Source organism: Brettanomyces bruxellensis, chromosome 3 (genome assembly GCF_011074885.1).
Source record: "Brettanomyces bruxellensis chromosome 3, complete sequence".
In the NCBI taxonomy this organism is placed as follows: Eukaryota; Fungi; Ascomycota; class Pichiomycetes; order Pichiales; family Pichiaceae; genus Brettanomyces; species Brettanomyces bruxellensis.
In genome coordinates, this window is record NC_054684.1 from 522,980 (window position 1) to 585,000 (window position 62,021).

The 62,021-nt window shown below is 36.1% G+C and overlaps 15 protein-coding genes across 15 annotated transcripts, besides 1 other annotated feature; 7 read left to right on the top strand and 8 right to left on the bottom strand.

The window, feature by feature from the left end:
- Window positions 1-1,441: 1,441 nt before the first annotated feature.
- Window positions 1,442-2,383, bottom strand: BRETT_000206 (uncharacterized protein; the record flags this gene model as incomplete). Its single annotated transcript, XM_041278777.1, has 1 exon — window positions 1,442-2,383. One exon carries the CDS (start codon window positions 2,381-2,383, stop codon window positions 1,442-1,444), a length of 942 nt encoding a protein of 313 aa, XP_041134972.1.
- A 2,094-nt stretch (window positions 2,384-4,477) lies between these two features.
- BRETT_000207 (uncharacterized protein) lies at window positions 4,478-6,850 on the top strand (the record flags this gene model as incomplete). Its single annotated transcript, XM_041278778.1, has 1 exon — window positions 4,478-6,850. The coding sequence occupies one exon, from the start codon at window positions 4,478-4,480 to the stop codon at window positions 6,848-6,850; it is 2,373 nt and encodes a 790-aa protein (XP_041134973.1).
- A 3,903-nt stretch (window positions 6,851-10,753) lies between these two features.
- On the top strand, window positions 10,754-11,839 carry BRETT_000208 (uncharacterized protein; the record flags this gene model as incomplete). Its single annotated transcript, XM_041278779.1, has 1 exon — window positions 10,754-11,839. The coding sequence occupies one exon, from the start codon at window positions 10,754-10,756 to the stop codon at window positions 11,837-11,839; it is 1,086 nt and encodes a 361-aa protein (XP_041134974.1).
- A 432-nt stretch (window positions 11,840-12,271) lies between these two features.
- Window positions 12,272-14,778, bottom strand: BRETT_000209 (uncharacterized protein; the record flags this gene model as incomplete). The annotated part of the gene is made up of 2 exons (XM_041278780.1): window positions 12,272-12,354; window positions 12,396-14,778. The coding sequence occupies 2 exons, from the start codon at window positions 14,776-14,778 to the stop codon at window positions 12,272-12,274; spliced, it is 2,466 nt and encodes an 821-aa protein (XP_041134975.1).
- Window positions 14,779-17,248: 2,470 nt separating this feature from the next.
- Window positions 17,249-18,598, bottom strand: BRETT_000210 (uncharacterized protein; the record flags this gene model as incomplete). Its single annotated transcript, XM_041278781.1, has 1 exon — window positions 17,249-18,598. One exon carries the CDS (start codon window positions 18,596-18,598, stop codon window positions 17,249-17,251), a length of 1,350 nt encoding a protein of 449 aa, XP_041134976.1.
- Window positions 18,599-21,256: 2,658 nt separating this feature from the next.
- BRETT_000211 (uncharacterized protein) lies at window positions 21,257-22,123 on the bottom strand (the record flags this gene model as incomplete). Its single annotated transcript, XM_041278782.1, has 1 exon — window positions 21,257-22,123. The coding sequence occupies one exon, from the start codon at window positions 22,121-22,123 to the stop codon at window positions 21,257-21,259; it is 867 nt and encodes a 288-aa protein (XP_041134977.1).
- Window positions 22,124-22,656: 533 nt separating this feature from the next.
- On the top strand, window positions 22,657-24,345 carry THI7 (thiamine transporter thi7; the record flags this gene model as incomplete). Its single annotated transcript, XM_041278783.1, has 1 exon — window positions 22,657-24,345. One exon carries the CDS (start codon window positions 22,657-22,659, stop codon window positions 24,343-24,345), a length of 1,689 nt encoding a protein of 562 aa, XP_041134978.1.
- A 1,595-nt stretch (window positions 24,346-25,940) lies between these two features.
- On the top strand, window positions 25,941-26,609 carry BRETT_000213 (uncharacterized protein; the record flags this gene model as incomplete). The annotated part of the gene is made up of 1 exon (XM_041278784.1): window positions 25,941-26,609. One exon carries the CDS (start codon window positions 25,941-25,943, stop codon window positions 26,607-26,609), a length of 669 nt encoding a protein of 222 aa, XP_041134979.1.
- A 2,284-nt stretch (window positions 26,610-28,893) lies between these two features.
- On the bottom strand, window positions 28,894-30,987 carry BRETT_000214 (uncharacterized protein; the record flags this gene model as incomplete). The annotated part of the gene is made up of 1 exon (XM_041278785.1): window positions 28,894-30,987. One exon carries the CDS (start codon window positions 30,985-30,987, stop codon window positions 28,894-28,896), a length of 2,094 nt encoding a protein of 697 aa, XP_041134980.1.
- Window positions 30,988-31,335: 348 nt separating this feature from the next.
- On the bottom strand, window positions 31,336-33,081 carry BRETT_000215 (uncharacterized protein; the record flags this gene model as incomplete). The annotated part of the gene is made up of 1 exon (XM_041278786.1): window positions 31,336-33,081. One exon carries the CDS (start codon window positions 33,079-33,081, stop codon window positions 31,336-31,338), a length of 1,746 nt encoding a protein of 581 aa, XP_041134981.1.
- A 716-nt stretch (window positions 33,082-33,797) lies between these two features.
- On the top strand, window positions 33,798-34,079 carry BRETT_000216 (uncharacterized protein; the record flags this gene model as incomplete). Its single annotated transcript, XM_041278787.1, has 1 exon — window positions 33,798-34,079. One exon carries the CDS (start codon window positions 33,798-33,800, stop codon window positions 34,077-34,079), a length of 282 nt encoding a protein of 93 aa, XP_041134982.1.
- A 5,348-nt stretch (window positions 34,080-39,427) lies between these two features.
- Window positions 39,428-39,850, top strand: BRETT_000217 (uncharacterized protein; the record flags this gene model as incomplete). The annotated part of the gene is made up of 1 exon (XM_041278788.1): window positions 39,428-39,850. One exon carries the CDS (start codon window positions 39,428-39,430, stop codon window positions 39,848-39,850), a length of 423 nt encoding a protein of 140 aa, XP_041134983.1.
- A 1,213-nt stretch (window positions 39,851-41,063) lies between these two features.
- On the bottom strand, window positions 41,064-42,563 carry BRETT_000218 (uncharacterized protein; the record flags this gene model as incomplete). The annotated part of the gene is made up of 1 exon (XM_041278789.1): window positions 41,064-42,563. The coding sequence occupies one exon, from the start codon at window positions 42,561-42,563 to the stop codon at window positions 41,064-41,066; it is 1,500 nt and encodes a 499-aa protein (XP_041134984.1).
- Window positions 42,564-43,672: 1,109 nt separating this feature from the next.
- On the top strand, window positions 43,673-45,313 carry BRETT_000219 (uncharacterized protein; the record flags this gene model as incomplete). Its single annotated transcript, XM_041278790.1, has 1 exon — window positions 43,673-45,313. The coding sequence occupies one exon, from the start codon at window positions 43,673-43,675 to the stop codon at window positions 45,311-45,313; it is 1,641 nt and encodes a 546-aa protein (XP_041134985.1).
- Window positions 45,314-48,893: 3,580 nt separating this feature from the next.
- On the bottom strand, window positions 48,894-51,446 carry BRETT_000220 (uncharacterized protein; the record flags this gene model as incomplete). Its single annotated transcript, XM_041278791.1, has 1 exon — window positions 48,894-51,446. One exon carries the CDS (start codon window positions 51,444-51,446, stop codon window positions 48,894-48,896), a length of 2,553 nt encoding a protein of 850 aa, XP_041134986.1.
- A 9,509-nt stretch (window positions 51,447-60,955) lies between these two features.
- Window positions 60,956-61,187: a sequence feature (Protein overlapping with rRNA (BRETT_000221, QOU18493.1) was converted to a misc_feature.).
- Window positions 61,188-62,021: the final 834 nt, after the last annotated feature.

Here is a 62,021-nt window from a genome sequence, read left to right on the forward strand (position 1 = left end):
GTAAAAAAAAAAGTCAATCAACCCACACTATCAAATTTCAATTGATGGAATTTCATGATTTCAATTCAAGATGTACAATCGAATTAATATCTAGTTTCGGATACAGGGTTGGGGGTTTGCATATAAACTGAAAAACACAATGGAATTGCCGATGCAATGAGATGTAAGGGGACATCGAAACTAAGAAACAGAGATGCAGAGTGGTAACGTGTTAAAACAAAAGAAACCGAGAACAAGAACAAAAAAATTTTCAATTCGAGACTTTAAAACACGGAGGAAAATAAAGTAAATAACGGAGGAAAGCGGATGTAAGAAGAGTCACATACTTGCTATGAATATTCATCATGCTAATTACACTGGAATGACTTGTGTAAACACAAGGTAGAAAGCTACACCCACAATAACAACATCAATGAAGTACAAAGTAGTAATCCCTTCTGCAACGCTTTTTCTGCGATACAAATAAAAACTAGTTGCGTCTAAATTTCTAGGACCTTTGTGCATGATGACAGTGAACTGAAGGTGGAGTGGCGTTATGTTTGTATTCATAGTGTATGGACTACCTAAATGTAGTTGCAAGGATGTTGGATGTGGTACATATAATGTAATCGATCGTGTTGAGATTGTATGAATAATAGGCGACGTTATTTTTTTTGGGATACTCACATAACTCTGAGCCGAGAACAGCACTACTTCTTTCGTACTTCGCATGACGAGAAATGTATTAATAGATTAGTATTGAAACATCAAAATGTGCCGTTTGCATCATTGAAAACTTCGGAGTCGAATACTGTGCATTATTCCTTACACATCTCCCTATTTCCTGTGTGGTATTTCATAAAGGCAAAGGTATCAATTTTATTTCATTACTACCTTCGTACTGCATCTGGTGTCTTACCTCCAATGTCTAATGCGGGTGAGTAATGAATATAACAAGCAATTTTTATTTTCTGCGAACACGAACAATTTATCCTATTGCAGAATAAAGCATATGCACATACACCTAACGTTGCTTTATACCAATTTATTTCATCTTCGGTTTAACGGAATACTATGTTCCTACATTTAGATTCAAGGTTCAGTCGACAGTTTGCGGCCAAAAATTGTCGCTATATTGAAAATAATTTAACGCTGATGAGAATGAATACAAGAATAAAAGAAAACTAACCTAAAAACATAACCATTGTCAACGTACATGACTTTCTCTTATCATCTGAAATACCCAATTCTTTCAGCAACTGGAAATAGCCATTAAAGCTGGTGGCACATTTGCTGAAATTGAAGAAATTATATGTGATTTAATTGTTCCGAGCTCAATCAGTGTTACCTTGTATCAAAATATGACGAGTCAGATTTTATCACACAATATCGACTCAATACACAAAAATAAAATATAAAGAAAAAGGGTAACAGAAGAAAGGGGAAAAGGGATGGAGAACATTCAAACTCTCCAAAATCGAGGATAACGAGGTGTACATTTAGGTGTGGACACTAGCCTGAATGCTGGAGTTGGTGATGGGGGCAATGCTCCGGGAAGGTAATTATAACCCATGTTATACCTGAGATTTGTATTAGGTGGACATCCCACAGAATTTGGGGGTGTTATTATTTGTGTTGCAGGTGCAACATTAGTAGGAGAAACCGGAGGTGGATATCCAACAACGGGTCCTATTGGATTGAACCTGGTTGGAGCACAGCAGTAATTATCGGACGCCGGAGTTGGTATACCGGTTGGAATCCACCTATAGTTTGAACTGACTGAGGGTGGCATAAGACCAGGATGATAAGAACATATGGGAGCTTGTGGCAAGGCTATCTGAAGTTGTGGTCTTGGATCAAATGGTGGCAATCTATTATACAGTTGATTCGCAATGTATGTATTTCCATCAATTGGAGATTGCATTCGTTCTTGCTCTTGATTTATTCGTCTTATTTCTAGTCTTCTTCTTAGTTCTTTAAACTCCGAAGGAAGTCTTTTCCTTCCATGCTTTTTTCTTAATATATGGCAGTTAAGGTGGCCCAAAGTACCATAGGCCTTGTTGCAATTTGGATAATTGCACATATAGAAACGTTCTACCTCATAATACTTCTTTCTTCTTCTTTTCTTTTTCCCTAAGGATGAGAATTTGATGTGCTCTGATGACACCGATGTAATTTTTGATGATTTGGGTTTCATATGGTAAGAATTAATTTGGTCACTCTCGATGGATCCACTGTTGCTAGATCTCAAGCTGATATCGCTACGTTCATCTGAATTTTGCTTTTCTAATGCTCTTTCATAACTCTGATTGCTTCGTGGTATTGAAACATCCTTCAATTTAGAAGGATGTTGCTTGGTCAAAGAAGGATAGCTCACTACGGAGCTTATTAAAGAATTAGACATATGCTCCTCTTCTATGTTTTATCAACGAGCTTGTGAATATTTATAATAATTGAAAGTCGAGTAATTAGGATGGAAACTTATACTAGAAAGGTGGAAACAACATCTAGACAGGAAGAAAATGAAAGTGAATAATTACAGAGGTTTTGAACCGAAGTTTTAGAAAATGACCAAAAAGAAGGAAAATGGAGGTAATCGTCAAACATAACTTTTTTTTTTAAAGTTCCATCATGCATAAGGAACACGGGCTGTGAGTGATATTGAGTCAAGAAATTTAGACAATACGGAGATTGTAAATGCGGCATATTTGAGAAAACACAGTTTCTATTCAAGACAAGAAAAAAACAAATAGGCTGGAAAGGTCTTTCTTTTTTTAAGTCGACCTGCACCATTGTCTAATTCTAATGAAAAGAACAATTGGGAAATAAAAAATAGTAAAACGTATTTTAAGGGCCTGTACAAAATCAATCGATTTAAATAAATATGTTAAGCAAGGACTCTATTCGTTGAGAAAGCAAATATTTAAGGAATGTTGAGACTTGTAAAAAAAAAAAAGAGAGAGAGAGATACATTAAAAGAGGTATATACTCATATATGCATTTCACCTTTGAGGATCGACAACACAAGTTTTGAGCCTGCATATGATAATCTTTACGGCAAAATTGCTTCTTTTCACATTTGTCTTGAACTTTTTTTTTTGACAATAACCACACTACAAGGGGAAACAAAGTAGGTCAAGAATAATCATACTCCTGAAGCCTTCAAAGAATATTTATGGTTACCAGGAGTTCCAATGAAATATATTGCTGCACGATAGATATTTGAACACTGAACAATGCCACCTAAATAAAATTATTTTTCGAAGAAGTAAGAATTTCTGGACAGAAATATATGTGTGTATGGAAAAATTCTGATATTTCTAAATCTTAGTTTGGAAATGCTAAGATAATAGAGAAACACGATTATACAAAATAAGATTTGCGAACCCAATTTGGGCAGTGATCCGATTTGAGCGGCAGTGCAGCATGCTTATGCACCTCTGCGTCACACACACAAAAAATGAATATTCCACGACTTGCACAATATTTACATTAAGCAATTTTTTTATTTTTCCTTCACCTGGAACTTGCTAACGTGTAACACAATACATAATTTCGAAACAAAGGACTTTCGATTGCTCTCAGAAGGGGCTTTACCAAATATGGCACTTGACATATGGCAGACACAATCGTTGATGACTGATTCTCTAAGGCTCACAAAATTCCCAATAAAAGTGAGGTACAGCAATTTCTTTTTCAGTACCGCGTTCCCCATCTCCTCCCTCTACGTCCATGTGTTCGTATTGTTTTGATGCATAGGGATACATCGCCTTCCAAATTTGAAAAATACAGTAAACACAGCGTAAATATCAATTAAATAAGGTTGTGCGCAATGAATAACAACTTACCAATGATTCCGACAGGCTTATTAGAGTTCCTTAAAATTCCTATTGTACGGATTTTCGGTTCGAAGAAGGCGCTGCCGAATAGTTGCTCACTATTCAATTAAATGAAGAACCTATTTCAGAGCATGAAAATGCCTCTTTTTGAAAGGTTTAGAGTACAAAGGGGGCTTTTATTGTTGATATCATATTCTTTGAAAGCTGTGAACTTTGCAGTTTAGGAAATATCGATTGCTTCATTCGTTCATATAAGTGTATTCAACAGCTTTTCATCTTACAAAAAGGATAAACTTCATTGAAGTGCTTTGAGTATATACAAAAGTAAAGATCTGCAAATCTGAAGAGTAACAAAGATCAGCAGTTATTGATTTACGACCGTGCTTTTGCAAAAACAATGCTACATAAGATTGAATAGTGCAACCATTACCTCCATAAAAAGTTTCTTTTCTTCATGAGTAATCGTTACTGGAAAGGCTCCTTTGACAATAACAATAAATATTTCGATAAAGAAACAAATAAACATGTTTACACTTGTATACCTACCAATATATAAAGCTGTAATTACCCTGAAGTAGATGCAAGAAGAAACAGTTTCTTGACTTTTGGTTTTGATTTTCTTTTTTATTCAGACAAAATTAAACACCTTCATTACCAAGATGATTTTTTCAAACGTTGTTAGAGTTTTGGCCATAACTTCCCTTTGCACAAAGGGTATGGCTGCTCCATATCCAGTAGCAAAAGGTGTAAAAGTTTACGAACGTGAGGCTGCACCAATTGCAGATCCAGAGCCGGTTGCTTTTACCTACAATGAAGAATTGCTAAAGAGAGACGGTCTTGCTAGTGCAATCAGTGCTCTTCTTACTGATGCTGTGAGCACAGTAGCCAATGGATTGCTTGGTACTCTTAACACATTGGTTCAAGGGCTAGTTAGTGATTTGACAAGCTGTGATGGTGTTCTTAATGATTTAGGTGCTGTTCTTGATGGTATCCTTACCGATGCTGGTGAAGGTGCTGACTCATCTGTTCAGGATGTTGTTACCCTTATTCAAAATCTTGTTGATGCCATCATTTCAGGTGCTTCCAGTGCAAATATTCTTACCGATTTATCTAATCTTCTAAGTGGAATTGTCTCAGCAGTTGGAACTGGTGGTGATGACGTTCTAACCACAGTGGGAAATCTTCTTGCAGAATTGGTTGAAAGTTTAACAACTGCCAAAGGTCAATGTTCTTCTACCGCCGCTGTTACCCTTACTGATGTTTGCGGAAATGCCATATCTTCTAGCTCTAGTACTTCTACTAATTTCGATGCAGAGGGCATTCTTGGAGATGTTGCCGAGATCATTAACGATGCAATCTCTTCTTTGACTTCAAGCACAGGCTCTGGAATACTTGGAGACGTTCTTGATTTGATTACAGAACTTATTGACGACTTGACTGACTGTGATGGTGTTTTGAATGATCTTGCTACTGATATCCAAAGCATTCTTTCAGAAGCAGGCTCCTCAGGAGATGATGTTCTTAGCGAAATTGCTAGTTTGCTTGGAGACCTCGTGACAGATATTCTTACCTCTGCCACTTCCCTTAATATATTAACTGACTTGAGTAACTTGGTCGGAAAAATCTTGAGTTCAGTTGGATCGTCAAGTAGTGACGTTCTTAGTGACATCGGTGATTTGCTTGAAAGTATTTTGAATACGCTTGCCAATGGTAGTGCATCTTGCTCATCAGAATCTTCTGCAAAGTCATCATCTTTATGTACCAGCTCAACAAACTCTCTTTCCAGCGCAAGCTCTAGCTCTGTGACTTCCTCCAGCTCTTCTGCCTCTACATCTTCTTCAAACTCCTCTGCTGAAACCACATCTGTCTCAAGCTTGACTGAATCTTCATCTGGTTCGAGCTCGACTGAGTCTACATCTGGTTTGAGCTCCGTTAGCGGTTCAACCGAAACATCATCTGCTACTGGTTCTAGCTCAGTTACTGAGTCAAGTGGATCAGCAAGTTCTACCGGCTCTAGCACTATAAGCGGATCGAGCACCGCATCGGGATCTGTCAGTGGATCGAGTATTACATCAGGTTCAGTTAGTGGATCAAGCACTGCCTCAAGTTCAGTTAGTGGATCAAGCACTGCCTCAAGTTCAGTTAGTGGATCAAGTATTACATCAGGTTCAGTTAGTGGATCAAGTACTGCATCAGGTTCAGTCAGTGGCTCTAACTCATTGACAGCTGCCACTGGTTCTTTAACCAAAACAAATGAAAGTGGTAACGAAACAAAGACATCATCAGGTGCAAATGCTAGTGCCTCAGGTAATGGATCTGGTTCTAGTGGATCAGGATCTAATTCAGGAAACGGTTCTAAGAATGGCTCGGGAATCGAATCAGGAAATGGATCGGGTTCAGGTTCAGGCTCAGGTGCTAACGGTAAGAATGTTGAAACAACTGTCATTACTGTTACATCATGCTCCGATCATGTCTGCACTAAGACTCCTGTTACTACTGGCGTTTACTCTTACACTACAACCGAAAATGGTGTTGAAACCGTTTACACAACCTACTGCCCATTGACCTCTGAAGAGACTAAAGCAACTGTTTCTGCTTATCCAGAAGAGACTACTGTCATTACTGTCACCTCATGCTCTGATAATGTCTGCACTAAAATCCCTGTTACTACAGGTGTCTACTCTTACACAACAACCGAAAATGGTGCAGAGACCGTTTACACAACTTACTGCCCATTGACTGCCGAGGAGAATGAAGCAAGTGTTTCTGCTTCCCCAGAAACTTTAGCCTCAGTTTCATCATCCGCAGCTACTCAAATTGCCGCAGGCTCTGTTAGTGAGTACACAGGTGCATCTTCTTCGGCTCAATTGATTAAATCCTCAGCTTCATCTGTTGCTGCAGTCTCGACTTTGGCCTCATCAGCCGCTACAATTCAGCCTTCTGGCTCTGTTAGTGAGTACGAAGGAGCTGGCTCATCTATTCAATACGGAAGTCAGCTACTCTTAACATTGCTTGCTGTTTTCTTGTTATGAGTATATTGATTCAGTTCTGGCTTGTTTGACTTCGGATAGCTAGACATTATTAGTATTACTGGTTTCGGTAGTAAATTTGTTTTTAGACTTTATTGATATCTAAGAGGTACAGTGCTTTGATTCTAGTGCCTCAACTTCAAGAAATTAAATTCCGAATTTCAGAAAGTGAATAAGATGTAGAGAATAATGTATTTGTACTCTGGATCGGTAATTCTAAAAATAATACTTTTAGACAGAAGATAAGGTTCAATTTATGTGTGCCTGAAAATCCGTAATTCTTTTTGTTCGACCGTTTAGTAACGTTCACAATTATCGTCACAGAGAACAAAAATACGATATATATGAAGGACGGAGCTGCATAAATTTGTAATCGAGAACAATCATCTAGATGTGAAATAATAGTCGGGCCTAAAGCAAAAAACATTACGTATTGGTTATACATTGAAATAGTGAGCACATGCTGCATATTTTTTTTTTTGGGAAAAATATTACGCGTATTGATTGATCTAACCACAAAATTAAATGATTAGGATCATACACTGCTAGTGACTCCTTCCGAGATGATGTAACAGGTAATTTTGAGTTGGCCAAAGTTACAAGTCATTATACATGGAGTAAATTTTTCCATACTAAAATGAAATGTTGATGAAGTAAATATAAGTCCATTCGACTGAAGAACTCCCAACTTCCATGCGTCCTAATTCTTAGTGCAAAAATACTCAGCAGCAACGCAGTTATTACTCTAGAATATTTTTTATACCGTATGCAAGTTTCACTGCTTCTTGGAGAAAAACGTTCACATCCGTTTGCTCAAATAAATGAGTAGTACTTAATAACCTATTGTATTCGCATTTATTATGTTCGTAGTGTGCGTATTCTGTTTTCCGCCCTTCGGTAATCACAATTTTTTACACGTTTTTTTTTTTTCATATTTCTTCTATATGCTACTTTACTTTATCTTTTATTGCCATTGTGTTCAGAGATCGATTTTCCGCATTCTTTTTAAGCATTCCTCTTAACTTTAAAACTTTAAAAGTTGTGAGATTCCTTGTCTAAGGCACTACCCCCAGAATCAATTAACAAATTCCTCATCCAATCTGTTATTTCCGGCTCTTTTCTCACCTTTCGTACCTTAGTGCTTGCACTATCTTGCTATGGAAACAATGTCCGATTATTAAACGATGCGACCTGAATTATTATTCAATTTATTCATTTCTGTAAAATTTTGTGTGTAAGGAATAGGTAGTATACCGAAAATAAGGTTCCCAACTGGATGGTACATTCGTGCGGCTGATCAGAAAATAATGCAATATGGAAATGAAAAACGAAGTGTTCGCGCAAGGGAAATGGGATGAATACTCTTTATATCTCGCAATATGTAAATATTGGCAAGAATAATAACCGATAACCATGGAAACATAAATCTGTTCTATGCCATGACTTCTCCGTAGCTCTATGACATTAACCTAGATTTTGTGACGCGAATACAGTTTCTAACAAAGGATATACAACAGTTAAACTAAATCACATTCAATGATTAAGAAAAAAAACTTTAGGAATACTAATGTATTTCTTTAGCTAGGACAAAACAGGCCATATTTGTCAGCTGAACAGAAAAAAATATTAGATCGGTCGATAATACTAAGCACGGAATCCGCCTTTTCTTGAGCTGCAAATTACTCTTTTTGCAATACCAACACAAATGATTTTCCTATTTGGAAAATAATACTTTGGGCTAGGATCTAAAGCCCTAAAGCCGATTCTAAAACTTAGTATCATTACCAGGGTAAGATACTATAGCAAAAATCAGGCCCCAACTTTAAGCAATTTGTTTCAAAACTTCATAGTCATGAAACATATTCTTATTGAAAAAAAAAAAAACACATTTAACTAATTATTGTTTTATCGGTTGTACTAATTGATACCGAAAGTTCGATTTGGCTCGCGGAGAGAAATAGTAATTCACAAAGCTTCTTTATATTCCTGATTTAATCATCCTTTCTCGTATTTAAAGAGGTGGCGAAATGCAATATTTTATAAGGATAACGCCTGCAGGATTCCTTTAAATATTTTAATAAAGTAAAAGCGAAGGGACGAGATTGAAGATACAAGATGAACACTTTCAGGAAAAATAAACAAGAACAATCTAGCCAAAATTCTTCAAAAGAATGATGGCTATTTGTTTAAAAACAGAATAAACTGCATGTACTTTTTAACGTAAGTAAAGAAGGCTAAAACAACAATCTTGAGTAAAACTGCTTTATTTCTAGAAAATTTAAAGAAATTTCTGGTTTCAAAAAAACTACGCAATGGGAAATGAACGTGAAAGGTCAAGAATCAAAGTAAGGAAAACTGAAAATTCAACATACATATATTTTTTTAGGTGTGGCGCCAACTACGTTATAAGATTCAAGAAGAGGGTGCAAAAAAGGAGGAGTGAAATGTTATGAGACGGAGAAATACACATGCTTGGATACCTGTAATCCTATTTATAGAGCTTTCTTAGGTATAAAGGAAGGCAGAGTAAGCAGTTTTTGGGTACGGCTTGACGAGTATATTACAAATTTTTCTTGTACTCGTTCTTACAACTAATCATAGGTAAGACGAAAGAGTGCGCGAGGATAAATTTATAGCTTTGCGAAACTCCACCCACATACGGATTTTCAAGATATTTTGTAACAGGATACTTTTCTTGGCCTATTAGCATCTTCTGATGTAAAAAAAGCTAGTTGTAAAATATGAATGATGAATTCTCAAAAATTGATTAAATCATCTGACAAGGTTTGATACTATTTACCGCGTAATATTTATGGTTTATTGGAACAGGTTATTACACTATTGTTAAAGTATACAGTTGAATGAATATTCAAGCACTCAAAAAACAGATGACGCTGGATCGAAAAACATCGTGTTTGGTCCGGCTATAATAGGGACACCTTTCTGTTTTTCAGAAATAAAAAAGGCTTGTATTCGAAAAGGCGAATATCGACTAAATTTTACATCCTATTAAACGTTTTGGAATGGTCGGGGTTTTCCGACAGATTCCATTGGAATATAGTACAGAAAGAAATTACACAGTCGGATTATTATTAAGATTGAAACATAGGGTTCCGTTCACCCTCAATTTTTCCGCAGTCGGTGTCAAAAATAACAATAGAGCATTAAAGATAAACGAGCCTGGCATGTAAAGGTAGAATTGGTGGAATTGCTGATCGAACATCGTATGGAGGGGAAAAAGTGAGTCTGGTTAATTGTTGAACGGAAAATACGGAAAAGTCGAACGGGACAGTCGGGGAAAGCTAAGCGCGCGGAAAGACGGAGATACAGAAATTGACCAACCAACATCATTTTTCACTCTTTTTCATGTACCCCGCACCACAAAAAATTCCCTTCAAAATAAGTTTACCGAATAGTGGGATACTCAATACACAATATATCTTCTCTATTTTTTCATATGAATGAATGTATGGATCATGTGTCCAATCGATAAAAAATTGCCGTGTTTGCTTCGAAAGTTAACCAATGAAATGAGAAGGAGGAATATCGGTGCTCATTTCCGCTTGTCATTTGTTGGAACAGAAAAGATATGCTTTTATTACGTTTGGAGATCTTTTCCCAATTAACTGCTTTTTTTTTTACTTGAAGCTCGGATATTAACAAATCAAAACCAATGGAAGAACCGGGAGCAATATTCAATTAGTAACAGAAGGTAAGCGGGTCCATCATTGTGTATTATGCTCAACACATAACCTTGAGAAAGTGTATCTGGTTGTGTATAAAATGGGACCGTGCGCCATAACAGTTTGACAAAAAAACAAATGTTACAGGGAGTGCAATTAATAACATTTATCAAATTTGTTAACCATTCCTCAGAATACAATATACCAATTAAAAGAAAACAAAATGAAGTTCGTCATTGTCCTCTACGATGCAAATGAACATGCCAAAGATGAGCCAAAATTGTACGGTTGCACTGAAAATGCTTTGGGCATCAAGGACGAACTAGAAAAACAAGGACATGAAGTGATTGTTACTTCTGATAAGGAAGGCGAGAATTCAGAATTCGAAAAGAACTTGCCTGATGCAGATATAGTGATTACTACTCCATTCCACCCTGCATATCTTACCTCAAAGCGTATTGACAAAGCCAAGAAGCTCAAGCTTATCATTGTTGCTGGTGTTGGATCGGATCACATTGACTTAGACTACATCAATAAGAACAAGCTCAAAATTTCTGTTCTGGAAGTTACCGGATCTAATGTCGTCTCAGTGGCGGAGCATGTGATTATGACAATGCTTGTTTTGGTGAGAAACTTTGTTCCTGCCCATGAACAAGCAATCAATGGTGAATGGGATGTTGCCGCAATCGCCAAGGATGCTTATGATATTGAGGGAAAGACAATTGCCACAATTGGTGCTGGTAGAATTGGCTACAGAGTCTTGCAGAGACTTGTGGCCTTCAACCCTAAGGAGTTGTTGTATTATGACTACAATCCTTTACCAGCAGAGGCAGAGAAAGCTGTTGGTGCAAAGAGAGTTCTTGATCTGAAAGATTTAGTTTCTCAGGCTGATATTGTGACCGTGAACTGTCCTTTGCACGCAGGAACTCAAGGAATGATCAACAAAGAACTTTTGAAACACTTCAAGAAGGGAGCATGGTTGGTTAACACGGCTCGTGGCCGCATCTGTGTTGCCGAGGATGTTGCTGAAGCTGTGAAAAATGGTCAGCTTAGAGGTTATGGTGGTGATGTGTGGTACCCACAGCCAGCACCTAAGGATCATCCATGGAGATCATTTAGAAACAAGTATGGTGCTGGAAATGCCATGGTTCCGCACTATTCTGGTACAGTTCTTGACGCCCAGATAAGATATGCTGAGGGTACAAGAAACATAATTCATTCCTTCCTTTCTGGAAAGCTTGATTATAGACCACAAGATGTCATCTTACTTGATGGTGAGTACCAGACAAAGTCTTATGGAAAGCATTAAGTTTATAGTTGAAGAAAAGTAACGCTGAATATATGTGCTTGTGTCATATAATAGTACGAATGCTTTATGTAACTTTGAGAAAGTGTTTTTGTATCGCTAAAGAATTCAAACGGTCGAAAAAATGCCCAAGTTTACCACATTTGAGAAGTTTACTTTTTTCGGATATCGCCTACTACGCGTGTAGTTCAAATAGTTTATTCACTTTGCTTAATCCTAACACCAAAGCTACAATTTTTTTGGTTAAACAAAAATAAAATTAATTGGGGGGGGGGGGGAAAAAAAAAAAATTCGATAAAATTAAATTTAGAAAAGAAAAGAATCATAACTAGAACCGATGCGAAAGCGTAAAACGCAATAGGAATAAAAAAAGAAATGAAATATAAAAAGCACCAACGAAACGACCAAATAAAAACAGATCCAAACCCAACGTACTTAAACAAGCACTGCCTGCTTTTCAGCAGTAACATCAATTTCCTCGATCTTCTTCCTCTTGACATCAAACTGCTCCTCAGTATCTTCCATATGGGATGGTAATCCTCAGAAAGGATCGTATTACCCTTACGGAACTTCTGAAGCTTCAAGTTGCCACCAGAAAGCTTCTTGCACTGGACAAGATCTTCAAGATCAACCAATCCAGGGACAACGGTGGTTCTAAATTGATATGGAACACCCGAGTTCTTAATCATCTCGATACTGCGCTTAAGGACTTCAGGTTTGACATATTTTCCTGCTATTTCCTTGTATCTATCAAGAGAGCCTTTGATATCCATTGCAATGTAGTCAATCAAATGCTCATTGAAGATTTTCTCAAGCACTTGTGGGTTTGTTCCATTTGTGTCCAACTTGACGCTGATACCACTCTTCTTTAGTAATCTCAAGAAAGGAATTAGACCACGCTGAATAGTTGGTTCACCACCAGATATAACAAGATTTTTGTGCTTTGAATTCTCAACATAATCAAAGACATTTTCAATTGGGATTAATGGAGATTCTCCCCTAACGACTGGTCCGTTCTGACACCATGGACATGCCAAATTACAAGTTGAGGTAAACATAATGGATGCCATTTTACCAGGGTAATCAATTAAAGTCTGCTTCATGAAACCTCCAATAGCGAGTTTTTTCTGGTCGTATGTTTTCCTTTTCTTGAACTCATTCTTTTTTCCAATGTTCCAGTCTTTTGTTGGCCTATAGTATCCAACAATTCGAGAGTAGACAAGTGTATGCTCGTCACACTTTGGACAAATAGGAACTTCTCCCACAATGTAACCGTGATTGCTGCAAATGCTGAAAGTTGGCGTCAAAGTGATATATGGGATTCTGAAATTCGTGGTGATCATTTTAACTAATTTCTTTGCTTCATCACCAGACGTTAACTTTTCACCCAAAAATGTGTGGAAAACAGTACCACCGGTATAAGTACACTGTAGACTTTCCTGGTGATCGGCAGCCATCAAAACATCATCAGTGTAATTAACTGGAAGCATAGTGGAGTTTGTGTAGAAAACGGGAATATCATCGGTCTTGAAAATTTTCCTGTCATTACGTGCAAGACTATAGCATGCACCTTCTGCTGGTGTAGCTTCCAAATTGAATAAATGTCCAGTTTCCTGTTGGAAAGCTTCCAAACGCACCTTAATGAATTCAAGCACTTCAATAGCAAATGGCTTATCGTTGGCAATACCATGACCCAAAAGAGTTAGCATAGCTTCATTCATTCCAATGACACCTATTGTGTTGAAATGGTTTGCCCAGTAAGAACCTGTTTTCTCGTAGACGGAGCGAAGATAATGGGTAGCATAAGGAAATAGACTCATGTTAGAATCAACAACTTTTCTCTTAGTCTCAAGACAATCCTTGGCAACCTGCAATGTATCATCCAACATTTCATGAAATTTCTTGATATTACCATCACTACGATGGGCAAGATTTGGGAGGTTAATAGTGACGACACCCAAAGAACCTGTCAATGGCATAGAACTAAACAATCCACCACGACTCCGAAGCTTACTGATATCGAGACGAAGCCTGCAGCACATGGATCTGAAATCGGATGGATCTAAGTCACTGTTGATAAAATTGGCAAAATATGGAACACCGTACTTTGCTGTCATTTGCCAAACGGGCTTCATTCTTGGCGCATCCCAATCAAATCCCTCATAAAGATTGTACGTAGGAATAGGAAACGAGAATATATTTCCATTTCCATCTCCTCCATACATGACCTGACAGAAAGCTTTATTGAACATGTCCATCTCCTCCTGAAAATCATCATAGACCCAACTTTCATGATACTTTCCTCCAATGATAACAGGATGACCTTTCAATGTTGGGGGACAAACCAAATCCATTGAGACATTTGTAAATGGTGCTTGGAAACCGGATCTTGTAGGAATATTAAGCGAATAGATAAAGTTTTCAACCGCTTTGTAGACTTGCTCGTAATCCAAATGATCATATCTGATAAATGGTGCAAAATAAGTGTCAACATTTGAGAGAGCTTGTGCACCAGCAAGCTCACCTTGAAGGGTGAAAAGAAAGTTGACAGCTTGATTCAAGGCAGCTGAAAAGTGCTTTGGTGGCTTTGCCTGAATTTTGTTTTCAACACCTCCAAAACCTTGGGTGAGTAAATCTTCAAGACTCCAACCCGCACAGTAGGCGCTTAGATATCCAAGATCATGAATATGGAATCTGTTTTCCTTGAAGTACTGCTGCACCTTATCGCTGTAAACGCTCAACCAATAGTCTTTAATGACATTGTTTGAAATATACTGCATAAGACCCTGAAGAGAATAAGTGGAGTTAGCATTTTCCTGTGCTTTCCACGTCTTCTTTTCCAAGTACTTACGCACAAGGTCTGCATCTGATTCAGGTTTACTTTTTAGTTCACCTTGCTTGCTTGTAATCGAGGCAAGAATAGTTGCAAGTGTTGCTGACATATTTGTTTTTATATACGTAGAGTGTTAAAGATAACCTATATTGACGTGTAATTGAAAGAATGGAATATAAATTTGTCTCAAGTCTTATATAAATTTTTAAGAAATGAGGGAAACCGTCTCCTTTTATGCTTAGAACTTTGCGCTCTTCAGTTTCACGGGACGGGGATAGTTTCTAGACTGCACATTTTCCCGATTAATGGGCAAGCTTACGCGTCTGTATTCCGGAGCACTGATTCACGCGTAAGTTTTGGCGTCTTTTAACTAAGCACGCGTTTCGTGGTCCTTCTTCTTTTGGATAATTTATTCTTGAAATTTGTTTACATTTAATCCATTCGTAACTCCTATAAATGTGCCCGACAAAACACAATGGCAGGATTTATGAGTTCGGTACTTTCGCCGAAGTTTTCCAAAATTCAAACAATACAATTTGGAAAAAATTGATGACAAAAAAATTTGAGGGCAAGATTTGTTTACTTTTTACTTTCGGCCTTTGATATACGAGTATTTAACAATACGTGGAAGGGCTGGTATAATATTATTTTCTACATAAACCAGCCACAAAACCGTCCCAGAATAAACGTATGAACGGGTATGAAGCTCAGGACAGAGGAGATTTGATGTCAGTTGTGTGAATATCAGAAGAAAGCGGTTGTTTATTGTGGTTGCTTAAGGAAGTACAATCATGCTTCATTCTTTATTGTTGTTTCATTTGAATTCTATTATGGAAATGTTCTCATTTTAATCCAAAGATCATGAAGATAATTCAAATGCATAGCAAGGGACACAAAAATAGAATAAGAACTAAACTGTACTATGCCCTGTTGTGAGCTTGTTAACTGACGGCAATTATATTCTCCGTCTGTTCGATCTTGCAAAGAAATGTACAAATTTTTTCTGCCATCAGATTCGGAGATTTTTAGAATTTGTGGATACTTCAGTCTCAACTTATGAATAAATTCATATTGCTATTTAGATAAAATCCCATCCTCTCCGTTAGCGAAGATAAAAGCTCGAGCATTTAAATTCGGCGATACACTTCGGTAATTGAAACAATTTTTTTTAATGTGTAATCCACTATTTGAAACACCTCTGTGTCTAATGTTAAGGTTTACATGAAGGTCAACATTTACTTGGTTTTCAGTGTGATGCGGTTTAATAAGAAACAATATCAAAATTAATTTTTTCCCGATCCTTGTGAATGTTCTTTGAAGCTTATTAAGTGAGACCATCTGTAATTTGAGAAGCTTTCACCTTTGGGTTGTTTATAAGGAACGTGTGCTTTAAAAAATTAGCAGTTAATTGATCCCTAGATCGCGATATATTTCTCGGGAATAATACATTCGAAGCTCCCATCCACCGGCACTCGTCCTTTATATCATATAATAAATTCATTTCTCGTCACATCAGGATTGTCAGGTATTTACGAGAATGTGAAGGTTTAGCATGTCCTCCGAAATTGGACCAAGGAATTCTACAATAAAACTTCGTAAACCTTAAATAAGCAATTAAATCATCTCGTCTTTACTTTTTGGGCTTTTATTGATTGAAGAGTAATTACCAATACACATTCGGGCAGACTAAATATTGCTTCACTTTCGCCTGAATTTTGCTCACAGCAAGCGACTCTTTAAAATTGCCATAAGGACTCCAAAAGTTTCACAATTCTGGCAGCAGAGATTGTTTTAAGAAAAATAAAAGAAAATCCTATAAGTTTAAAATGTTTTTTTGAGTAAGACTATCTGGCATTTTAGCACAACGTGTATTACGGTAGCGTTAACTACATAAATACAACTCAAGAGGGAAAAAGTATGCGCATAATCGTGACATTTCATATCCTTTTTCACAATTAATTTTCATCCTCTTTACCTGTGCCAGATTTCGATCAAGAATACCATATTGCTTCAAAATTCACTCTTTCATCACTTGATACACTATCTATAAGACAAACATGGATGATAGATATATTGAGTGAGCTTATTGTTGGTGGTACTGAATTCACAATGGTAATAACTCAGTCGATAGTCGCGTTCATATAAAACTTCCTCACCTTGTTTTATGACCAAGAAATCATCACTCTTAAGGATTAAAGGTATTTATTTAGGCAGGCATGTGCATTTTCCTTTTTTTTTTTTAACTGATCTCTTTTATACTTTCTTCTTTACCCCTTTTACTTTTCATTTGAAAAAATTTGATATCTTGTCCTACAAAAAGTCGTATTTATATACATACCACTCTGGGATGCTGTGGTCGCAGCACGAACATTGAGCTAATAGTAAGTAGTTCAATGAAATTGCATTTGTCATTACAAGCAACAAATATCACATACACTATTTACAATTTTAACAAACCGTAACAAAAGCGTGTTCATTTCTATATGTATTCTAGGAAAATGTTCAAATGAAAACAAAAGACTTCATTTCATATCAAAAACTTGACTGACCGCATAAAAAACTTATCATCATTAATTCAGTCACAAAAGCAAAAGAGCAGCAGCAGCGGCCATGAGATTGGAACTGTAACCAAATTTAACAGCAGCACCCTCGTAGGTAGAAACCTCTGCAGCCTCAGAAGCAGTCGATTCTGAAGAAACCGAAGTCGAGACAGCCGGAACGGCAGCAGTGGTTTCAGTTGCTGGTGTGCTCGAATAAGTAGCCTGAATAGCGGAAGTTTTACTGACTGAAGAGAGAGGACAGTAGGTCGTCAAAATGGTCTTTGTACCATTCTCAGTAGTAGTGAAGGATTTCACACCTGTAGTAACTGCTGTCTTGGTGCAAACATGGTCGGAACAGGAGGTGATGGTAACAATAGTAGTGACAACATCGGCGGATCCTGAAGCAGCAGCAGTACTAGCATCAGAAGTGGCCGAGATCGAAGTACTGTTCGAGAAGAGAACGGAATTAGAATAGCTCGAAGTTGCATTCACAGGAACGGTAGCAGCAAGATCAGTGCTAGAAGAAGCAACACTTGTAACAGCAGCTGCCGAAGAGTTTGCAGCGGAAGTAAAGTACAAGGTCGAAGATAGCGACGAATCAGCTGAGGTCACTGCATCGGAGCTAGTAGCAGAACTCGAAACTGCAGATGTTTCCAAAGCCGAAGATGATTCAGAGGAACTTGTAGATAATGATGTTGTTGCTTCAGTAGTGGTTTCGGATGAGCTACTAGACGATGACGTAGTTGTCTCCGTAGTAGATTCAGAGGAGCTAGTAGATGAAGCAGCGGATGAAGTAGTAGAAGACGTAGTCGATGGCGTAGTTGTGGATGAGGTAGATGAAGTTGTAGATGGAGTAGTAGTGGATGAGGTAGATGAGGTAGATGAAGTAGTAGATGGGGCACTAGTAGAGGAAGTAGAAGATGGGGTAGTAGTCGTTGATGTTGTCGTTGTCGAGGTGGACGAGGTGGTGGCTGAGGTGGATGTTGTCGACTTCACAGTAGTTGGGACTGTCGTAGATGAGGAAGAAGTAACAGGGGTAGAGGTCGAAGATTTTGACGAGGTCACTTCAATAGTGATCTTTGGCAAGATTCTAGTTGAATACCATGGAAGTGCGGTTTCCAACGACTGAATCTCGTCGTACTCTGACTCGGACATGGTGATGAAAAGAGTGGTGAAAGAGTCATCAGTGTAAGTTGCGATTTGAGTAAACAATCCAACCAAACCATCAGGGAAACTGACTCCCGGGTTTAACATAAGATACTGGATATAACCATTGATGTTATCTTCAATATCAAGGAAAAGAACCTCCAAACTTTCAACCTGTCTGGCATCAAGGTCGGCTAATGCAACACCTGCAAGGGCTGCGAGTGATAATGCTCCAAATCTCATTTCCAAGTTATAAATTCGTGTAACCTTATGAACTGTCGTCCTAAAATGAAAATAACATAGTAAAACCTCTACTTAGACCCTGAATTTGAATCCGAAACATCATGAAGATGTAAGTGTATTATATATATTCAATTTACGCCTTTACATTTCCGACATGAACGCGATGCATACGAAGTAAGAGATGCATGCATTTTCGGAACGATACGTGCTAAAATGGTCTCTCACCTGTATAACCATTGGTGCATTTTTCTCACCTATCGTTTAGTAAATTGACAAAATTTCTCATTTCTTTGTATAAACGAGTCCCCTCATAATAAATTCTTTCCAAGAAGCACTAATTCATCTTTTTTTTTTCCCCCCCCCCTTCTTGGATCTTGACGGAAAGCCGCTCGCTTTTTAGGGCTTCACAATATCCTTTATAGGCAAGATTTCTCGCCGTTGCCGACCTACTTCATTATCTTAAATTAGAAAAAAGTATACATCTCCTTGTTTTGTTTCCATTGCCATCGTACAAATTGACAAAAGACACCATTACGTATATTTTAGAATACTTGGGGAACCATAAACTCCCGGAATGATTATATTTTTCTTCGGTGTTAGACCTGATAATACATCAAATTGATTTCATTGCAATAGTTAGCAAGGCATTTCGTACTAAAATAAGATATAAAGTAATATCTTGGGAACTTTTATTTATTCCTTCTGCTCGTATATTAGTTTCAGTAATATCCTTGAAACCCCGAATTATATAGATCATAAATTTTAGAAGTGCTCTCCACAGCGAGCAGTGCTTTTTTAACTTTTTCGCACCCTTTCCACTCACATCCTATTACAATTACTTGTGCAAATTTTATTTTGTTAATGCTTTTCGTTTATCTTCGTTTATCGAGAGGTATAAATCAGCCAGATCTTCTTGGGCGTTCAATATTTTCCCTTTTTGGTGAATTCTGTCGTACGACGGTGATGGTTTTGGCAAACTTCAATGAAGTGAAATTTTATACGAGCTAAGGCTGAGAGAATGATGAAGAGCATGAATAGCTTGCACAGTCATTCGATACATTTGGAAGGTTAGCATTAGCAGTAAATCAATTAAGAACCAATAAGGTTAATTTAGGCAGCGTTATTCCTATTTCTTTGTGTTCATATGGGCATTATTTGGTACCAAATTTATAAATCACTCCTTATATTTTAAGTAATATCCAATGTAGACCGGGCTTATATTTTTCTTCAACACTCTCCTTCACGTCACTAGTTCTCTAAGACCGAAGGTTCTATCTTGGATTAATACGAAACGAAAGCACCTATATACAATAGGTACTGTTGTGAAAATACCATTTTGCGCATTCTCCGGATTCCAAGCCATCAAAAAATGAGCATTCAAAGCCCTAGAACGGGAAGGATGCATCATTAAGAAGTATAACACATCGCAAATAGGAAATTTTAACATATTTTTTAGTAGCTTCTCATAGCTGTAATTTAATGCATCGGTTAAGATAATGTAATGGTGCTTCATCTTGAAGTTAATGACAATATCTTACCGCACTCTGGGTTTGTGATGTCATAAAATGTAACCGATTACCGCAAATACAATCAACATTTCTTTAGAAGTCCCCAATTACTGGAACGAGTACCCGTTATTTTATGAGCTTCTAAAAATATGAAGCTCGTATTATGAATTCGAGGAACTGAAATGTACATAGAATACGAACAGGACAAAACTGCAATTGTCATTTATATAAAATTTTGTAAGCATGTCTTATTTTTGGTTTGAAACCCCAAACTTGTTTCATGGTTAGTTGTTATGGAATCCACCGGCCTCAAAAAAGAACCAGTTAAAGCTTTCAAACTACTAAAAAGAGAAGCTCTTGGAAGATTTCTAGATATTCTTACGTAGTCCGATCGGTACTTGTTGAACAATATTTTTGTTTAAAATCTGAAAAATATACCTTTACGTAATATGCGAGTCGACAGTCGCGTCTACATAAGGCTGCTTAGTCCTGTTTATGCACAAGGAAACCGCGCTGATAAGGATTAAAGGTATTTAAGCATGTGCATTTCCCCCTTTTTATCCTGTTCATTCTACCTTCTTACTTAGTTCTTTCACTTTTATACTTTTCCTTTCTTTAGTCTTAAAACACTCGATACTAGTTATAACAAAAACTTCATAAAGTAATCGGCGTCACACTTAAACCAATTAAATGAATTATTACAAATGTACTGATTTCTTTTCTGTACTGAAGGACGTGCTGCTGGGAACGTCCAGTGCCATTCTAGTTTTTATATATTGGCGGACAACATGCGATCACTTTGTCAGTAGTTTTTCTATCTAAATGTATGTTCAGTATATTTTTTTTCAGCACAAACACTTCCCCTTCATTTTATTCTTGTTCTCTTTTCTTACCTTCTATTTATCTCTTCTATTTCTAGTATTGGAAACAATATCTATTCTAAAAATTACTATTACAATGATTAACAGGTAAAAATTTAACATAAGGAAACCAATTAGCATTATTTCAATTGCTTTATGCGTTGAGTATTTGAATCGTGTAGGGTCACCACTTAGTGAAAATGAAATACTAAAATTATTATGAGTGATTGTCATTGAGTACGAGGATGCAAATTACACTTCGAAAGAAATTATATTACATTTGCTCTTAATTAATTGGAAATCTTGTTATCTATGGGATATATTGTTGGATCCCAGCAGAAACATATATTTTCCTCTCCATGATCCATGCTAACGAGTTCCTTTTGAGTTAGACTAAAATCAAACACATCATAATTTAGTCGCATTCTGGATACGTGTGTCGTTTTTGGAATCGGAATAAACCCTTGCTCCAAAGACCAGCGAAGTAGTATTTGAGCAGTGCATTTATGATATTTTTTGGCAAGAAGCTTTAGGTTAACATCATTCAATTTATTTCCTTGCGTCAACGGTGAGTATGCCTCAACAGTTAAATTAAATTTCCGGCAAAATTGAACAAGCTCTTTCCTTGTAAGCCAAGGATGAATCTCCAACTGGTTTACAGATGGAATAATTCGTAAATCAGGGTAGGACAAAAGCTCTTTCAAATGATCTATACCATAATTCGAAACACCAATGCTCTTAACAGAACCTTCTTCCACTGCCTCTTGCAAAGCAATCCATGTTCCGTGCCTTCTTTTGTAATCAGACTGTGGTGAATGTATTAAAATAAGATCAATATATCCAATGCATTCTACATTTCTAAGAGATTTTTTGATCACAGCTTTTGACTTTAAATATCCATGATCTTTGTCATCTATCTTTGTAGTGAAAAATACATCGCTTCTTTTGTGATATATTTTATCCTCTTCCAACCATTTATGAATACCCTTCGCTATTCCTTTCTCGTTACCATAGTATTCAGCAGAATCAATTAGACGATAACCCGCTTTTAATGCATTGTACACAAGATCTGGAGCAGATTCTTCAGCGATCGGCCAGGTGCCAAATCCAATTACCGGAATAGTGTTCCCTGAATTGAGCTTTATTCGCTTTTCCATCTAATCCTGGTAAATGCTATTTTACTTTCAATCTTACTTTTAAATGAGAATCTGAGCGATATTCTACGTTTAAGATCATAGTTTATTTAAATTTATTTTATCGTTCAGAGGAAACCTCTCTTCCTTTTGCCAGATTTAGCCTAATAATCGCATATTATTCCGTTCGATGGCCAGCTTCTGAAGATCGAGGGAAAAACTTTCCCAACAATGCTAATTTAAATTTTTCTTTTATAATTATGCGGCTGAGTTGCAACGAAGAACTTTTTCGTGGGATACATTTTAAACTTCATTGTTTTTTTTTTTTTTTTATCACAAACTGCGTAGGCCAATTTCGATTTGTTCCCCGCCGCGCAATCGCACAAAATTTATCGAACTGTATTTAAGGCGCTACAACTGCTTATCACCGAATGCTGATAATCTGGACCGTTTTTTTTCTTGTTATTTCCTTATTAAGTATTCATCGGTGAAACAAATTAACTGACGTAGTAGTACCCCCATATACTACTACTTATAGCCCTATTAAGAACTTAAATATGAGCCAGGAAAACGAAGAGACTTGTGATAACAGAGGAACTTTTAAAAAATGGTTTTCATTTCTAGAAGTTCCACATAAAGGTGAAGAGAAGCCATCCTTTCTAAGAAATGATGATTTATTACCCATCAGAAAAGAAGACCAAACTTGGGGGTTCTGGTCCAATTTTGCGTATTGGGGAATTCTTTCATTCAACGTAGGAACATGGATGGCGGCAAGTAGTGCTCTTACCTACGGTCTTAGCTATGCAGATATTATTGGAGCATTCATTTTGGGGGATGTTGTGACAATAATCTTTACGCTAGCAAATTCGTATCCTGGATGTGATTGGAAAGTTGGCTATACTGTTACTCAAAGACTTGTGTTTGGCATCTATGGTTCGGCTATTGGTGTTTGTGTCAGGGTTCTTGTTTCTATTGTGAATTACGGTTCTACGGCATGGGTTGGCGGTTTATGTGTTAATATTGTTCTTGATTCTTGGTCAGATAAGTATCTCAATATGAAGAACACGCTCCCTTCAAATGTGAACATGACTTCAAAGGAACTTATTGGTTTTGCAATATTTCATCTAATTACGATTTTCTTTTACTTTATGAAGCCAAGGAAGATGAACTATGTTTTGATATGGTCATGTGCTGCTTGTGGTATCAGTATGCTTGGTATGGTGATTTATCTCTGTACTAAAGCAGGAGGAGCTGGTTCATCCTTTTCCGCACCTGCAACAATTCATGGCTCACAATGGAGTTGGATGTTTTGTTATATGATATCCTATTGGTTTGGCTCCGTCTCTCCTGGATCGACAAACCAAAGTGACTACTCTAGGTTTTCTAGTAACAAGACAGGCCTTTGGTTGGGAACTATAATTGCTTTGTTAATTCCTACAACAATCGTTCCAATATTTGGTGTTTTGGGCGCTTCTGCTTCTAAGCAACTTTATGACCAGAATTGCTGGATGCCCACTGATATTTTAGAGCATTGGATGAATGATGGTTACTCTTCAGGTGCAAGGGCGGCTTCATTTTTTTGCGGATTATCATTCATGTTTACTCAGATAGGTTATGCAATTAATGCATGTGGGTTTGCGGCAGGTATGGATTTGTCCGGTTTGCTTCCAAAGTATATAAACATTATTCGGGGAGCAATATTTACTGCCTTACTTTCCTGGGCTGTACAACCGTGGAACTTTTATAATTCCAACTCTACATTTCTAACGGTTGTATCCTCGTTTGGTGTTATTATGACTCCAATTATTTCAGTCATGATAGCAGATAATTTCTTGGTTCACAAGAGGAGGTACGCTATCAGTGAGGTTTTTAAATTGAAGGGAGAATATTATTACAGTTATGGCTTCAATTGGAGAGCCATCATAGCTTCAATTTGTGGAATTGCACCAGGAATTCCAGGAATTATCTGGCAAGTTGATCAAGATGCTTTTAACGATAATGGAATTGTCAATTTTTACTATGCTGATTCCTTTACGTCATTTGCAATTTCCTTTTTTTTGTATTGGGTACTATGTATTTTGTTTCCTTTCAAAATTGGTAAAGAGCAAGACGAAGAAGATTACTATGGCTCTTTTACCAAAGAGGTTGCCATAAAAAAAGGAATGATACCTTATGATGATTCTAAGGATATCAGTTTTACCGACGTTGAGCCAATAGACAGGAAGAAGAATACGCACAAAAGTTAATCGTGCTTTTTTATTTCAATTTTTATTTTTTCTTTCTTTCTCTAGTGTACTCCACCATCGGGACATTGGTGGTTGGATGCTCGAGAAAGATGTTTAATAATAATACTCATAGACGGATTACTAATGCTTTTATGTGGCGGTGTAAGGGGATTGTTGAAGTATAAAATTTAAAAACTTAATTTCATGCTTCTCTTTTTCTTATGTATTAAAACGAAATCATACGCAATTTGATGAAGAGTGATGAACACAGGGTATACAACTAATAGAGATATCACTGGACATGAGAGTATAGTTGAATATATGTAATAATGGAATCGTGACTGCGTACAGATTTTGCAAAAAATAATAGATCAAACATTAATTGAATTCTAAACATAGGAGTGAACATTCAAAATATATATACAACAAGTAACAAAGTGTTCTTCAAGATTGATTCATAAATTTGCTTTGCTCTTTTAATTTTTCGTTATTTGGTTCATCAAAAGTATAATTACAGACCTCTTCTTTTGTGCTTCATCTGGATAGTCGTATTGTACATTCGTATTAATTTTCATTTTAAGAATATTAATATCATCTATGGTTTTTTTTAACCAGTCCCTACAAGATAGAATGCAAGAAGGTGGTCAATTATACCTTTTCAAGAAAGATACTGCTCTGGAATAATTTCTAAGAAAGTACTTTGCCTATACCTTGATCAAGACAGAAAATATGTTTTGGCGGCATCCAAAGCGATACTGAAGGCATTTTATTTATGTCCAGTTCCTGGTGAGAGTGTGAAGATTAGCAAATATATTGAATATTTTGCTGATAAAAATATGGATTGTTTTTCCTTAACTATCAAGGAAATTAATTCTTCAAAATAGAAAAATCGCTTGAGAAATATTTAATGTCAGATTTGATCATTTCAGAAGCAAAGAATACACCAAATTTCTTAAAGACATCTCCATCAAAGCTAGCCAATACGATTACGCCAAAATAATGGCATTTTTATGGGAAAATGACTTCCTACGTCTGAAATGGGTTGAACGTGGGTTAAATTACTCATACATTGCTTCAGAGTCACCAGAAAAATACCAATTTGTCCGGCACGAAGAAATGGTTGCTTTTGGAAAAGTGAGTGAGTGAACAGACCACTTCCAGCCGAAAAGAGATCAATCTGAGATTGAAAATGGTTATCTATCATGAATATCAAGTTTTCGAATGCTGTAATAAATATGCTTGATCAATAAATTTGTTGGGATTATGACTCCGAGGACTATTTTTTTAATTATACGCTGAAAAGAAATTTATGACATTGTGAGTACAAAAAGAGGAGTCTAATAATAATAATAAATAATAAATATAAATTAAATTTTATCCCACGTAGTACATTCGTGTATATCTGCGTGTCGGAGCTTTGTTTGACGGATACGAGATACACGGGATGATTAAGTGGTGCGTACAAATTAAAGTTGCTCCGAATTTTTTAGGAAATTGTGAAAAATCCCTGTTGATTACCTCTCTTTTCCGTACGATATAAAAATGCAGCTTAAGTTGATTCTACCTTAAGAAAATAAAATTTGATATACATATTTAACAGCCAATAACGATCTGGAATGAAATTTACAGAGCAACTTCTTGCAAAGCATAGAAAGCATTTCGAGAGGGCAACACAGCATCCACTTGTTAAACAATTATGTGCAGGTACCCTCTCGGACAAAATTCTTTGTATATATGTCTCACAGGATCTCAAATACTTTTATGATTGTGGAAAGGCCATGCTTAAAACTGCCTACTTATGTCCTGATGCAAAAGATGTTGTGACATTTAACAAACAGTTGGGCTTTTTCGCTAATGATGAGCATGATTACTTTGGGGAGACAATTAATTACTGCGTAAAGCATGATCCATCTTTGAAAAAGTATTTAAAAGCAGATTTTATTCTTCCAGAAGTTAGAAATTATATGGCATATATTAAAAGAATTTCCTCAAGAATTGATGACTTCAATTATGGACAAATGGTAACATTCATCTGGGCTAACGAAAAGATTTATCTTCAATGGGCCCAAAATGCTCTAAACATACCGGATTCCATCCCTGAAGATTTACACTGGCGATTTAAGCAATGGATAACTCTTCATAGTGGAAATGCATTTGAACAATGGGTTGAATTCTTGGAAGGTCAGGTGAACAAGTACGGTAGAATAAGCGAAATTGAACCAATTTTTCTTAAGGTTACCGATTTAGAATTTGGGTTCTTTGAGGGGTGTTATACATGCAAGTGAAGGAAATTGATTCCTATGTATGAACTTTTCATGGGGAAATTTGTTTTCTCAACTTCATTTATAAATATCATTTCTTTCACTGATAGATTTTAAAGTGATCAAGTAATAGATGTATCGACAGTCGCGTCTACGTAATGCTGCACCGCCTTAATAATGCGCAAGAAAAGCTTGTTCATAGGGATTAAAAGTAGCTGAGCATGGGCATTTCCTTTTTTTATTAAGTTCATTTTACCTTCTTACTTAGTTCTTTTACTTTCATAGTTTTACTTTCTTTAGCCTTAAAAACACGCAATACTAGTTATAACATAAACCTCATAAAGTAATGGGCGTCACACTTAAATCAAATAACTAAAACATTACAGATCACGTATTATTATAGACGCGACTGTCGACGTATCTATTATAGATCAATACATATAAACAAAATTCTGATAAATAGATGAAAAGTTACCTGAGCTCCCCCCAATTTCTAAATCATGCTAAATGAATTGAGTATTCAAGATCAGCACCGAAAATAATAGTATTTAAGAAATTGAAGTACTTTGTTAGGTTACAGTAAGAAGCTTAATGAATTTCCTTGCCGTTGCTTTCTACGTTAGGTCATTCCAGTTTCCGTCTTCCAACACTTATATGATATGTTGCTCCTAAATTACTTTTTATTAAATTGATAAAAACAGATCAAATCACGCAGCATTTGACGCCGCATTAGCTTGCTTGGGGGTGAGCTATTGGCCAAAATACTTGTCAAAAATTGGGGAAACTTTGACAGGTTTCAAAAGCGTCTGAAGAGATCTATGAAATATAATTTCTGGAATAAAAATTGATAAAACAAAACGCATCAGTATGTTGAAAATGCTTCATAAATTGGGACTAAAAGCAGACTCGTGTTTTGATACGTGAGAATAATAGAAGGACTCTGAAAATATGAAAAAAAAAAAAAAGGAGCTTCAAGGTAGTATAAAAAAGTGAATATTGGGCGTAAAGATATTCATTGCATATATGATTCAGTTTAAATGTCAAACCTAGAAGAATAAAAATCATTCTCAAGTGACGGAATCACGCCAAACGTTTCTCAGAAAGCTGAACAAGCAGCCTCATTGAGATACGATATTCTAAGTTACCTATATTTAGTTGTATGTTAGTACACATTCCCATAGTATTGTAGGGTGGCCAAATTCATGGGTCAATCCACTCACTCCATATGAAGTGCTCATATATGCTAAGACTGTAAAGTACCTGATATGTCTGTCCCAGTATACACCCAGGAAATTTATGTCTAAGTGTAATGCCAAGCCTTAACCACCCTATACAAAAGCACAATGACATAAATAAATTGCATTTTCTTTGCGCTAGTCCTAACTAGATCAAGTTCTGCCGTGTTATCTCAGCCATGCCCCAAATATTTCCAGGGAAAATGGCACCGGCAATGCAAGGAGAAAGATGAGAATCAATTCAAATATTTAAGTTTTCACTTTTCAATCCTTAAATGATGTAAATATTGATAAAATCGTAAAAGTAATTTAAAAAAAAAAGTTTCCAACCCCAACTCTGAAGCATCTTCTATTGATATTGAACTTCGAAGACTGTTTAAAATGCAATTTTCTTCCACTGGCACTAATACTGCTCACATCTTGCCTGAATTTTGGAAACTTTTCCTCAAAAAAAGTTTTGATGATTTATCACATTTCAGTAATTAGACTTCTTTTGTGATTAAAGTAAGCCCCTAAAGTTAGAAGAAAATGGACATTTACACCGTTATATACTTCAAATTTTTTTTCGTTTATCAGATATGAATTGAATTGCATTCTCCGCGTGGGCATTTGTGCTTTTGAAATTTGAGGAACTGAGTAAAAGCGTGGGATATTTGGATCTGACTCATCTTCAGATAAGATGATGTCCGAAAAAAAAAATTCGCATTGCTACTTTTTTAACTTTTTCTTTTCATTTTATCATTATTGTTTACAGGAAAAGCAGAAATTGTTCATGCGTTAACTGATTGAGCAGAATTATACTTTCGAGCACTTGAGCCGACAATAAAACATAAAGATAGACACTTCAATTGAAATTGCAAAGAGCCTTATATATTTTGCGAAGTAGAACGAACAACACTACCACCAGTATATTATAGGTGGCTTTTTGCAGTATATTAAGATCTTTCGCCGAAATGTAAAATTGTTATTATACATTTAAATTAAATAAAAACACAAATCACATTTATAATTTTCAAAAGTAATGCTGGTGATGTTTGTATAGCCCAAAGCTTAAAATGCAAATGTTCACCCCCTTATTGTTGGAAATCGAAGTCAAATGTGTTGACGTCCATTGAATCAAAATAGTTGAGCCCATTGAACTCATTCGGATTAATTACATTGAGACAATCTTCGTACTCTCCAATACCATAACCCACTATGCTCTTTTGTGTTAATGTTTCGTCAAACGAGTCCATACTAGGGAGATAACTACATGGACATCCACTTTTGTCCGTAAATTCTTTCTTTCGAGCAGAACTACTGAGACAACATGCACACCGACGGCATATTATGGTGTCATATTTTTTCGTCTCGGCTAAAGGTAAAGACTTCTGAACTGACTTAACATAGTGATCCCAAATATTATTGGAATCATTGACATCGACACCCCATCGTCTCGATAGGGCAAAAAGAATGCATATATCCTTGATTGCGGTGTCCCACACCAATGCACATCCGTTTAATGCTTTAATAAACTCGTTAAACCGTACACGAGCACTTTTATGTAGTGTCTTATCCTTGTATGCCAATAGGAAAAGTTCAAAATGCGCACATTGAAAAATCAGATACGGAACAAAGTAGGGAGAATTCTCAAATCCAATATGAGTTCTGTATTGCTGAATAATTTTGGAAGCACAATTTGAATGATTAACCATAATTTCAAGGATCTTTGTGGGATTCTGGACCAAATATGATCTATGAAGGAGCATAATGATAAGATGAAAAGAAAAATGCAAAATAAGAATCCTTCTATCCGTTGTATTAGCTCCAATTTGAACTTCACTAGGAAATGAGTTGAAGAGTGCCCTTAAACTATCGAGACCCTGTTTAAGAAGCATTCTTTTGTGTGATTCGTGTAAATAGTCGGCCTTAAATGAGTATATCTGTTGTGTAATCCTATCATGAATATACCAAAGGCGCGAATGGAGCGAAAATGTGAGCTCGCTGATGTAGCGATCATAAAGCTTGGGTTCTATAGTACCGTTTGGTGTACATTCTTGACGATTGAGTAATGGAACATAAAATGGCATAGTAATTCGGAAATATTGAATACGACATCCTCTTCCTAAAGCGGTCGTTAATATACGATCTTGCATCACTATAGACCAGAATAGACTAATTCTAGTAGGCGAAACGCTAACAAGATTGTCAGCCATCAACGATAATGGTTGAAAGCCAGCGCTTCTACCGGTTCTAAGATGAAGTCCCATATACTGAGCCTCTGCTGAGCACATTGCATTGTACATCCACGATGAATGTTCATCACCTGTTCCAAATTTTATACATGATATAATCAAAAGGGCCTGTAATGTGTTTCGACCAATATGGTCCCTGCATGACCTTAATATATCAGATTCTGCAAGGTCAAGAAAACTGGCCGAAACGTCCTTTTTTCCCGGAATATATGCAAAAGAATATGCAAATATTGAACAAAGAAGGCAATGCTTATCTAGGTCCGGTGATGGATACGGCCAGCTTTCTGCTTCGTTTAATGAGAGCATTGATGTGTAAAAATATGATGCAAAATTAAGCCTAAAAATCGCAAAAAGCCTCTTCCTAAGTTCTAAAGACATAAAACTCAAATTAAAATTGCTTGTCGGTTCACAGCTAGTATCTGCCATCACGTCAGAGAAAGTGAATGCAGGTGGAATGGTTTTCTGAATACTCTGTTTTCCCGAGAGTGGGCCGTAGAATACAGCCCCATCTCCCTCATTTGTGACCCTCCATGCGGTTGAAACAATGTCTTCAAGTGCATCTGTATTGACCTTGAGGCCCTTTGTGCGTTTGAGTTGAGAAACATCATTGTTTTCTGTTAGTTTTGGGGGACCAGGCAAGTACTCTTGTAAGTCAAAGTCAGCAAGCTCAGGGCGTGACTTCATCAAACTCAACATATGCTGCTCCAGTGCATCCATCTTCAACTCCAAAAAGTCGATCTCCGCAGAATCATACTTCTTTTTCCGCCGATCTATCGTAAAATCATATGTGCATTGGGAGCCAACGCCATGCTTTTTGCACATGGAACATGGCTGATTACCATCACATTTGCGCTTCCGTTTTTTGCAAAAAAGACAAGCAGTTGACTGAAGCTTTGACTTTCTCTGTCTCTTCCCGTGCTTTTCCTTAGCCATTGTTAAATCCTTCACTGCTATATACCGAGTTAGCGATCTTCAAAAGTAGAGAAAGTTATCTTAACTTAATCAAGATCCGCTTCAATAATTTTTAGACTATTATGTAAGGATGTGAGCATCACCCAGTTTCGCTAAAATCGATCAATGTCAAAAGCAGAGCTTTTTTCTGTAGTGTAGTTACACTATTAGGAGAAAAAAAAATATCTATATAGAGAAATAGGCACTCTATCAAAAAAAGGTTATACTTAAAAAATATTATACGATTGTTGAAAATAGCACTGGTTTAACAATGCGGAAAGAATGCAAGCAACGAAGTCAATTTCACTGAACATTTGACTAAACTTCATACTAGATATTCAAATCTTTTTCGAAGATATAGCCTCCTCCTTGGCTATTGCCGGATTCCAAACTTTGGATATTTGTATCCTCTTCTGATATCGCAGCATTACTACGTCGTAAAAAAATGCCATGATCCTCGGCTAAAGTAAGCAATCTCTGGGCACGACCAGTTGAACGTTTCCAAGATGCCCCGTGAGCATTCAAGACATCTATGCAACATTGAAGAAGCGGCAAATGGGTTGGGCATACCCGTTTGTTTTGAAAGCATAACACTAAGTGCACAATGCCCGCCATATAAATAAGAAAGCCAAAGTATCCGGGTATTTTCAAAATGTATCCGAAATTTAAAAGTAAGTCACACAACTTCGTCAACCGGATTGCTGCAGTAATACATCTGCTCGTCGCAGCTGTCTCCGAGTGCCCAATAAAGCTCTTCTCAAGAATAATTATACAGGCTTCATAGTTCATCTGGAAGCAGACAGCGTTAAAATTGAAATTGCCGTTGCATGTCTGATCATCCACGAGTAATAATCCTGATGGAAAGGCCTCTTTCAACCTTTTCAACGACTCTTCAGCTGTGTGTAGTAATTTTGTTCTCTCTTGTGTATCACCCAAATCTGATTGAACTGAAAATATTTGATCTGTAAATCGGTCGAGAATGTACCATAATCTTGATGTAGTACTAAAGCATAATTCCTCTATGTATACATCTCCTTCATCCGGACTATGCTGTACCTTGTAAAATGGCGAAATTATTCGTTTGAAATGAATGCAGGCAGGAACCCCCAAATAGTTCGTGACAATTCTATCTTGTGTGCAAACAGACCAAAGAACTGCCGATTGATATGAATCTATTTGAGGAGCAAATTTTGCAGCCGATCGGTTGGAGGAATCATAAGAAATATGTAAACCCATATGTTGAGTTAAAGAGCACGCCATAGATATAAATAAGTAAGACATTGAGTCAGATCCCCCGCCAAATTCGTAGCATGATAGAACAAGTAGGGCCTGAATAATGTCTAAATCCAATGTCTGATTAGAGGCTGATATGACAAGGTCAGAGGCATCCTTAATAAGCGACCGGCCCATTTTCCGTAAATCTTGATCTTTTGAGAAAAGACATCCATATCCACACACTGCAAGCATTAATGATCTGTATGTCGGTTTAAGGGAGGATATAGCTCTTCGCTTACGTAATAGTGGAACTGCATACTTCAAACAGTATAAGGTATCCGGGCAATTCTCCTCGCAGAGTGTCAACAACTCGTCAGATGATTCCAGATATTTGAAAGAATATGGCATATTTCCTGCTTCATCATAACAATATTCGGTTTCAACTTCCCGTTGTCCTTCGGTATTTGTATTATCATCCTCCTCATCATATCCATCGTCAATGTCCATTTCCTCAAATTTCGCCACTAGATTACAGAATCTATTTTGAGCTATTCCAGACTCGCCAGCTTGCTGATCAAAATTCTGAGATTCAGTTTGTTGTAGACGTACCAACCACTCGGGATCATACTTTCTGATCAAAGTCTCAAGCTTCTTTATTCGTTTTTCAAGATACACAATGTAATCACCATTGTATTTTCTTCTCCTCCGATCACTCTCAGATGTATAAATGCATGTTCTGTTAGCATGTAAACAGTTAGAGCATAATGGTAATTTCCCATCACAATTTGTGAGTCCCAGAAATTTGCATGCAGTGCATACAGTTGAAATACAACTTGCTGATGTTCCCTTCCTTGGGGGCATTTCTTTTTGCTTTCTGCCTAAGAATACGGTATATTTGACGAGTGTTTCTGCTAATAAAATCCTTAAACTTTCTTCAATCCAAAAGTAATCATTGCTGAAAATGTTCAGGATCACACTCTACCATGGCAAATTTACGTTCGACCGCAAAATATGGAACCACGATCCTATCATAACAGAAAGGAACCGCAAACCAAAAATGTGGAAGAAAAATAAATAAAGTTTATATCTAAGAGTGCTAAAAAAAATTTATTAACCGATAACTGTTGTTAGTATGTGCTAATATTTGGTTGAGTTACGTAATCTGGAATGTGAATTTGGTGAACGGATGTGATTCTGATTTGTATGGTGATTGGTCTTTAATACGGATTGAAGAGGAAAGTGAGAAAGGTTAGTTAAACGAAAAGATGGTTGAGAAAAAGGTATTTCTCATTGGTTGATTAAGTAATCAAACAATGAAAATTAAGGAACTCAGGAAACCATCAGAGAAAAGTTTTTTGTTTATAATTAAGGGCTTTGCCACTTCTGTGCAGATGAAATATGCATGATGTAAACGGTCATGTGGAATAACGAAGTTAAGCTAGTTATTAAGGGACCAACCTACTGATATTATTTCTACTACATAGGATTAGTATTAGCTGCTTATTTACGTAATTAGTATATAAAGGAAGCTTTCAATAAATCTCGGATTACAACAGATTTCCAATCTTTATTCCAGAATGTCTTTGTCATTTATTGATAGCAGGGAGAATAGAACTCCACCAACTCAAAGCGAGTGTATTGAGCTCATAAGGATTTTAGAGTTTAATAATGAGGATGTTCAGAAGATCTTCAACACTAAGAATTTTACTGAACCGAAAAGGAATTCTCTTTTCTTTATTTTAAAGTTTAAGAGATGGTTTTGTCAGCAGTTGCATGGTGTTAGAACATCAACGACAGAACAGATTAGGGCGGTTGATATGTTGTTTGATCTGAAGACAGCAGAAGGATTGCCGGTTTAGGCAATCTCGCTTACTTGAAGTAAGGCAGTTAATCTCTTCTTTGATGGTTATATCAGAGAGTAATTTAGAGGTGTAACTGGTTGGAGTATTATTACGACAATGAATGCTTTGTTGAAAAATATTCAGGGCCCAGGATGCATTACCTTTGAAGTGGATGCGTATAACGCATACAAGAATACTACTTCAGGTGAAATTATTGAGATTGTTGAGTTATTACTTTACGATTACAGTGAGCCAATGATTTTGGTTAAGGTTGCAAAGATGCTAGGAAAAGATTTGAGAATTTATTCTTCATGGAGCTAAGGTTTCTAGGATCTATGCAGGATATGCATTGGGCAGATAATGTCAATAACATTAGAATCGTGTTCTATTGTCATAAATGGAGCGCATCCGGAGTTAATGTTAAACTTGAATCGGCTAATAGGATTGTGACCCAAGGTAAAAAGGGTACAAAAAGGGTAGCCAGATGATTCGAAATGGCATTCAAAAAGGATAAAGAAGATGATTTTTTTTTTTTTTGCCGAAAGAATGGTCACTTCAAAAAGGAATGTTCAGAGTACAAGAAATGGAAGGCCAGTAAGGCCAAAGAAGGAGTTCAGTCTTACAGTACTGAGGAAACTCATTGTATGGAAGTAATTGAACTTTCAGAAGGAACAGTGGGTGAACTCCCTAAGGAAGTTTTCTTGTTGGATTCAGGTGCATCATGTCATTCGGTTACAGACGTGAACATACTTGAAGAGGTCAGAACTAGTGCTAAGCGGATAAAGACAGCAAACGGAAGTTCTGAAGTTCAACTTGTTGGTACAGCAAGGTGTGGTAATTTAGTCTTAGAAGATGCAATTTATCTAGAGCACGGTACACATAACTTAGTCTCGTTGTCAAGGCTTTTGAGGAAGGGTTTCAGGATTGTCTGGAATTACGACAAAGCATTGATATACGGAAGAGATGATAAGGTTGTGACTGTTGCCCATGAACGCAATGGTGTTTACGTCATGGATAATCCCGGTTTGGAATTAGTTCTAGAAGTCAGTGTCTCTTCTAAGCATAAGGATTTTCTTGCAAGCGTGCATGCCAGTTATGGCCATGCGTCTGTGAACAAGATGTTAAAGATAGTTGAGTCAATTTCGGAAAAGAAATTCTCTCAGGATCAAATAAGGAAAACTGTACAAGAATGTGAAGTGTGTTTGGGTCAGGTTAATTTGACTCATGGTAAGCAACACTTGGAAGTGGTTAAGAAACCCGGACACGTTCTTTGTGCAGATGTAATTGGTCCAATTAAGGGAAAGTACGGACTTATTGTTACAGATAAGTTCTCAACTTTCATGATCGGGAAGGTTTTGGAGTCAAGGTCTGAAGTGTCTCTAAAAACGATCGAAACAGTAAAGGAATTCATTAGCTTATTAAAGCTAGGAGGTTACAGGCCAATCTTCTTGAGGACAGATAATGAATTTGCAACTAAAGCTTTAGCCGCGTATTACAGGGATATGGAATTGTTGAACAGTTTAATGCTCAATGTAGTTCTTATCAGAATGGGCGTGCAGAACAAAGCGACTGGGATATAGAGACTAGTATAGAGAGACTCATGAAATGGGCACGGAAGCAAATGGACTTATGGACGGAGGTGTTTCGTCATGTGATCTTTCTTCACAGCAGTTTAGCATAATGGAAGAAAGATGGTTGTTCATTTGTTGTGCTGGGTTATATTGAGTTGGATTGTCTAAAGGGTATGTTACCTTTTAGATACAGAATCATTTGCAATCACTATAACAGGACCCAGAAGGTGTAAAAGAATAGTATTGAAGGTATCTTTCTAGGTTATTCTGATAAGAAAGTTTATCTGATACGGATTCTAGAGGTTTGTCTACAGCTGTCAAGTGAGAAGATAATCAGGAATTTGGCATTAAAGTAATGTCAAGAAAGTATTCATTTCAGGAAGGCCTCAGGTGGACTTGAGACCAGATTTGGATAAGGATTACTTGCTCGAAAAGTCGTCAGTTAAAGATGAGGTCCAGCGGGATGTAGATTTCAAACCAATAGAAGGAGAAAGGAAAAATGCGACAATGCGGTTTTAGAAGTCTCAGGTAAGCTGCAGGACATACTCTGCATAAAGAAACTCCCTTATCTCAAAGTAGAAAGGGATTTGCAGAGAAAGCAGTGAGACAAGCATTATCGATGTAACATAGTACATGTATCTTAACTAATTCGGGAAGATCCAAAGGATCAATCTATTAGTTACGGAAGGGAAATATATTGTTCCAGGTACATATAAGGAAGCTATGGAACATAAGGAAGCAGTAAACTGGAAAAAGGCCTGCGATAAGGAAATTCAATCATTCCGGGAAAGCAATGCATTTGAGGTTGTTCTTAAAAGCTCGATACCGAGAAGGGCTAAGGCCATTGATAGTCGTTGGGTTTATAATGTTAAGAAGGAGCCCGATGGTGAAAGGTTCAAGGCCAGAATAGTTGCTAAAGGTTCTAAACAGGAGCATGGAATGGACTATACAGAAACTTATGCACCGGTAATGAAGTTGGATAGTTTTAGGTTTGTCTTGGCATATGCAGCACAGCAGGGCTGGCGGTTAAGACAGTTAGATGCTAAAAACGCATTTTTAAATGGTGATATTGATTGTGAAATCTATCTCCGGCCACCTCCAGGTGTTCACCTAAAGCATGGAACTGTGTGGAAATTAAGGAAAAGTGTTTACGGACTTAAAGCAAACACCAATTGTATAGTATTAGACAATCAGGAAAGTGTTAAAGGAAGGGAAAACCCCTTATTTGCTGCATCTGATAAAGAAGGTTTGAATTATGCATTGAGATGCTTATTCAAAAAGGTTTTCAGATGAAAGACCTTGGTAAGCCAGAAATATTTCTTGGCATGACATTAAATTGTTGCAAGGGCTTTATAAAGTTAACAGCGAAAGGACACTATTGATAGGATATTGGGAAATGTATGAATACGGCTTCCGGAAAGGAAGTTGTTAAACCCGATACCTTTAGCTTGGTTTTGATGGATAAGTAGTCGCCCTGGCTATCGGAAATTAAGGAGTCTGAATACAAATCAATGGTGGGGATGCTATTTCATATTAGAAATACGGTAAAGTCTGACATGACATATCAGGTGTCAAAATTAGCATCCTATAAGGATATATTACAGGAAGTTCACTAAGGAAACACAATGGTTATTATAGTATTTTGGTAAAATAAAAGATGATGAAGGAAGGCATAACAAGGCAAGGATGCAAGGAATTTTAGTTCTTGGATACATCCAAAGAAGTTGCTATTCGTCAATAAGGATCCAAAATAATTAATAAAATGTTTGTGTTTAGTGATGCTGATTGGGGAAAATCAGGAAATGGAAGATCACAATCAGGAGGAGTCGTTACATTCTGTGGTAACATCATTTCATGGCATTCCAGAAAGCAGTCTAGCGTGGCACTTTCTACGGCTGAAAGTGAGCTAATGGCAATAAAGGAAGTAACAAAAACCGGTTTATACTTTTATCAGTTGTTAAACGAGATTGGAATTCCAGTTAACTATGTTAATTTATGTGGAGATAATAAGGCAGCTTTGACTATGAGCAGTCACAACACTCAAAATCATAAGTCGAGGCATATCTCCATATCTTATTTTTTTTCATTAGAGAACTTGTGGAGAAAAGAAAATTTAGATTATGGTATATCCAGTCTGGGGCAAATCCAGCGGATCTTTTAACAAAGAATCTAAGTCCAATTAAGTTGAACAACAGTCTCATTACTATGTTGCAGTGAGAAGGAGAAATCTTAGCGCAAGAAGGAGTGTTGTTAGTATGTGCTAATATTTGGTTGAGTTACGTAATCTGGAATGTGAATTTGGTGAACGGATGTGATTCTGATTTGTATGGTGATTGGTCTTTAATACGGATTGAAGAGGAAAGTGAGAAAGGTTAGTTAAACGAAAAGATGGTTGAGAAAAAGGTATTTCTCATTGGTTGATTAAGTAATCAAACAATGAAAATTAAGGAACTCAGGAAACCATCAGAGAAAAGTTTTTTGTTTATAATTAAGGGCTTTGCCACTTCTGTGCAGATGAAATATGCATGATGTAAACGGTCATGTGGAATAACGAAGTTAAGCTAGTTATTAAGGGACCAACCTACTGATATTATTTCTACTACATAGGATTAGTATTAGCTGCTTATTTACGTAATTAGTATATAAAGGAAGCTTTCAATAAATCTCGGATTACAACAATAACGACCGAGCGCATTCTGAACCTGAATGTTAGGGACGGTTTGTACGAGCGAATATAGCAAGATAAATCACCATATATCGGTAAAGAAGAAATTCCTCGGTTGCTTGAATTATCACAAAGTTCAGCTGATCGATAGGTTCTCTGATAGATAGCCTCGTTATTATTATTTTCTCTTATCTGCTTATGTCTCCAGTTGCACCTTAATATTCTCTGTGAAATATTCGCTTCCCATATATTTATTCACCACCTATACCTCGTCGAATCTTTCTAGAATATTTTTCCCACTGAATAATTCCTCATAAGAATTCCACCCGGCCCGTGGTCTATATAGCTACAATATCTCTTTCCGCGGGATGCCTCTGAGTATTCCATATGAAATAAAATATCGTGAGAAATAATAATATTACTTTACAGAAGATCTTGTTGTACGTGAGATAACAACTTAACGTATTCATGATTAAGTATCACGTACATTATTATGAACACACAGAGATCTCAACAACACACTTTCCTAAAAAGGTAACACAAAAGCAATTTCGTAATTGTTCATTTCATACTTGCTTGAACGTGCAGAAATGTTTTTTTGTTGTTCTACTCCAATGCAAGGCAATTGTAGTTTTGCTTTCAAGCTACGCATATCAATATTATTCTATATTTTATACATTTTCCAAAAATATTATTGAGTTTGCTCTGCACGTTTCTTGAATATAGTATTTTTACAATTTCAGAGAGAACAAAAATGTGTGTTCAGCAAAGTATACGTTGCATTGCCGAGATTGAACAAGTATTCATATAATGTCTGCCGTGGTAACTTGCAGCTTAATGAGATTGACTTTTGTGGCCCAATACCACCTCGCTGAGTACTTCATCTTTGGAATTACTTCTAGGATCGTCAGAGTTGCTTCCGCGTTCGTCCTTAACCAAGCAATTTTAAATTTTGCAAGGTAGTGCTTAAAAGATTGGATTTTTATCTGCTGCATAAGCCTGATCAAAAATATTTCGCGATATATATATATATATATAATGAGCAAACTATTTTATCCAACGATTCCCATCGGATGTATGCGATTTATTTTTTGAAGAATAGCACAATTATATCTTTAAATCAGAAAATTATGGCATTGGGAAAATCGAGAAACGATGATATCATAAATAGCAGGGATGGCGCTTTTGCATTTGATTCCCCTAACTACGGGAATATGCAGATTTCTACTGGCAATGACCTTCCTGGCTATACCATCATTCAAAACTTAGGATTAGTATATGGTACCACAGTTAGAAGCAGGCATGTGGCTGCCAACATTGGTGCAGGGCTTAAAAGTTTGGTAGGCGGGGAATTAAAATCAATAACAAAAAATGTGGTCCAATCGAGAAATCAGGCTTTGGAGAGAATGATCTCTGCTGCGTTAGCTTTGGGAGCGAACGGAATATATGCATTCCGCTTTGACTGTGGATCAATTGGTGAGGGACTTACGGAAATTTGCTGTTATGGTACGGCCGTTATTGCGGAACGATGTGGGAATGGTCACAAACATTAACAATCAAACATATGAACGTATACCGAATATTATGCGAAAGAGGGAAGTCTAGACTTTGATGAAGTACTGATTGAAGGCGGCCATCATGCTGATTATTTATGTTGTAAAGCATTTAGGACATAAGTGATGTCCGTGGATAGTATATACTGATTATATCCACACTTTTGAATTAGCTAAAATATATGGGACATCTTCTTAATTACGTACACGTGTTATGCGGTTAGCTGTAGTTGTTTTTTGTCCAAAAAATATTATGATATTTGTACTGAGGATTCTCTAAATAGATGTTAGCGTTAGTTCAATGTTTAACAATGAAAAAGCATAAGATAAAAAGATTGAAAGAAAATATTGAGTATAAAAAGGAGCAATGGTTAAATAATAAAGTTAAATTTTGATGCTTAAAAACACATATGATTCGATTTTAGAAAGTGCTCCTTTCTTAAAGTTGGTGTTACCAGAGTTATTGTATTACTCAATGTCAATCAATGATCAACAATGATGTCATAGATGAGTCGACAGTCGGGTCTACATAAAATTGCCCTGCCTTATTTATACCCAAGAAAATCTCGCTCATAAGGATTAAAAATATTGAGGCATGTGCATTTCCCCTTTTGTATCCTCTTCAAATTATCTTCTTACTTAATTCTTTTACTTTTATACTTTTCCTTTTTTAGCATTAAAAATACTCAATATTGGTTATAACAAAACTTCATAGAGTAATCGAGGTCACACTTAAAAACAATTAACTAAAATATTACAAAAGAGCATATAACAGATTATTCAGAAAAGAAGGATGTTTTTACTTCGTCTATGCGGGTTCTGCTCATATCATTCATCTCAGTAACAGAAATAGTTCATCTGATAAATTTCATCGCTTGAAATCATTAAAACAGGTTACTTCAGTATATTTTTAAACAGAACGAACCTTCCACACGATAAATGTAAAGTAATAAATGATAAATATACGCCATTAAATGCTTAGCGACACTTACTTGAGAAAAATGCATTGATATCTATGTATTATAAGCTTGATTTTATTAACTTTACGAGGATATCCCAATAAAAGTGAAATTTGATTCAAGAAAAGTGAAGCTTGTTGAGGTTTTGGGTAAAAAATGATACAGAATAAAATGTAATCAGACGATACCTATGCCTATGATGATAATCGCAAAACAAAATAAAGCGAAACTGAACGCAGCAAAATGAATTAAATTTAAGATTTTCTCTTCTCTAATGATTCCATTCGAATCACAGTCTCGTCCTTTTCCTTGTTACTTTGATGTTCGACTTCAGGAATAGTGTAATCAATTTGGCCGTTTTTCTCTGGTACACTTTCTTGGTCGCTGCTGGAAGATATATTTTGAATCATACTCTTCTTTTTCTGGTCTTTCAATTGTAAAAATCTAATGGCCGCAGCCACAAACAAACTAGCGAAAAGAGTTCCAAGCATTGCATAGCAACCAATTCTAAACTTTGGGGCACTACTTGCCTTGTAGAAGATTAAAGGCCACCAGGCATTGACAGCATTTGAAAACATGTTCATCGAGGCAAGAATAATTGCTCTTTCCTCAAGATCATCGTAGCAAAGAACATTGACCCAAGCAAAAAATGTCGACTGTCCAGAAAAGCAGACACCGGAAAGATAATGAGCAGCAAAGACAAAATTTTTGGATAAGGGCTTGCAAAGTAAAAGGATACTTGAAATAAGCAAAATAAAAGCTATCCATATAGCAACATACCAGTGATACCTGGCTCCAGTGAGATCAACATAAAGGGAGGTAAAGAATGTTGAAAAAATACCAACTGCATATATTCCTAAAGGATAATCGTTTCTTTGAGCAATAGTATAGTTTTCGGCCTTAAGCCAAAGTGCAAAAAGGGAATTTATCACGTATGATTCATTTTCTCCACCAAATGCCCAAAGAAGAGAGAATAACCACCAATGCCAGCAGCCAATCACCCTTTTAAAAACTGACAAGTCAAGCTTTGTCTCGGGTTTTTTTGGCAATCTGTCAATGGCCAGTTGTCTTTCCTCTTCATTAAAAATTAATTTGTTGCAGTTCTTTGGAACATCAGGGAAGCAAATAAAACCATAAATACAGATTGGTATGGTAATGATGAAATCAATAATGAACAACCATCTCCACCCAGCAAGCCCGTTCTTACCATCCATATTTTTGTGGATAGCAGTTTGCATGAACCCGGAAAATATGGATCCAACCAATCCAGAACTTGTAAACACAGCCGAACGTTTTGTTAACTCGTAGTCCTTGTACCAATTACCTAGAATATAGTGAGTTCCACTAAATGTTGATGATTCGAATAGGGCCTGAAAGAATCTAATGACACATAATTGTTTGAAGTCCGTCACTTTGTACATTCCAAGAGTCAAAAGTCCCCATGCAAATGAACAAAAACTCATCCAGTACCTAGGTTTGAATTTCAGAAGGGCAATATTGTTTGGAATCATACCAATTGTGTAACCAACTGTGAAGCATGTGTTGACTTTATTGAATTGATAACCCTGCAGATTCAAATCTTCCTTCATACCAGAAACGTAAGCATTCGAGTAGTTTGACCTATCAAGATAGTTAACCCAATAATTTAGGCAGACAAAAGAAAGGACAAACCAGTCGATTTTTTGAAGTAGTTTCCTTTCCTTTGGATCTGGTGTCACACCCCAAATTGCGTGTCTAATTTTATCAGAAAACATTTTCTACTATTTGAATTCTCTATATTCTTAGTATCGATGTATGTTTTATTTATATAGTAATTGTACAAACTGTTTCAGTCAAATAGATTTGCTCTCGGATTTATATCTAGTAAAGTTCTACAACTAGTCAAGTTATCAAGACATCGATTTGCTTTTTAGATGTGTCTATCAGCGATATTGATAAGATTACTTCTGCATCAAGATTATTTTCTTGTTTATTTTACATCCACAAGCATGAAATCAAAAGCACCTGATAACACTATTTCAATTGGGATCAACTTAACCTGGGGTTTTTGTCGGTGGAATTCGCTTTCCGAAGGGATATATACTTTCATAAAATTAATAGGATGTCGTTTTCCGATTTCAAATAATGCACTTTTATCAAATGATGAGATAAGCCGGAATAGAATATATTTTAAAAAGAATACATCTCGAAACTTTTTTATCAGGCAATTTGTCGTTAACAATGATGGATTTGGGTTTCCGAAGAATAATGACGGAGATATATCAATTGTTAATTTCCGTAAATTATGTGATACGTAATAATTAAAACCCGAGAATAATAGACCTGATAAGGAAAATTATACATAATGGAACGCGATATGATATGATAGGGTGATCGAAAAGGAAAATGCGAAATAATTAGCTGTCCAAGTTCGGAAACCAGCTACAAAAATTTGTAATGGATCTGGGTATAAGGCAAAAATTATCGAGGTGAACAATTTCTAAATAGAAAAATATAGAATATGTAATCTTAGAGGATATTTACCACATTCACTTATTCATACAATATTATTGACAAGATTTTGAAAGTGAAGGAGCCTGAAAAATGAATTTCTATTGATTTTACTTTTACAGCAACAGGAATCTTATCTGTAAATGATAAGATATATGTCAAGTTATGATAAGCTAGTTCAATAAGCTAACATCTGTAGGGAATGGATTTCCGACTCACAGGAGTCAATGGCAAGAAATCTAGATAATTCTTAGACCCTTTATATGTCAACATATTTCCCACCCTAACTTCGTCTAATAGCATACTTTTGGTCATCAATAGCAACAATGCACTAGCATTGTGAAAACATTGAGATTCAGACAACAACAAAAAAATGTCATCTAAAGTTATTCAAGATTATGAAGAGATAGGTGCTAAGAAAAGAGCGGACAGAGATTCTAATCTTATCAAGGAGTGGCTAATTCCAGAAAGCAAATTACCAAAGAGTAAAGATGTCCTTAAGTTTCCGGAGGAAAGTGGATACCTAAGTAAAAAGGAAATCGAAGTGACAACATCCTCCGCGCCAAAAATTGTTAACTATATTGCTGAACATAAATGGACTTCGTATGAGGTGACCAGTGCATTTTGCCATAGATCACAAATTGCCCAGCAGCTATGCAACTGTCTCTCCGAAATTTTTTACAAAGAAGCCCTAACCCGGGCACGTGAGCTAGACACTTACTACGAACAGACAGGCAAGCTTAAAGGTCCACTTCATGGTTTACCGATATCTTTAAAGGATAACATTAATGTTAAAAATCATGCATCAACAATTGGAATGGTTGACTTTTGTTTTAATCCAAAAGGTGGCATGAAGCAAAATTCGGCAATTGCAGCCATGCTTTTAGATATGGGTGCAGTTTTTTATTGTAAAACGAACGTACCCGTTGCAATGATGATGCCTGAAACTACAAATCATGTTTATGGTACCACGACAAACCCTTGCAACCGTCTTTTGAGTCCTGGAGGCTCGTCTGGTGGTGCTGCATGTCAAGCCGCACTCAGAGGTTCGTGCATCGAAATCGGAAGTGATATTGGTGGTTCTATTAGAATACCATCTTCATTCACAAATATATATGGACTTCGCCCAACCTACGGAAGATATCCTACATATGGAACTAGATCGGGACTACCTGGTCTTGAATCTGTGCATTCAGTAAATGGTCCATTATGTGCCTCGTTAGAGTCACTCGAATTTTACATGAAGACACTAGCCAATGGAGATCCATCCCAATATGATCCTGGTGTTGCATATAGGCCTTGGCAGCAAATTGACCTTCCAAGTGTCTGTAGCTTTGCTGTGTTGATGGATGATGGTCATATAAAGCCTACTCCACCAATTACGAGAGGTCTGAAGATGGTTACGGAAGCTTTAATAAAGCATGGGCATAAGATTCTTGATTGGAATCCTGCCGAGCACGACAAACTTCAACAACTTATTAGTGATTTCTTTGTGGCAGATGGAGGAAAGCATGTACTCAAAGTTACAGAAGCAACTGGGGAACCATTATATCCTTACATGTCGAATTATGGTACATCTAGCGAAATTTCAGCGGGCAAACTTTGGGATCTTCAGTCCAAAAGAAGTGCCGTGTGCAAAGCGTTTCTTGACCGCTGGATGTCCACTGCTAAAACAACGGGGACTGGACATCCGATAGATGCAATTATTGCACCTGTGACGCCAATGGCGGGTTCCCCACTAGATAAATTTGGGGATTATGTGGGCTATACTTCGGTTTTTAATGCTCTAGATTATTCTGTGGGAATCATACCAGTTTCTCGTGCCAACAAAAGGCTTGATCCTGTGGATAAATCTTTCAAACCACGTAACGCTAGTGAGAAATTCATCTGGGATAATTATGATCCAGAAGAAACGGAAGGTGGTTCCATTAGTGTTCAAATAGCTTGTAGAAGAGGAGAAGAGGAAAAGGTTGTGGCATTGATGAAAATGATTTCAGGTTATTTAGGCAAGTAAATTAAATAAGAAATATTCTGTCTGTATTGGAATTTAACATTTTTGTCATTTCAGATTTCTAAGGAGTCAATTTATACCGTAGTTAATGTTTTTGAATTCACGGATTCTTACAACTTTCCATTCATAATTTTGAAGTCATTTTATTGCTAGTATATTGCATTTTATTTGTATTTGTAATAGTTTACTTAATTGGTTTAAGTGTGACACCGCTTACTTTATGAAGTTTTTGTTATAACTAGTATTGAGTGTTTTTAAGGCTAAAGAAAGGAAAGGTATAAAAGTAAAAAGAACTAAGTAAGAAGGTAAAATGAACTGGATAAAAAGGGAAAATGCACATGTTTAAATACCTCTGATCCTTATGAGCGAGGTTTTCTTGGGCATAAACAAGGCAGGGCAGCTTTATGTAGGCGCGACTCTCGACGCATCTATTACATATATAATTAATTATTTGTATACAAAGTTTCTAAGTGCTTAACTGAAAGGAAATTTGGACCTGTTAAGAAATTTTTTCCTAAAAGTCACGTGTTTGTTTTTTTGACATATTATGACAGTGAAGCAAGTAATGCTAGTTTGGCAAAATTCAAGAGCTTGCTCGGATTTATGTGTGCTTTCCGTCAACTGTTAATGTATTAGAAACTTTTGAACTGTATATTTAGTATAATTTCCCTTTTATTGGTACATTGTTTTGTCTATTATGATTTTTAACTAATATGCTTCGGGAAAAGCCAAATTTAACTGAGGATAAATAGTACACACGATGTCAAAGAACAAATTATTTTATTGTGATTTTCAATATGTATATATTTTTGCACACTCAATTAATTTACAAATACGATATTAAAGCATAACCAAACAAAACGAAGTAACTATATTTATCGAAATTTGCATGCATGCGTACTGTATTGTTCATTGATCAGGCGTAATGCTCATTACTTTACAATTAATGATTTTTCCTGGGTTTTCGGCCGCGTAAAAGTTAAAAAATAAAAAGGAGAGAAATACACAAGAAATTTCTGAGAGTAAAAATAGAAAAAGGATGTTAGAGAAAGACAAGTAATTACTTAAATATCCAAGTCCCACTATGTGAAGCTTTTGGTTTTCAAAACAAGGCTGTGTACTTTTTTAAACGCGACCGTCGACGAATTCAATATAGGGATCATTTTTACGGAAAAATAAGATTCTGGACACGCGTTTTCTCCAACGATTACATTAATTTTGCGATGCACACGTACCAACTACTAGATCTTGAATTCATTGACAGAAAATGTCTATTACAGTCATTGGCTTTGGAATGGATTTAAACCATTTCAAACGCAAAGAGTAATGCTCAAACCAGTGCGTGATCCCGTATTCAATAAGATATGCATTCAGGCAACATTGATAAACAGTTCGTGGTAGGTGTGCCATTCAAGGTCGCTAGAGATTACTCTTGAAAAGGAAACCAAAAGGACTATATAAAATGAATTAGAAATCTATTAATACAAAACTTAGGAAAGAGAAGTAGATGAAATGTCGGCATAAAAGGATAATGTTGTTTTCTTTCTTTTTTTACTATTGCTTCATAAGAAGGGTCACTCTTACATTGGTTTCTGAAATTGGATGTAAATTTTTGATATAACGATCATTATATTTTTATGGAAGGAAGGATAATATTACAGGGATAGGCCATTGCAAATATTCCTTATGAGCATGTTTAATACATCATTAGAGAACGCAAAAACAGGACGGAATAGTGTTGAATACTTGCTTTACGGAATATGGAGGAACTTACAGGGGAATCATAGTCATCAGTGGAAAATCGAATATTCTGTGGCATGTTGAATCTTATCAAAAAGTTAAATTTCTATAGAACTAGAGCATACAATTGCAGATGGTTCATCTTTTCAATATACATAAAGCTATGGATACGGATAATAAAATTGGTTGATAATGTTTTACTAGAGGAAAGTCAAAAATTACATGCCATTTAATGATTGTGGGGTTTAATGCTGGTCAGATGAGAATATTCGATAATAAAATACATGCTGCTGACTTTCATTTTCACTGCGAGCTTTAAATCCAACACAGGCATCGTTTGATTTTAGCAATGTCAATACAAGTGATTGCATAGTGATTCAAAATTCACGTTACGTTTAAACGGGAAAATCCAACAACTGAATTGTATGCTATTTATTTGAAATTTACATTCTTCCCACGTACTGGAAGTTTATTCTGTGAAAATTACAAAATTGCTTTTACATATTCTGATTCAGAATTAAAGCTATTGGAAGTCAGACGTGAGAACCAGGATACCAAAGCAGCAGACAACAATATGGCTTAGTTTCAAATGTAAAATAGTACTCGGCAAAGATGTAAGATGAATGTCTGTGAATGATCGCAAATTTGTTTTTTTCAACTATTGGGGCGTCGTCCTCTTTTGTAAAAATTGGTACCAGAAAATGTGATTTGGTTAAACTGACACAGACTGTCAAAAGTTTAATTAAAGGATATTAGCTCTCGAAAGGTGCTAAAGTACTGCTATGTGGGAATCGTTTGTGATTTTAAAAAAAATTCTGAAAGCTTGCATCATGAATTTGTGACTAAACACAACTTTAAAGAGAAGAAGACATGAAGGAGACGGCGGGGATCGAATGGTTCAAATGCAGAATAATGTTTTACAGCCGGATCAAAGAAAAATTAATACTGTGTTGGTTCTTCATTTCAGATGAATTCCACGGCGGGGTTTGAGGAGGGAAATAATTTGTGGTTGGTGTTTATAAAAATTATGTTGGCGGGGAAAAAAAAGCCGCCAAAAAAAATATATTAAGGCGAGGATATCCCTCACGGCGGCGCGCAAAATTCTAGGGAATTTTTGATGTCTAGAAATGGTGTAAGGGCGAAATAAAATTCTACGGAAGAAAATATTTCAGAAAATCATGGTGAGAAAAAAATTACGTAACAAGAACAAGAAAAGAGGAATAAACGGGAAAACCTAAAGTATTTAAAGAACTATTTCATCTTTCACAGTAAATTTTCCTAATTTAGGAGAGATATTCGTAGCAATTTATAGTATACAAAATAGGCGTAATATCGTTGATTGGTTATAAGGATGAGGCCAATACCTACGATGAAGAATCTTCAACTAGTATAGAGAAGTACAAAACAGCCCAAATTAAAGAAGAAGTAAGAGAAAAGGTAAAGATTATACGAAAAGAAAGAGATACATATGTTTAAATACCTATAACCCTACTGAGTGAGGCTTTCTTGGGTGCGGAGAAGAAAATAAGATGGTCTATTGCATAACCCTGCAAATCAGAATCCAAATTTATTACGTTGCATTCCGATATCTATACTTGGATTTAATTTCCTTCTCTGAACTGTTATACAGTGCCACTAAATGAAACTATTGGAAAGTTATACATTGTTCTTGTCTCAATGAGCTAAATTAGTATTAAATTTTATATTTTCAAATTAAAAAAATGATATCCTACCTGAAATCTAGATCCGGATAATTCAGGAAATTATATACTCTATGTTGAGGACAAAATACTCAAGAATAAGCTAACAGACTACAAGCCAACTTAATGGTCGAGTCCTAGAGCTATAGAAGTAAACTGATAAGTACTGAAATTGCAACTGGGAAGGCATATTCAAGGCTTGCACCAGAACCCTCATAAATTGCAACATCCGATGATGCATTTGTATATTCCGAAGAGGATGTTTCCCATTCAGATGATGAAAAGGTAGATTCGGATGTTATTTCTTCGGCAGTTTGTGGAATCACAGCAGACTTATTTGGTTGCTCAGATGAAGCACTTGTTTCAATCTTTGATGTCTTTCCAGCTTCTATTGCTCCACCAGCAGTTTTAGAAATGTCTGTTATATCTGTCGTAGAACCAGTATTAAATTCATCGGTCACAACTTCTCCAGTAATAGTTAAAGCTGTAGGATTTGGAATAGTGGCAAAGTCTGTTGTACCCTTGGAATTTTCATTCACCGTTGAACTTGAATCATTTGAATAGAAAGCAAAAGTTTTGGAGTCTGAGTATTTTGCAGATGTCGTTCCCCCACTGGATTGAGAGCTATAAGGCTCTTCCACGATAATTATACTTTTTGTTAGAACTTTATTATCAGAGGTGAATGTTGCGATCTTTGTTGTGACCGATTTACAAGGGACATCAGTGGTAACAGTAATTGTGGAGATGCTTGGTCTCTCAACAAGTATTATACTACCTATAATCTTCTTTCCTCTAGATGTGTAAGTAGTAGCAACAGTAGTAGTAGTCTCTGACTCAACATCCGTGGTCGTCGTAATAACTGGAAGAGTTGGTTCTTCCACAAGCACAACAGTACTGGTGATAGTATTATCTTTTGAAGTGTATGTTGTAGGAACAGTTGTGGTAGTCTCTGCCTCGACATCTGTTGTTGTGGTGATAGTAGAGAGAGGTGGTTCCTCGACAAGCACAATAGTGCTGGTGATCGTACTATCTCCAGAGGTGTATGTTGTAGGAACAGTTGTGGTAGTCTCTGCCTCGACATCTGTTGTTGTGGTGGTAGTAGAGAGAGGTGGTTCCTCGACAAGCACAATAGTGCTGGTGATCGTACTATCTCCAGAGGTGTATGTTGTAGGAACAGTTGTGGTAGTCTCTGCCTCGACATCTGTTGTTGTGGTGGTAGTAGAGAGAGGTGGTTCCTCGACAAGCACAATAGTGCTGGTGATCGTACTATCTCCAGAGGTGTATGTTGTAGGAACAGTTGTGGTAGTCTCTGCCTCGACATCTGTTGTTGTGGTGGTAGTAGAGAGAGGTGGTTCCTCGACAAGCACAATAGTGCTGGTGATCGTACTATCTCCAGAGGTGTATGTTGTAGGAACAGTTGTGGTAGTCTCTGCCTCGACATCTGTTGTTGTGGTGGTAGTAGAGAGAGGTGGTTCCTCGACAAGCACAATAGTGCTGGTGATCGTACTATCTCCAGAGGTGTATGTTGTAGGAACAGTTGTGGTAGTCTCTGCCTCGACATCTGTTGTTGTGGTGGTAGTAGAGAGAGGTGGTTCCTCGACAAGCACAATAGTGCTGGTGATCGTACTATCTCCAGAGGTGTATGTTGTAGGAACAGTTGTGGTAGTCTCTGCCTCGACATCTGTTGTTGTGGTGGTAGTAGAGAGAGGTGGTTCCTCGACAAGCACAATAGTGCTGGTGATCGTACTATCTCCAGAGGTGTATGTTGTAGGAACAGTTGTGGTAGTCTCTGCCTCGACATCTGTTGTTGTGGTGGTAGTAGAGAGAGGTGGTTCCTCGACAAGCACAATAGTGCTGGTGATCGTACTATCTCCAGAGGTGTATGTTGTAGGAACAGTTGTGGTAGTCTCTGCCTCAACATCTGTTGTAACAGTATTTGTATTAAAAGGCAATGTTGCTGAAGAAGATGAACATGATCCGTCAATGTTAACGAACTGATAAATATAATCACTAAAATCAGTAATAGAGTTCCCAGCTGGGTCAACAACAGTAAAGGATAAAAGTGCTCTTGAATTAACATTTGCGTATCTCAACTTAATTGGGTAAAATGATCCTGCAGAGAGATATACTGAATAAGAAGAAGCGCCATCTTTCTGGGCATCGAAACTTCTTCCTGTGGCAAAGTCAGGTTTGACATCGTTGTTAGTGGCTGATGGATCGCAACAATCCAATCCTTTTCCAAACCACACAGCAGCAAAATCATCCACATTTGTAAGTTCTATAGTGTAGACACCTGATGTTTCTGCATAAAAGTATCCACTCATTTCTAGAGCAAAATGCCACAAATAAATAGTAAATGTTCCAATTTCTGAAGTTGCATATGTATTCTCTTCATCATAATAACTAAGTGTTGGGCTAACAATACCTGTTATACTACCAATTAATCCATATTGACTATAACCTGTTTCAAAGAATTCAGTACTGACACTTCCATCTGCAGTATTTCCTGCTGCTGCCCCTGTTAACGGGTAGGAATAATAGGTCTCAGCAAAACCTGAAACACTTCCAACTTGATCTCCATACAGGCAACCAACACCACCCTCGGTGGCGACATATTCAGCTATAGCTTCCCCAATTAAGCTCTGAGATAGAGCAATAAACTGAAGGACGCTCTTGAATCGAAAATAGAATCTCATATTATGTCTAAACTCTTACAAAAAGATAGCTCGTAACACTCATTAAAAGAACCAGAATCTTCCTCATTAGAAAACTCTTTTTTGGAGTTATTAGTATGCTTAGATACTATAGTACTTATATATATTACGTAAAATTGTTGGTATTTATCATAATTTCTCAAATGATGGAGATAATTATAAATGCATGCATAAAGCTTTTACTCCTGTATCTTTTTCCTGAAAGAATTGTTTTATAAAATGCAGCAACAACTAAAAATGGAAAAAGATGCTCTGTGGAACTTTATTTGCTTAATATTAAATCTACCTATTCTATTATTTTGTGGAATAAAATAGCCCTACATATGCAACCTCACTGGCTTCTGCAAAAATTGTAAAGACCTAGACATGAACATATGATATTCGCTTTATTAGGAAATCTCATTGTATTTAGATTGAGATTGACATGATAATTTTTAAGAAATACAGCCATTTTTTTTCTTCCATAGGAACCCCTATAAATGTTGAGCATTGTCTCGAACAATGTTGTTGTGGTTCCTTTCAACTCATTGTTATTTTCCTTCCTCATTTTGTCCAAAGGTTTATTCTAATCAGGCACGATGATCATCCTTGTAATATAAATATAAATATGTCTGCATCGGCGTAATCCATTACTGCTAATAACAATTTTTTTATTTTTTTTTTAAATTGTGATGTTTATATTGGACCGGATAAAATAATTAAAGCTGCTTTCGAAACTTAATAATAAATACTTCCTTGTGTATAATATACATCATATACATTCGTACGATAGAAGCATATTAGTTGATCGCTTCTTCCAAAATACAGTTATATAGGAATACACTACATCCCAAAGTACTGTTTCTTGTGAAATATAGAGTTTTCTCTAGCGGTAACTAACTTTGGACGATCTATTTGTAAGCACTGAAAGAGTTTATCCCATAAATTTTGTATATTATAATTGTTTCATGCAGAAGAACCTTGTTGATATATTTATCGGTTGTTTGATTGTGAAATTTACAATTAAAGGTAAGGCGAGAGACAGTGTTGTGACAAAAGCCAAATTTTTATCTGGAAATATCATACCAAAGGAGTAAAGTCATACAGCGTTGAAGGATAATTAGCTAACTTAATAACTGATATATTAATGAAACTTGACTGGTAAGAAATTAGTCAATTGCAGAAGTTGAAAATCAACAGCAAATTTTTTTGTTATTGTTATTGTTTTTCCCCCACCCCCTCTTTTTTCGAGGTATGCATCGATTTTCTAAAAAGTTTATGCAGACGGATTTAAAGAAGAAAAGGAAGGCAGCAATTGAGATGACGAATAAATAGATGCATAATATTTTGCAGTTTTACATAACTGAGAGAATCAGTTTTATTATTTTGTCTACAACTTGATGTTTCTTTGTTAAAGTTAGTGTTACCAGATTTATATAGTATTTCGATGTTTATCGTAGTGTGTAATAAAGAGTATGTATAATAATATACAAAAGGGAATATCACCACTTTATATAGATGTAGTTCTCGTATTAATCAGATGATATAACAATACCATCTTTCCTTACTTGAACTCCATTGTTCGAGAACTTTCTTGTTTTGACAGCATTCTTTTTTAACTTTAATGTAACGTCTATGGAAAACTTAAATCGAAAAACGAGTTCTTTTAGCTAACAGAAAAGCAAAATTGACTAGAAAACTACTGAAGATTTGATCAATATAACTATTTGCTAATAAAACCAATGTAATATAATAGATTAAGGCAACAAGAATTAATTTAATCGAAAATTTATGAAAGCGAAGTAATTGTATTATCCATTGGAACACTAAATTTCTAGATACTAAATCGCATGATTAAATATTTGTCTGTTAAAAGATATGCCTATAAATATTAACTTAGCCTAGCAATAAAAAAGCACTTGTGATATTCTGAAAACACAATCTGATTTAAGACACATAACATGGAATAATAGATCTAAATGAAGCGATGATAAGGCTTATAAAAAAACAAATTACTATTTATGAAAAAGAAACTGCGAGACTTCCAATTATAAGGCAAAACATCTTAGAAGGCTTAATTTTACAAGTTAATGAAAAAGGACCTGTTTATGTCCGACACAAAAACTACACGAAGAAAAGAGCAAAATTAGTAGAATAAAACAAACATTGATAATAAATATGCAATAAGAACGAACAAAGTGGGAGTATATTCCTGCTTAAACTGAGCTTATTTGAAATATACATATAATGGTAATACAAAGCATGAGACTTTCTTCAAAACAAGCAGATCATGTTATTGAGATTGATATTCACACAAATGTTCTTAGAACAGAATCTAACTATTCTCTTAGAAATTAAATAAAGCACTGTGAATCAAGGGAAAGAACAATATCTTCAAGAAAAATAGAATGATTAACCACATCAATTCACAATTCCAAAAGAAAAAAAATATTTAAATAGATATTCATATAGTGCTATTGATACATTGCAATGCTTTTGTAACAATATCAACTCCAATGTGTATTAATGCTAAATCGAGTTCTGAGGGCATATATTAGTACCAAACATCATTGCATTCATGAACTATACTTGATATGATAAGGTATAATGACCAATGAACATTAAGGCAAAGGTTTGCAGAATCTGATAAAGAAAATGTAAATACTATTGGATGCTTTGTGCATAAACATTTCAGAATCAATTCCATTTGAAACCAATCATGTCTTGTTCTTACTAAAACGTATAAAGTGGAACCACAAGGACAAATACCAAAGCTGTAACTTGCCTAAGAATTGTTAAATCTCCATAAAGTTGACAGTTTAGTTTGGACGCAACGCTTTCACAATTCAAGCATTGAAACATGTCCCTCGATAATGCAAAGCATACTTTAAATATTCTTAAGGTATCCATTCGATAACTACATACATGCTCCATAAGATGTACAGCAATAACTTCACTTCCATGGTAAAAATCTGTGAATATATCGCCAGAAAATATAACTAACTAGCAGAGAGAAAATAATATAGTAGCAAAAGCAGTACCAAGACAAGCGATCAGTTTAAAGTATAACTAATATCATCACTAATATAAATGTACCTCATAAATGGCAAAATGAAGAACAATAATAACAAAAGTAGTACATCATCATCATTCATATAAGGCATTAATCTCGCTCAATAGAATGCATTAAAAGTGTACAATTTATTTATTTGTTTTAACAAATAAATTAAGATACTCAAGAAGACTTCACTGCTGTAACAACATAGAAACAATTGATAAATCATCTGAAACAGTAGTTTTGAGATACCTGACAATGAAAGTAGTCTAATATACTTCATTTCACCGAGTGATGTAACAGTACAATTCTCAGCGGTGCAACTAGAAAATACACAACTAGTCGGTGCCGCAATCCATAAAATATTTAAAGGATCCATTTGGAGGGTACTGGAATTGCAAAGCAAATTAAACTGAAATAGTCATTCTATCTCTTATTAATTGGACACATCCTTGATTGTCATGTGAGCATCACCGATTCATAGCATCTATATATTCCAGATCATACTTACTGTTGAAGATTTCATGAACCTCACTGAATCATTTGATATCAAAAATGTAGTGCATCCCATAATCGAAGATCGTCATCTTGAATTTGTATTTTAATAATGGAAACAAGTTGAATATTATAACACAAACCCACCAACCACTAGATTTCTTGCAATTCAAAAACCATTAAAAATCCGCTTGTATGTCACACGATGAAGCTGATATTAATATTGTAATTCAGCATTAAATGCCTGAAAACTGTTGCTCATAAAAATACTTGATAAAGATGCGCTTTAAATGATTCATGTTGAGATCTTTAAATGAGGGACATATATTCATATGACTTCAAGTTTGAAAGCTATCTGATATGATAAAAGTTTGGAAATCAAAGAAATGAAATTTGGTGCAACATGGTATTAAAAGCCTTTAAGATGCCTTCTATTTATTTTTCCAGAATATATGACAGACGACAACACTAAAACCGGTTTTCTTGAGGGATATGCCAACTTTATGGAGGTGCTCTCAGAAGTAAAAATTACCACATGAAAGCAAAGAAGAAATATCATAAATGAGTATGTTATAGGGTGCATTTAATTGCAATTGAACAGACTATACGCATATTAAACATCATTCATTAAAATAGATGAAACGGTTAAAATTTAAGAACTATGAATATTTGCATGAATGCATTCTGACAATCATTGTGTGAATGAAATTAGTTAAGACGACACGAACTACCAAGTCACTACCTAGAGTATATTGGATCTGAGTGCACGCCCTGGCGTTTGCTAAACATTAGTCAGGGTGGCTTATGCAGTCGTAAAAAATATGGGCTAAACTAATCAATCATTGCTCTAGCTAGAAGGCATACTGAACAGTGTGGTCAAGCTTGCATATCTAAAAATAAATATAATAACAAACAAAGACTGGTTAGTTGATTTGATTTCATTTTTCAAGCACAGACTGTGAATAATGTGCTGCTGACAAAAATTCCTCAAAGTAAAAAAATATGACCATCACTATTTCTTTTACGTGTCACGTCTCCTTTATTTTCTTCCTTGAATTCATAGCTGTGTGTCATCAAGGTAATTTCATCCTTTTTATATGAATGAACAAAGGATGAAAGCAATGAATATGATGAATGTATATCAAACATATCAAAAATTTCAGTTAGCATTGAATGCTCGATGAGAATTCTCTGCAAATGCATCGCTGGAAGTTAGCCAACATCAAACGGTCACATTATGCTATACCTTCTCAAAAAATTCTCAGATGTTAGCTTTTACTAGTGTTTCATCTCTAAGCATACGTGGAGCAAGAAAAGCAATCTTATGATGATGTATCAAATGCTAGAAACAATGCATCTGCCTTAAAATGAGTACATGAAATCACCATCATTCATGATTACCGCTTGTTGGACAATTTAAGGTTCAGCCATAAGGTATTTTAGGAATTTTGCAAGCTAGAAGACAGAATGTGATTGATCTTTGATATACATATTTAAAACTCAGATCAAGCATTTAAAATAAGACTTCCATTGGAAAAAGAAAGTTGAAGAACTAAAATCCAAATTTCATTGCTATTCCTTCTGCAAACCAAACTAGAGGATATTGAACCGCAACATGTGTGATAAACACTATTAAGCATGCTTTAGCTTTGCAAATGGATGTACTTTGTGATGTATGTTCAAGATTATCTCTATCAAACATTGTGAACCATATAGTGATTTTTGCTCTACTTCTACAATATTAGAAGTATTTATGGGATCGTCAAGACCGTTGCCATCACAATCGCTATAATTTATTGGAAAGTTGAAGAAGAAACAGATACTTGAATTTATGAATACATAACATTCTATTGAAGAGAAATCCTCTAAAAGGCTTTTACAAAGTTGGAAGCACCCTTGATTAATCTAGTGATTATAATTAAAATTATGCTATCTTTGAAGGAATACAGTTCTTTGAAATTATATGACCTGAACATTCTTAGAAAAGTCTATCCGTAGATGAGGAACTCCAGAGATTGAAATAAAAATTATCATTTGAACTGTTATGAAATAGTTTCGAGGGCCCGAAGTCGATAACAGGTACCATATTGGGGCAGTATTGTTGCTTTGCTCGACTTATAGTCAATACATTTTATGATACACGACAATTTCATTTCCATAAGGTGGAATAGATGCTTACTTATTGGGCACACCTTAAATTTCTCTTTTGTACGTTTCAAACCTAACAGATTGTTCAACATATTACAAAATTTATGATTATGGCGAAAATTGGGGAAGAATTTACTGGATTACAACATTTACACATGATTGCGCTGAATTCTAGTTGCTTTACATCTTATAAAGCGCATGCTATTGGGACAGATATTATGAAACCGGCCAATACTGTATTACACCATGTGATGAAACTGCTCACATTTTGACTGAAAGATCGGAAACCTTAATTGTCAAGTTATCTGCTAGTAAGGGATAATGGATATACTTTCGACTGATAGCTCCTAAAGATCAAATAATACTTGTGGTGCTAATCGTGTTTCCAGGTAGAGACAGCGCCTCTAGCGATTGCATATTGACCTCAGTATCACTTCTAGGTGAACAACTTAGGATAGTTTACCAACATTTAACATTCAATTCTCTAACTTGCATCGTTGGACGATGATGTTGTTGACTTGCGTTTACTGGAAAGTACACTTATACAAGTCTACATTCATACCTTGGTCGTCTACTTGATAGAAGTCTAGTTCAATTGTATATACAACCATTAGAAATTCAAAAGACAGTTTGATTTGTCAAAACAGCTTTTTTGTTAGAATAGAGTTTACAAATTGTTGGTAACCAACAATTGAAATCTAAACTTCAACAATACTGGATGGTAATTGCTATTTGATGACTAAAAGAATATCCTAAAACATAACGTTAATCCATCCATCCACACAGATAGAAGATGTGACCGAGTGCTGTTTCTATTTGAGCATATTGAAAATCTTCTGATATACATAGAGGTATTCCACAGGAAAGGAGCTAACTGACTGTTGATGGATTAATAATTAACGACTTAAATATCTTGGTGAGTCCCACGAACACTTATTGATAGGTACTCAAATTTTATTGCAAAGCGTTAAAGAAATGATTAGAGTTCGTCTAACTTTGAACAGATATATTTGCAATTTATCAGTGCTAATTTATGATTTTTTTGAGTCGGATTACAGTGAACACTCCTTTTATTAAGCCTGTACCTTTGGTGTACTATGATTATACGGCACTTTATTCCTGCATTTACCAACTGTAGACTTCATAGCATCATGATGTGCTAATATTAGCTATGGACACTAGAAGGGCTTCTAGTGTTTAAAACATGTTGCTAATACATCAATGGTTCTTTCAAGCAGTAGGAGCTTACTAGTGTGCTTGCGGTAAATACACATTTTTAGTTGCAGACGTAGTTAGATATTACCGAAGTCTAAATTGTTGCCATAACTTTATGTAGTACTTGTGGAGACGCCTTATTTAAGGATCTATCGACAGTTAAGTAAGATATGTTTTAAGAAACGGAATATCATCTATCTTGCTGCTGAGTGTTCCGAGTGAACTGGAAGAAGCAGACAGCATCGTATTTGAAAATAGGAGGGTGGCAGTGAAGGCCTATCGTTACAAGAAAGTATTTAAAAACACCATTTTGTTGACAAATCATCCAGTAAACTTGAAACAAAATATGCTATTCCGCTTTACATCAGGAAAGGAAACACGTAGACCAGAGATGTTGCTTACGCATTAATCATACTTTTATGGGGTCACAATATCATAATCCAATAATAGACAAGGAATGACCAAAATATCATTGAAAGAGTACAAAAACAATCATGAATCAGTGCACTTCAACCATTATAATGATAACAATTAGTCGATAATGGATATAATCGTCAGGTCCATCCTGTATATGTTGACTTAGATACATTGACACCCAGAATATAAAAACAATAGAAAGGTATTCAAATAATCAAGATACCACCTTGAAAACTAAATCACGTTATTTTTTTAAAGATGATCGTCGCCTCGTCCAAGCTGTCAAAAGAAAGGTAAAGCGTCTTCAGTTAACTTGTTTACTTTTTTGGTCATATTTTTTGAGCACGCGCTGCGGAGAAAAAATTTATTTTTCCTACTGCATTCCATAAAAGCTCATTTACGTGCCAACCTTTCTTCAGTCTATCATATATTACAAGTTAAGGATAATGATTTACTTTACATGTAAATAATGAAGAGAGAAATTGGTAGCTGATGTTTCATAGATTTATGCGTGAATGATTGCTTCAAGGAAGCGGTCGTTGAAGGATATAACAAGACGTTGGGGTAGTACATGCTATCTTGTTGAATTATCTAAGGGTCACCTATACAAGGATGCTTTTCTAGACTACGATGCCTCTTGTGGACAAGAGAATGGACTACTTTATTACATTTGATTTTTTAAAGCAAGTGGCGCGCTGCTCTGAGTGTTCTTTGTCGCTTCTGACAAGATTTACGCGTGATATTATACTTCGCTTGAGTAATCTCTTTGCTATCTGTCGCATTGGGTGCTGTTTAACGTTTATGACATTTCTTGCAGTTCAATAATTAATAAGTCAAGAATAAAGCGCATGAGATCTTATCATTTCTATAGTTATTCGATTGGGTTGAAGGAAAGAAAAGCATTATCTTCACAGAAATTGCCGAAATATGAAGTTCTTTGAACAATCATCCAACCAAGCGATACAGCGTTTAGTCAACGCTTAGTCTTTCGCTCAAATTTCTTAATTATTTGGTGGGCAATTTCGAAGCATGAAGGCAGGCAATTATATGTTAATGATGATACAAGAGCTGAATCGCACGATGAGCTGTATCTTATAGCTATTTCACTTTCTCAAGATTATCTTGATGCTTGTTATCAATATCATGTTACGTATTCTGAAAGCTGATTTTGTGCTTTAAAGGATGAAATGCCCACCACTTTATTTGGATATCAAATTCCTGTCTTTATCCTCCGTGTTTAGAGGGGCAGGAAGGAAAAGCTGAATAAATTTAGTATGCGGGTTGCATTGCTTTGCTTATAGAAGAGGTGTATACTTTCCAAGTTTAGATGCAATATTTTCATTTTGACGACTCAAGAATACTGGTGAATTTTAAATGAAGTTAAGATATTTCACGACGCTTTGAAGTCATCATTCGTGCATTTATGCCAAATTTTATTTCAATGTGAAAACATGTAAGTTTAGAAATTGTGCTCATGTTTTACTAATAGCGTGTTATAATTACACGAGGCAAGTACTAGCTACGGATGCACATTTATTACAGCTAAAGATACGTATTGAGTGGACACGTCATGATTTCTTTTATTGCTTATTTCAATCCACCAACCCTTCTTGGTGCTTATTTCAATCCACCAACCCTTCTTGGAATACTCAATGGCTTCATGGTCATTTGTGCATCAAAATTTGACAAAAAGTACGCTCACGGGTCAACTTGTATTGGGAATCTAGCTGCAAATAATTGAGCTGAAATTGGTCATTTTCAGACTGTTAAACCTACAGTTGTTATGATGTTACATTTCATACCTAATTCAAGTGTTGATGCAACAGAGATTAACTGCATTTTGATTCGCTCCTTATTACGACCACCTTTGCGAGAATTACAAGTCTTCATAAAAAAGCAGTCTCCATATTGCTTACATTAAACTACCGCTAGATAGACGACGCTTCGCTTGCTCAATATTAGTAGAACGATATTGACCTGTGCTTTGGGTATTTTATGTTTGAATGTGTATTTGTTTGTATTCACAAACTGTCTAGCTTATAACACTTCATTGCCGGATATATAGAAGAGTATATTTGATGTGCTATTCTTAGTTATAGACATTAGAAAGGGTTCTAGTGTTTGAAACTAATTATTAGAATGTCAACTGGCATGTGTTCACGGGGTCCTGACGTATAACCTTTTAGGTGGAAACGTAGTCGGATATTATGAAATTTGAATCAGACTTTCTGTTAAAAGAACAATGGTAAGCTATTCTCTTTGGAAGATGTAACTTCAGAGTTTTTTTACCAGTCATGGAAGAACATAGCTCGTTCTTCCGATCGAGTCGTGGAGGATGTGGGTAATCTTGAGGCGATTTATCATCGTCTGCGGCTTGCCTGATTGAAGATGTCGGTAACAGCTGATTGCCAGTACTCTTGCCGTCACCACAAAATGAATTTTTGTATTATTGTGTAAGGTATTGGGGTAATGTATTGTATTATAGGCTTCAAACTGAAAATTATGTTAGTACTCCTACGCGGAACTTTACAAATTCTGACAAGCCTTTTAATCTTCTGTAGACGCAATCTCGATCGACCAAAGCATAAAACAAAAATTGAGAAATATGATATCTGAAAGCTTGTTGCTGGTGCTCCCGGGTAAACCGAGCGAAGTCAGCGGTATCGTATTTGAAACTTTGGTGAGTACAATGAAGGCTTGTCTTTACGAATGAACAATGTGATGATGGCCAAGAACTAGAATGTTTGCTCGTCAGGAACGTAAATCATCAATGCCTTGCATGGAACGCGTAACCAAGACAATAGGCTACCTAGGGTAAAAATAGCAACGCGTGAGAGTGAAAAATTTCGAGATGCATTTCAAAAGCCAAAAATTGGCGGGAGATCAAGAGACCAGTCCTTAAGAAGACTTGATATTAACAGAAAAATTAGTATGCAAATACAAAAATAGAATACCAATAGAAAGCAGAGATCTTGCAGATTCTAATGGTGTTAATAAATCAAGAATATGATTACGGCTACATCAAGAACATTTAACCTAAAGGTGAGAGAAGATCTCTGGATATTGAAAAAAAGCACGGTGAAAAGTATATAAAGGGACAAAAAGTACGGGTAGCTTTCTAATACCAGCCATCTCCTGAAAAAAAAAAACTTTTTCAAGGAATTAGGGGCGCGACCAAAAGCGCTCCGCAAGGGGAAGTACGGCTTGTACAAGTAACGCTTTTTTTCCTTGGCGCGGGATTTTGATTG